The sequence below is a fragment of the Curcuma longa genome, unplaced genomic scaffold (genome assembly GCF_044706935.1).
Source record: "Curcuma longa cultivar G26 ecotype Majalengka, Jawa Barat unplaced genomic scaffold, ITB_CL_G26_1.1 utg2646_np1212_2152390_RagTag, whole genome shotgun sequence".
Taxonomy (NCBI): Eukaryota; Viridiplantae; Streptophyta; class Magnoliopsida; order Zingiberales; family Zingiberaceae; genus Curcuma; species Curcuma longa.
Window position 1 is genome coordinate 492,577 of NW_027435599.1, and position 69,147 is coordinate 561,723.

The 69,147-nt window shown below is 38.7% G+C and overlaps 9 protein-coding genes and 2 pseudogenes across 10 annotated transcripts in view; 6 read left to right on the plus strand and 5 right to left on the minus strand.

The window, feature by feature from the left end:
• Positions 1-309: 309 nt before the first annotated feature.
• On the plus strand, positions 310-10,622 carry LOC141820019 (diacylglycerol kinase 3-like). Its single transcript, XM_074707298.1, is given in 14 exon segments — positions 310-808; positions 811-863; positions 1,644-1,766; positions 2,052-2,189; positions 2,271-2,356; positions 3,646-3,733; positions 4,287-4,362; positions 6,191-6,273; positions 6,526-6,596; positions 7,625-7,702; positions 8,396-8,483; positions 9,048-9,164; positions 9,997-10,176; positions 10,338-10,622. Coding segments are annotated over 13 exon segments (1,659 nt in total). The 3' UTR covers positions 10,156-10,176; positions 10,338-10,622.
• Positions 10,623-11,146: 524 nt separating this feature from the next.
• LOC141820046 (uncharacterized) lies at positions 11,147-15,342 on the plus strand. Its single transcript, XM_074707327.1, has 5 exons — positions 11,147-11,272; positions 11,397-11,423; positions 11,516-11,578; positions 13,927-14,125; positions 15,112-15,342. The coding sequence occupies exons 1-4, from the start codon at positions 11,231-11,233 to the stop codon at positions 14,077-14,079; spliced, it is 285 nt and encodes a 94-aa protein (XP_074563428.1). The 5' UTR covers positions 11,147-11,230; the 3' UTR covers positions 14,080-14,125; positions 15,112-15,342.
• Positions 15,343-18,524: 3,182 nt separating this feature from the next.
• On the plus strand, positions 18,525-19,023 carry LOC141820050 (protein GLUTAMINE DUMPER 3-like). Its single transcript, XM_074707330.1, has one exon. It carries the CDS (start codon positions 18,542-18,544, stop codon positions 19,013-19,015), a length of 474 nt encoding a protein of 157 aa, XP_074563431.1. The 5' UTR covers positions 18,525-18,541; the 3' UTR covers positions 19,016-19,023.
• Positions 19,024-20,845: 1,822 nt separating this feature from the next.
• Positions 20,846-24,955, plus strand: LOC141820051 (uncharacterized). Its single transcript, XM_074707331.1, has 5 exons — positions 20,846-20,949; positions 23,272-23,429; positions 23,941-24,046; positions 24,285-24,423; positions 24,520-24,955. Exons 2-5 carry the CDS (start codon positions 23,290-23,292, stop codon positions 24,774-24,776), a joined length of 642 nt encoding a protein of 213 aa, XP_074563432.1. The 5' UTR covers positions 20,846-20,949; positions 23,272-23,289; the 3' UTR covers positions 24,777-24,955.
• A 1,348-nt stretch (positions 24,956-26,303) lies between these two features.
• Positions 26,304-30,560, minus strand: LOC141819972 (NADPH--cytochrome P450 reductase 3-like). The gene is made up of 18 exons (XM_074707241.1): positions 30,069-30,560; positions 29,920-29,979; positions 29,746-29,822; positions 29,625-29,682; positions 29,457-29,540; positions 29,333-29,369; positions 29,012-29,081; positions 28,740-28,934; positions 28,576-28,668; positions 28,252-28,477; positions 28,102-28,185; positions 27,882-28,033; positions 27,712-27,808; positions 27,484-27,633; positions 27,150-27,227; positions 26,935-27,057; positions 26,745-26,858; positions 26,304-26,663 (listed from the first exon to the last, which is right to left on the minus strand). The coding sequence occupies exons 1-18, from the start codon at positions 30,396-30,398 to the stop codon at positions 26,583-26,585; spliced, it is 2,109 nt and encodes a 702-aa protein (XP_074563342.1). The 5' UTR covers positions 30,399-30,560; the 3' UTR covers positions 26,304-26,582.
• A 3,319-nt stretch (positions 30,561-33,879) lies between these two features.
• LOC141820089 (putative glucose-6-phosphate 1-epimerase) lies at positions 33,880-37,754 on the plus strand. Its single transcript, XM_074707373.1, has 8 exons — positions 33,880-33,975; positions 36,270-36,344; positions 36,572-36,628; positions 36,720-36,880; positions 36,959-37,099; positions 37,172-37,274; positions 37,358-37,457; positions 37,540-37,754. Exons 1-8 carry the CDS (start codon positions 33,880-33,882, stop codon positions 37,752-37,754), a joined length of 948 nt encoding a protein of 315 aa, XP_074563474.1.
• Positions 37,755-40,816: 3,062 nt separating this feature from the next.
• Positions 40,817-43,077, minus strand: LOC141819974 (transcription factor GTE7-like). Its single transcript, XM_074707242.1, is given in 4 exon segments — positions 40,817-41,038; positions 41,132-41,312; positions 41,397-42,092; positions 42,094-43,077. Coding segments are annotated over 4 exon segments (1,722 nt in total). The 5' UTR covers positions 42,856-43,077; the 3' UTR covers positions 40,817-40,955.
• A 1,138-nt stretch (positions 43,078-44,215) lies between these two features.
• On the minus strand, positions 44,216-46,400 carry LOC141820048 (transcription factor GTE3, chloroplastic-like; annotated as a pseudogene).
• A 3,592-nt stretch (positions 46,401-49,992) lies between these two features.
• LOC141819956 (transcription factor GTE7-like) lies at positions 49,993-52,251 on the minus strand. 2 transcript variants are annotated; one of them, XM_074707220.1, is made up of 4 exons: positions 50,577-52,251; positions 50,315-50,495; positions 50,152-50,229; positions 49,993-50,060 (listed from the first exon to the last, which is right to left on the minus strand). In XM_074707220.1, the coding sequence occupies exons 1-4, from the start codon at positions 51,999-52,001 to the stop codon at positions 50,026-50,028; spliced, it is 1,719 nt and encodes a 572-aa protein (XP_074563321.1). In that variant the 5' UTR covers positions 52,002-52,251; the 3' UTR covers positions 49,993-50,025. The 2 variants fall into 2 exon arrangements, with proteins under 2 accessions (XP_074563321.1, XP_074563322.1); XM_074707221.1 differs by having other exon boundaries at positions 49,993-50,065; positions 50,577-52,250.
• A 2,339-nt stretch (positions 52,252-54,590) lies between these two features.
• On the minus strand, positions 54,591-55,207 carry LOC141820091 (uncharacterized; annotated as a pseudogene).
• A 2,445-nt stretch (positions 55,208-57,652) lies between these two features.
• LOC141819864 (ABC transporter C family member 2-like) overlaps positions 57,653-69,147 on the plus strand; it is a 21,495-nt gene continuing 10,000 nt past the window's right edge. Inside the window, exons 1-17 of the mRNA XM_074707118.1 lie at positions 57,653-57,897; positions 58,501-58,897; positions 59,457-59,635; positions 60,276-60,315; positions 60,619-60,778; positions 60,873-60,987; positions 61,101-61,181; positions 61,275-61,299; positions 61,677-61,733; positions 61,913-61,978; positions 62,812-62,886; positions 64,024-64,131; positions 64,420-64,554; positions 66,633-66,739; positions 66,814-66,907; positions 67,038-67,205; positions 68,907-69,047. Coding sequence (XP_074563219.1) covers positions 58,565-58,897; positions 59,457-59,635; positions 60,276-60,315; positions 60,619-60,778; positions 60,873-60,987; positions 61,101-61,181; positions 61,275-61,299; positions 61,677-61,733; positions 61,913-61,978; positions 62,812-62,886; positions 64,024-64,131; positions 64,420-64,554; positions 66,633-66,739; positions 66,814-66,907; positions 67,038-67,205; positions 68,907-69,047 — 1,884 coding nt within the window. The 5' untranslated portion in view covers positions 57,653-57,897; positions 58,501-58,564. The remainder of the gene's footprint in view (positions 57,898-58,500; positions 58,898-59,456; positions 59,636-60,275; positions 60,316-60,618; positions 60,779-60,872; positions 60,988-61,100; positions 61,182-61,274; positions 61,300-61,676; positions 61,734-61,912; positions 61,979-62,811; positions 62,887-64,023; positions 64,132-64,419; positions 64,555-66,632; positions 66,740-66,813; positions 66,908-67,037; positions 67,206-68,906; positions 69,048-69,147) is intronic.

Sequence of the window (69,147 nt, forward strand, 5' to 3'; positions counted from 1 at the left end):
GTACAATTTACAATTAATTTTAATCTTATTTGTCCAATTCAATAGAGATTTAATCTTGGCCGTTGATGGATGCAAGCAACGGTAGAGATTAACTGATGAAGGGAACGGTGTTATTGACGGAGGCAAAAATCAACATTTAAAATGAGATGGGAAAGGATTACGGCGTCAGCAAATATGAGGGGCATTTTGTAAATAAGATGAATTACAGGAGGTGGAATGAAATTTCTCCCAGGTATACGGACGTCGTCGATGGTGGTCGAGGCAGAAGGAGAGAAGAGGAGAGGAGAGAAGAGAAGAGAAGAGGAATCAATGCCTCGATCGAAATCTCGATTCTGGAAGCATGTACGCCTCACCTTGTTGAATCCCTCCTCCTCCGATCGATCCAAGGCGATCTCCATGACCGCCCCGACGACGACGGTCAGCGACGACGAAGAGTACCGCGCCTTCAACCTAGTCGAGGACGATGCCGACTCCCTCACCACCTGCTCATCCACGCCCTCGATGGCCGACTGCGAGAGTGCGTCCTCGACTCCGCCGCGGAAGTCGGCGCCCCCTTCCAGGTCTTCATCGATCAAGGACTTCTCCCTGTTGGGGTGCGGCTTGGCGGGTCTCATTAAGGTCGACAAGGATGGGCTACGCCGGAAGGTCGTGATTCCCGAACGCCTGGCGGAGGCGATAGCGGAGGCTGTCAGGTCGAGGGACATTGGGGCCGGTTTGGAGGCGGAGGCTGTGGCGAGGGAGGCTGGATGGGTGGACGACGAACCTCCGGAGGCGCCCTTGGTGGTCTTCATTAACTCGCGTAGCGGGGGCGACATGGCTCTGTTCTCAAAGGCCGGCTGCAGGACCTGATCGGCGAGGACCAGGTCTGGTAATTCCTGCATTATATCATGATTCTATAAATTTGACCTTCTGAGTGCTGTAAAGGTATCATCTTGGCTAAAACATGGAAGGGATTAGATCAATCAAAGAGGTTTAGTTCATCGATAACAGATACATGAACTCTACTTCTTGCCTAGAATATAGTATCCCACATGAGCTGCTATTGTCGCACATGGCTAGTGCACCTGGTCGCATTTTTACTGGTTCTGGGTTCTAATACCACATAGCACATCTTATGTACACAATTTGTAAAGAAAAAACCATATAGATCGTCAAATTCAAAAAGGAAGCTCTATGCAGAGTTTTGGGAAGTATTTAGAAGCAATGTTTGCATTCCTAGTTTGCATGATAATCAATCATATTTAACTTTCCAATATATTGAAGAAGGATACGCTAGTACTGCATGCAAATTTCTAAGTGCTTATATGACAGTATTAGTTTGTTTAACAGAGAAAGTAGGTTTCATATCATCTGACAGAAAGTGAAACTAGATTGCTTATCATGTAAGTCGATTAAGTTTTGTTTTTCACACTTATTGCATACTTATTATTTTTCTAATGGATAGTCACCTTTTTTTTCACTGGCCTTTGATCTAGAGTTTTAAATTCAACTTTTCATAGCATCTATGCAGCATTTTAATACTTTCTTATGTTTGCTAGTCACAGTCACATGCAATTGTTAGTTGCTTCCATTACATTGACGTTCATATTTGTATGGTTAATCCAAGGATATTCTCTGTAACAATTACTTAATTGAACATGCAGGTATTTGATCTTTTAGTTACAAAGCCTTCAGATTTTGTTCAGTATGGTTTGGCGTGCTTGGAAAGGATGGCCGATCTAGGTGATGATTGTGCAAAGGCTACTCGTGAAAATCTGAGAGTCATGGTATGCTGGTTTGGAACTAATCCCAATTAATACAAACTGACTTCTGAATGGCAGTTATATATTACATTGTATCTGATTGAGCTCATGTAATATCATTTGTCTTCACTAGCTGCTTTTCTATTCTATCGTCTTTCATTCTAATCTCTGTGGTGATTATTTTGTTCTGTTTCTTTGATCTGATATATGATTGTGTAAAAAACATGTGGTAATCAGATGAAGGTGTAAATCTTGGTTTATCAATGAAGTTTACAAGTGATAACACTACCCTGTGAATCTTGTCAACAGGTTGCAGGAGGTGATGGTACAATAGGTTGGGTGTTAGGAAGCTTCGGGCAACTTTATGAAGAGAATAGAGAGCCAATTCCTCCAATTGGGATCATTCCTCTTGGAACAGGAAATGACCTGTCTAGGAGCTTTGGTTGGGTAAGACTCTAGTTCAACTTTTTGCTTACATCTGCAACATGTAAATCCATACTCTAATATCGTCAAAACATATGTGCACAGGGAGGTTCATTTCCTGTCACATGGAGGTCGGCTGTGAAAAGGTCATTATACAAGGCAATTACTGGTCCAATTTGCCATCTTGATAGGTAAACTATTTATGTGGGAAACATATGGCATCGTTATCTTTTGGAAATTTGAACTAGTAGTTATTATGATATTCCTGATAATTTTGTGAAACTCTAAACTAAAGCTCTTTGCCGTAGGTCATAATTTGTGTAGCTTGGGGGAAAAAAAGATCTCTAGAAGGACATTATAAGTTTATTACAAGAGAATCACTCTTATTTAAAACACGTTTCTTTTTTCACCAATTAGTCCACTTGAAAAACATGGCAATAGCAAATGCTTGTGAAGATGGCTCCTTGTGCAATTTGTTGAAAAGTAGATGAAATAGTCTACCCATGGCAATGTAGTGAAATGTTCCATGTCTACTTAGTGAACTTCAACTAATCCTAAATTGATTTTTACTCAATAAGCATCAAACATTTCATGAGATAATATCAAAGCTTGAAATCAACATTCAAATTTCAAATATAATTCAATAGTAAGTATCTATAACAATCAATTTTTAATAAAAATATTGTTTAATTAATATATTTATATTTTAAAAAGTTTTGAAGTTGTATTGGCACGATACTATATAATACTAAAATTGTATGATTCCGATCATAAATTGAAGCTTCGGCATAATTTAAAATTTTAAACTTTGTTTGATACAACATGGGCAGTTAAGGTTGTGTCGAGCATGACTCATGACTACACTAAACTATGACTAAACTTAGTTGACTCATATTCGGACTAATTTGGACCTAACCCATTGGGCTTGTTTTTTAAAATAAATAAGTAAATTTAAAAATAAATAAAAGTAAAAAAATAAAAAAAATATAGAAATATTAAAAATAAAAAATTGAATTTAAAAAATATTTCTTGTTTTAAAATTTATTTATATATTTTTGATTCTTTAATTGTTATATTTTAAAATTTTTGGGTTGTGCCTAGCTTGGGTCCATGTTTTGCATGGCACGACCTTTGAGCGGTTGTGCCTTACCCGAGTCAAGCCACCCTCATCCAACCTAACCTGTGCATCAGATCGGGCCCAACACGATATGGCTTTGCCCCTATCAAGCAGTGTAGGGCACTGCCTAAACCAGGTTGGGCTTGTCCGAATGCCCACCTTTAACATGCCCTCTTTATGTTTCTAGTACCTATACTTTGTCTACATTTGTGTTAATCTTAACAGTGCATTTTACCTTGTAAAATTCTATTCCTTTTAACTAAACTTTTTTACTGCCTTTTCCATGTTCTAGATTTGAAGTTATCCAAATTATTAGTATCACTTGTATTGATGCATGTCAAAATCTTAATTATCTAAATGCAGCTGGCACATTGTTGTTTCCGTTCCTGTTGGAGACTTGATAGAATTGCCACACTGTCTCAGACATCTGGGTGAAAGTACATTTATGCAGGTAAGTGTAGCATTATGGAAAAAGCATGGTTGTAAGTTGTAACAGATTAGGGTATGAAAAGCCTGAAGATTTGTTTTGATGAGCCAGTAGCTTCCCTAGTGATAAAGCCATCTATTACGATGGTTTAATTTTTATAAATTTGGTGGGTAGCTAATAGTCTACTGCATAGTGATGTGCTTATATTTGCACAGCACCACACACAGATCACTTTTTGATTGATGACGATGAGTGGAATGGAATTTCTTTGGTTCTGGTGCTTCTGATGTTTCAGTATGATAAAGAAACTATTTCCTATCTATTTTCCTTAATGTATCATGTGTTTCTACTGGGGAATTTGTTCATTGTTCATATAAATTAGGCTTTGGCCTTTATCACATGTGACAATGAAACTTATTTCCAAGCTGGTGAATTCCCTGTCTATTTTACAGTATTCCATGGTACTTCACCATTCATTATCAATCTGAAATGGTGGCCAGCATTAGCAGTCATATCATTCTTACTACATGTTTTTTAGTTCCTTTGTTACTGAATTTATTGTTTTTGATACTCATAGGATGGGTATATTGAAGGTCTCCTACCTGAAAGGGTTTCTTGCTTTGGTGGAACCTTCTACAATTATTTTAGCATAGGTATGATTTCTTCACTCCATGCAAACACATAGAGGAACATCCATTAGTATTTCTTATAATTTAAAATTTGAATTTATCCTAGAGCACTGGTGGATTACATCATTTGTGTATCATAATCATGTGATACTCAAATGCTTCTTCTTTAGGGAAAAAAAAAACACCGGGGGGGGGGGGGGGGGCTCCTACCTCACTATATAAATGTTTGAGACTTAATTGTAAATACTATCTCATAAATAATATACATAGATAAAGAGCATGCTTGGGTAATCTAACACTAATAATTTCCCTGTTACAACACATATATTAGGATACCAAGAAAGCAACATCATTTGGAACATCACACTTGGATTGGAGGCTACTGGTGTAAATATCCATTAATGGTCTATGCAGGCAGGCCTATGAATAATGCGAAGAATTAAGATCTTCCAAAAGAAAACCATGTATTTGGATATGAAGGCGTCCTTGACAGTGCGTTGGAGCAGTCCTGATGAAATTGTTTCAGTCCACACATTAAATTTTGCGTAGGATTAGGGAGATGGTCAAAAGCCTCCATGTGTGCATTTCTGTGAACACAAATGTACTCCATAATTTGGTTTAGTTGTCTCATAGATGCCATTTTTTGAGTTTGATATGCTTAATGATCCATCCTTTGACTTGTAACAATATCAGTGGGTCTATACTTTTCCAAATGTACTTGTACTTGGAAACTTGGACGTCCTCATATACACTGGCCATGCTCAAGTGAACCTTGTACACCTCTTCCATGAAAGTGTTCCATATCAATTTGTTGACCTTAGAGAGAGAGAGTGAAGTTCACAGATGTATGTGAAGGTGTATGTCACTAGCTAGTATCAAGTAGTCACCACTTTTTGCCAAAAGCTGCAACGATCTACAGGAGCGAATACCATGGTCAAATAACTGAGACATGAATGATTATTCATGGAGTAGAGCTATTTTGGAGCCCACATATGGTAATATATAGCAAAACCCAACCAAATTGCAAGGTAGGGAGAGCATCCACACTTGTTAGAGCATCCACACTTGTTTTGCAACGTACTGTGCTTCAAGATCCACATCCTCAACTCCTTATAGAGACAAACTATAGATGTAGCAACCTTATATTGGAGACCAGAAGTGTTCCCTTGTTGCTCTAGATAAGTGTCAGATATCATCCACTTCGTGAATGACCTACTCGGGCGGCAAGATGATTAGGTATATAAAGTTGGCGCTGCTGAAGAGCTCCATTAATTGTCAGCTTGCTCATGAAGAACAAAATTCAGGCTTGCATGGAGTGCTTCCCCACATGATGGATGAACTGTGCCACTCTTTGTTGTGAAGCTTGTCAGTGACTACTGGGAGACCTAGAAATGGAGTGGGAAAGGACTCTAATGAGTAGCCAAAGGAACTTGCAATATTGTAAAATGCGAAGAAATTATACCGTGAAGGTAGGCGAAAAACTATTTCCACTTTTCTTTTCGTTGATACAGGTATGATATGAGCATAATCCTGCTATACCAACATACAATGTTGTAAAAATGTGTCTGCATATCTATGTACCATTTTTGTATGTTTGGATGAGTTTCTGCTACATTAATATTTTGAATGAGTAGTGTTATTTTTTTTTTGAGACAATGGAACTGCCTCTTCTTTATAAGCATACATACATGCACTATGCACGTGCAATTCTAGTAATTGATACGAACAGGTTATGGTGTATATGTACAGATTCAATATTGGTTCACTATTAGTCCTTGCTATGTATGATGTTTCCTTTATTTGGGTATTAGATTTCAACTTTCTGAAAAGGCACTTTTGTTCTCATGGTTAGGAATGGATGCTCAAGTTGCATATAGTTTCCATCATCTGCGTGATGAAAAACCATATCTTGCACAAGGACCATTAACAAATAAGGTGCAGTTATTATTTTTGCACCAAGATTGCCTTTATTTTATATTGAAATTTTGTTCTTTTATCCTGTTAGATTTACATTTTGTTCTCTAAATTGTAAGATACTACTAAATTTGCTTCACCACATTTTTTATGTCTAAAGAAAGCTTGCATTTCCCCCCCTTATCTCCTTATGTTATTAAGATTTCTTAATGCTTATTTTGACTTGCTACACATGAGCCATTGAGCTTTCAACCTTTTGGTATTTTTTGACAGCTGATTTATACTGGTTATACATGCAAACAAGGATGGTTTTTTACACCTTGCATCAGTGATCCAAGTCTAAGGTTTGTTTTTTTTTCTACCCTCATTTATAATGTTTTAACTCTACCATAAGCTTGAAGCTAAGGTATGTAGCAATAGTAAATAACAACCCAACAAGGTGTGCTCTATAAAGTTCCTTATTAGTTTTCTTTGTTTGTTTGTGGTATGCATTGCCTCAATACCACTGAATGTGTGTTGCTATATTATGTGGCAATAGTACATATCAATTCAACAAAGTGTGTTCTATATAATTTCTTTTAGTTTTTTACATAGTTGACACACATGATTTAAAATAGCATGGAACACATAACATGGAATTATATAACAAAAACTGCAAGAAATAAGTCAATTGTTGCATTTGAAGGAACAGATTTTTTGGCAGAATAAACAATGCAATGCACTAAAAGCGTGTTTATGTGAGTAAGAAGTTGCTATTCTTTTTTTCTAGTTTCTGAATGTTGTGCAACCACAATGATCTAAAATTCTCAGGTAGAAACATTGAGTGAAAGAAATAGACTAGCTTTGTTTCAACCTCTTTTAGACGTATACATGCTTGTGATGATATATTGCTGATTGCTCTCAATACTTACATATTTTTCTTTGTAAATCATCTGATCAGGGATATTTATGGCTGAATACTTGATGCAGTATCTCTCTGTAATCTGATTGGGAAATTAAATAAAATTCTTATTTAGAAACAGAAATATTAAATATGAATTCAATATCTATTGTTTACTAGTATACTTTGTCCTGGTATTTTCCTTTTCCATTCAGAAGAAAATATCTGAGTGATTGAAACATAGGGAGCCTTTGAATAGACAGGTGTATAATGATTATATGTCTCACTAATTTGCTACAGCATTTTTGAAACTAAATATTTTAATGTCTCAAACTTGTGCTTTATTGGATATCTTCCAGGTTCATTTGTCATTGTAGGACTCCTTAATGCCATTGTATACTTTTCCTATGCATTCTTTAGTGTGTAGCATAATACTGATGCTGAAAGTATGCCTTTTTTATTTTAGTTTGAATAATATTTAAAATTGTGCAGGGGACTCAAACATATTCTTCGCTTATCAATTAAAAAGGTAAATTGCTTAGAATGGGAACAGATTCCTGTTCCATCAAGGCAAGTACCACACTTATATTAACTATTAATCATTTAATATAGTTCTATGTTACATCAAGTATGTTGTTATTTATATGTGTTTTTGCAGTTCGGGTTTTTCCAAAAAGAAATTGTTCTCTATTTTCTGCAATCATCCCAAAGTGCTAATGACAATATTTTTTATATTGATGATCTCTTAAATAAAGATATATTGTATTACCACTAGGATTGATGAAAATAATAATAAAAGAAGTACACCTTCAGTTTTCCTTTTAGCAAAATATTTTAGTTTATATGTTCTGCTATCTAGTAAAGATGCTCAAAATATCACAGACTTAAATAAAACTACTTAATATTGGATAAAATGAATAGTTTATAAACTATAAGGGATAAACTGAGTTGAAGTAAACTTTAGTGGTGATATTGGGAAAATATAGAATTGTATCAATCAAAAAGAAATTAGCCTTATTTTCTGTTTACCAGTGATATGGATATTCAAATATTTATTCCATAAATGCGTGAAAGACAATTTGTGTGTTTTTGGATCTCTGTTTATTTTTCAGCTGAAGTTAACCTTATAATTATATTTGTACAATTGTTTCTTATTTGCATATGGATCTATTTTATATATGCTTATCAGAAAGTTTTTATGTTTCCGAATGTCTTCCTTTACCTTTCTAATTTAAGTCTATTCAGAATTAGTTATCGATGCAGTGTCCGGGCAATCGTGGTGCTAAATCTTCACAATTATGCAAGTGGAAGGAATCCTTGGGGTAATCTGAAACCAGAATATATGGAAAAGGTAAGTAGACCATTTCCGGCCTCTTAGAATGACCGTCATTTGTTTTAATTTATTTTTCATGAGATTAGATAGTCATCAATGGGTTCAATCTTATAACACAAAATCATTATAGAAACAAAGTTCAGTAAGTTATAAAAATCTCTAGCAAATCTGCTGCCCACATTTCATTATGCAATTTGCTAACTTTCACTGGCTGAGATAACCTTCCCATAAAAAATTGAGGTATTATAGAAACCCAACAAAAATCAAAACTATTTATGTTGCTCCCTGTGAGTTTATTCAGTTTTAAATTCTGGAAAGTGAAAAAAAAGATTTTTTTTGAACCAATATTCCCCTCGAAGCTAAGCTGAACAATCAGGAGTTATCTGTGCTTGTGTTTATGTAGTTTTGTTTTTCATAAGATCACGGCTTTTAGACTAGGAAGATATCAATTTGTTACTTATATTACTGAGAGGAAGAGTTTTTGAAACGAACATTATAGTTTTTTGATGATACTAATTCATTTTAAGTTTCTTGCATTGTCACATCAAATAATGCACTTCAGCTTCTGCATTTTTTTCCCAGAGAGGCTTTGTTGAAGCTCAAATGGACGATGGCTTGCTCGAGATCTTTGGCTTTAAGCAAGGGTGGCATGCTTCACTTGTTATGGTTGAAATTATATCGGCAAAACACATTGCACAGGTATCAATCAGCATTTTGTTATAATTTGGACGTCAGTCTTGTTGCCTATATTTTCAGTGAAGTAGGCAATCAAACAATAATAGCCATTTGCCTTCTGCTTCAAATGGCACCAAAAATTGAACTTCATCCTCTATCATTCTACTGAAATATGCTACCAAATCAGTAAAGTGAGAAGTGGGAAGAAGAGAGAGAGAGAGTAGAGAACTTTGAAGAATAGAGATGCAAGAACTTTGAGTTCCTTGCATTAGATACTGACACCGCACATTGACATTTTGAGTTGATCATTTGATATTTCTATTGACCCATGCCAAACACTTGGATCCACACCCTTGTTGAATACTCACACCCAAGCCTGAGTAACATAGAAAGCGAGAAAGGTAAAGCAGTGTAGAGGAGAGATCTAGGAGAAATGAGTGGAAGGGGAAAGGAGAGGAGAGCTAAACTACAAGAAAGATTAAGAAGGACAACGAGATAAAAAAAGACTGAAATTGGAGACATGAGAATTTGATAGCTTTCTTTCTATGTTGAATTATATTGACAAAACCTTTTCATAGAGTCTCAAATCTTATGCCAAACATTTCCATTCAAATGGAAAGAAATTCCAAAAACTGGTTCATCTTACAATTCCAACAAGTCAAACCTTGTACCAATTAGGCAACTCGTCCAACTACTTTCTATTCCCCAACGAAAACAGTTTCATGCATATACAAATGGGTCACTGTCCAAATGCTTTACTTGGTTTATCTGCTCACAGAAACCAAGTGTTTATGATCTGCTATGTCGATACAATGTGGCTTTCTGAAGGTTCCTATGTAATGTTGTCTAATTATAGGCTTCAGCAATTCGAGTGGAGATTCGAGGCGGGGAGTGGAAAGATGCATATATGCAAATGGACGGGGAGCCATGGAAACAGCCAATGGACACCGAGTATTCATCATTTGTGGAGATAGAAAGAGTTCCTTATCACTCACTCATTATAAATGGAGAGTGAAATTTCTATTCACTGGTTCAGGTAAGTAGACATGCTAATTGTTAACCACTGTGGAATTTTGTGTGAGTTGTCATTCTTCCATATTCAAATTTAAGATTGTTATTCAACATTTCCTTTTTCTTTTCCTTAGAAAGGATCTATGAATCTTTATTGACTATAACACCATATTTGCTTCTTATAAGGGACATCACACGACCAACCGACTCCATGACTGCGCCTTGCATCATGCTTCTCTTGGATTTTAGGCAACCAAGGTGGCTCATAAGCCACAATTCAACAAGTGATGTGTGTACATTTTCGAATGCTCTTCTCTGCCGCTGTCGATGGGGATATCATTGTAAACATAGATTTTTCCCTCTTGGAGTGAGTCTTCAATTAGCCTGTTGAGAAAATTTTAGATTGGCTAGGATGATATTTGAAATTTTAGCCGATTAGTAAAGCAAAACTTGATGTCTATGAGCATCCTACTTCATCGAATGATAAAATTATCGCGTAGTGTTAACTTTCGGTTTGCTTCGATCGTTTGTATCACTTGTGGTTATTTCTTTTTCCTCTCTGAAATGTGAAAACTATGAAAAATTCTTTTCCTTTTGTTTTCTTTCCTCATCTTAGTTCCTCTCAACTAGCATCACTACATGAACATCACTCTTGTTCCAATGAGCCATAGAGACTCTTGACTTTTAGTAAAAATTTTGAAGAGAGGAATTTTCTTGTTTTAAGAAATATTTTCAATTTTAAGACCTTTAAAAGGTTTTTTAATTTAAAATTCTGTCATTTTACTCCTAACCAAATAATCAATATTATTTAAAAAATAATAATAATATTATTTCGTTATATGATTTAACGCATCGGGAGGAACAGATGATTGTTAAAAGTAAAATGTTAGGGGGCGAAATGAAGTTTTTCGAAACTTCAAAATGTATTTATTATATTATATGAAAGTAAGGGTGTTCTTTTGCGAAACAGCCTTTCTCTAAACCTCGATGCTCGATCTATATATTTCTTCTTCCCGGGTTCTAGGGTTTTAGTCGTCGTCGTCGGATCAAATCGCGGACGAAGCAGAGAAGCATCAGCCATGGCGTCCACGAAGGTCCAGCGGATCATGACCCAACCTATCGTGAGTTCTTCTTTCCTCCACTCCTCGCAGAGCAAGCATAGCTCTGAGCTATTTTTAGTCTTCGCACGTCTCACATTTTTTTTTTGCCTTTTTGGTACTGGGGGATCCGATGAAACTGCGACAGAATCTCATCTTTCGGTTTCTTCAAAGTGTACGCTTTAGTTCATGTTTTGTTTCGTTTAACATGTTTTTGGTAAACGTGTTTATTATTAATATTTTTGCTGTGTTGTGGGATTGCTTCAGAAAGCTCGCATTCAGATCTGGCTCTTTGAACAGAAGGACTTGAGGATTGAAGGTCGTATAATTGTACGTATGTTATATCCGTTTTCTTCTGTCGCAAGGTTTAGGACTTTGTTCTCCCACTTCGGTTTCGTTGCTCTGTTTGCAAACTTATTGAGAGGTATTAACTCGATGTTACTTCATACTTCTAATTTTCATTAATACGTGCAAAGAAAATATCGTTTAAGATGTCAATTGATGACTAAGATAAAATATGGTTGGGGTTGAATCTGGTAAGAAGTCACGGTAATGGAGATTTGATTGTTCCTCTACCGATCAATGAAGGAGAAGGATGTACTGAAACACTAAAGTTAGGCTTTACTCCCTATATGTTACCGTTCCACTCTTTTATTTTCGGTGATTCATAGTGGCACTTGTGATGGCCACATGGATTTATTGAAACATGAAACATCTGAGTATTCGTAACAGGATACAACAACAATGTTGCTAAGCTGCACACCCAAAACCACATTAATTGGCTTTGATATATTGATTCACCAACCACAAGGTCATATTTGAGTATTTTCTTTATATTCTTTGATGTCGCTGTTTTACTAGTCATATGTTGATTGAAAAATGTATTAGTTAACTACTCATAGCTTTTAATTATTAAGATTTTAATATTTATGCTTTCCTATCAAACAATACAGAGTTATTTATACTCGCTAATAGTAACGAACATTAGTGTGAACCTAAGTGTCCAACAGAGATATTTCTTAAAAAGTCTACACTAGTCAAGATGGGATATGGGCATTGACTCAAAGTGCCAGTATCAGAGTGTGGGTACCTGACACAGGCGCAAAGAAGGTAAATAAACATTTTAAGCATGAGAGTTAATGAAGTGCTGCTTTTAAATCTCAGCAGTAAGTTATGGAATTTATTTTTGTCCACGGTTAATTAACCAATAACTTGAATGATAGTGCTTTAGGCTGCAAATTAAAGTAGGTTTAAACATTTTAAACTATTCTTTTTTATGAAATTGTGCCATTTACTTGCATTATATTTAGCTAATAGCCTGTATTAAATGGTGATGAAGCCACATCTAGATTTTTTTTTTCCTTTGGGAGAAGTTGCAGGCATGGATAAAACTAGCTGGCTGAAGCTTTGGTTCAGAAGTTTCTGTTCTCATGACTTGGACTTCGATTCATGAAGTACTTTCACATTCAAAATTTATCAGAACATAATCATTGTTCAAAAGCTAATGGTTACTACTTATGTTTACCCTGAATTAGAGATCATGGATCAATAAATATTAAAATCCTTGTCTTAAGAAGATAACTTCGTATAGAAATATCTTTTAGAAAAATCAAGAAGCAAAAGAGAGTAGAGAAGCAAAGAGCAGGGAAATAGTTTGATGCTACCAATCTACCTTGCCTGGCTTGTGCGTTCGAGCAAACTAGCTAATTTGGCCTAAATGTCTCTCTTGTCTTGATGGACTCATTTGACTCAGTTTGTTGTGCTCGATCAGCCTGCTCGACTAGCCCAATCAACTCAATGGGTTCAATTGCTCCGTCTAAACAGTTTATTCAACTTGATGGGTTTGCCTATGCAATTATACTTACCCAGCCTATTCGACTTGTTTAGGTCAAGCTGTTTGACCCATTTAGCTCGACTAACCCATTTGACACATTCAACTTGATTGCTCCATTTGACCTACTCAACTCAATCGGCATGCTTGACCATCCAAACTTATCAAACTCATTCGGCTTGATCAATTTGTCTTTACTTGCTCAACCACCTATATCTGTTCGTCTCACTTGACATGATTGATGTGCTCGATGCATTGCACGACTCAATTGGCTCTGCTAGCTCACTTGACCTACCTGACTCAGCTTGACCGACTCACCCTACTCAGCTTGACTGACTCACCCTACTCAGCTTGAACGGTTTGACCAGATTGATGGTACCATCTAGTCCAATTGACTCGATTGGTCTAATTTGCCTTAATGGCCCGTCTAGCTCAAACTCAACTCATGTACTCGATCATCAAACTTGATTGTCTCACCCTTATCATATATATTTTTGAAGAGTTGAATAGAATATATGTATTATCTGAAGAATGGAAGAGTTATGAATATTTTAGTAACTAAAAATATTCATTATGAATAAAGAATCAAAATTATATAAAAATTAAGTTCATTTTAGTAACTAAATATGAATATTTATTCAATGAGATTTCATGGAAAATAGAATAGTCATTCTTATAAATCAAATAATGCACCATAAGTAATTTATTTAATATATGTGAAGGTGTGAAAATACATTCTCACTTCGTAATTTGCTTCTATGCTTTTCAGTGGCAAGTTATGATATGATCTGCTGAAGATATATATCAACTTGAAACAGTTAAATCTAATTTGTTGCTTTTAATGTAGGGTTTTGATGAGTATATGAACCTGGTTCTTGAAGATGCTGAGGAAGTCAACGTAAAAAAGAACACCAGAAAGACATTGGGCAAGTCACTTATTTTTTTCATATTTCTTTTTGCTCCTCCTATGATCATCCTGAAATCTGTCCTTGCATTTTAGGGAGGATTTTGCTCAAAGGAGACAACATAACTTTGATGATGAATACGTAAGTGGTGTCCATCTTTTGTTTGTTAATAGAGCATCTTTTGTTTATTAATAGAGCATCTTATCATCCATGCCCGTGTATTTTTTTTCCTTTTTTACCAAATGATGCCTCAACAATTGTTTTCACCCACGATGCTCTAGCTATTAGTTTTTTCCTTATTATCTTTGATTTTCAAATTTCCTTCAAATTCCAAATGCAAGTTTAATTTTGCACATTTAAAATTTAACCTAGTAAGCTAGCTGATTTGTAAATCAATTTGCATGGTAAAAAATACTACAAAATATCCTGCGCTTGTGAATGATTTTTGGGTGAAATTCCTTCCAAATCTAAGATTGCCTTTTAAGGTTTTACATATCTTAATTTTACGTAAACTTAGGTTTTTTACTCTAGATTTGCAAATTAGCTAATTGTCAATAAGGTTTCTAACACTTTTGTTTTGTGTGAATTTGAGATTCTGAATCTGCAACTTGATTTGAACATCAATTTAAATGGTGTAATAAATATAAAATGACCCACACTGAGTTGTGTGGACTAACTTGTTGCATGATTTTCAGACAATAGTTAGATATTTGAGACTTTCAATCTAAATATGGTTATTTTGGAGTTTATCACCTTAATTTTACATAGTTTAGAATTTCACTGAATGAGTATATAATTTTTTACCATGTAAGTTGATTTGCTCAAATCTTTAGTTTTGCATAAATTAAACTCTGAGAAACTCCTTACCATTTTGAGTTGGAAGGTAATCACATATATAGTTCTTGTTCTAAAGTCATTCTGTAAATTGATTCAACTTGCATTTGTACTTTGAAGTGAATTTGAAAATTAAAGTATGATCTGAGAAAAAAATAATAGTTGAGGCATGATTTGTTTAATAAACAAATATCTTATCATGATTTGATAAAAGCAATATAAAGGGTATGATTTAATACAATGCCATTAATATGACATAGTGTGCGGTCCTGACTTGTCCATTTCATTTTCAGGGGGAAATGAGCGTATTGAACCTTCAACTCCTCTTGACTTTGCAGTGCGGTCTGAGTGGGTTGGTAAACTTGCTACTTGGTCTTGATTTTAGCCTCTCTGTTTGATGATATGTATTTTCTCCAAGAGCATTGCTTGTGTGATTTCGGTGCAAAAACGTCAAAATGTATTCTCATACTCTTTTAAGATGGAAGCAAGATTGCACCAGGAATTGAATTGTCCCTTTTCTGCAACTGCTTAGTACTGGCTTTGCTTGATGAACATGGCTTTGTTGAAGTATCTAAGTTGATGGCTATTATACCATTAGGAGACAGCCACATCTTCTCCAAGGACCTCTGACAATGATATCTAGCCACTTCTATGTTTATCAAGCCTAACTTCTTCATTATTGAGAGGATTAACTTGTTAGATCAACTACCGATCCAAAAAAACTTGAAGCGTGCGAGTAAATTGTATTATTATTAATATCTCTGTCAAGATTTGAAGTTCTGCTCATAGTCTAGAATCACCTGTAGTTGATAGTATGCGAGGCTAGTGCTTTTCAACACTTCTCTAGGATTATGTTTGCTCAAATATAAATTGTCACCATGACCTACTTATGTTTAATTGATCCACAATTTATCACATAGGTTGCTATGCTGTCCTTTTGGTATGGTGTCAAAACTACTCGGAAAACAACTGATCTTATCCACTATCATGAATCATCTGAGCTCTACAATTGATAGGGCAGTCAAAGTGGAACCCTAATTGCAAAAGTGAAACCAAATCATTCATCATTAAGGCTCTCTCTTTTCTCTCTCTCTCTCTCCTTTCTTGAGGTTGACAACCATTAACCTACTGTTTATTGTTGTTTTCCTGTTGTTGCAGTCTAATTATGCAAATCAAAACAGTTATTGAATTGGATGAGTTTCCATCAGATCATTAGTTTAGTGGTTGGACAAGTGGATTGGTTGAATATTATGTCATCAGACCAACAGACCAACTTGGTACAGTAAGTTTTGTAAAGCATTAAGACTGGACTTCAGAGAATGATACGAGTCGAGGGATCGAAGCATGGAGGACTACTTGTATGGGAGATTAAGAGATTAGACACAGATACTCAAAAGTTTATATAAATAAAGTTGAGCCAAATCTTTCACCATTGAAGCTTTTCCTTTTCTCAAGTTTCCTCGAGGTTTACTGCCATTAGCCTATTGTTTATTGTTGTTCCTCTTGTTGCAGCATCTCCTTTCCTCTTCTACGATCTTTACTTTATTGTGTATTTCATATCGCTTAATCTCTCGTGTCATTTGTCTTCATCCACCGACTCAGAATTCTAATCTCAATGTTTTAAATTATGTTGTTTTCCATATCTTATGAGTTGACTTAGATTGAGCTGAGTAATGGACTCGACCCAATCAATTTTCCGTCGACTACTGAAATCAGATTATGGTTTGTGCAACGACAAATTGTTGTGATTTGTTTGTCTGAACAATTTTCTTCCTCGTCAATTTTTTGCTCTAACTTTTTAAGGGTTTGACCTGTTACATCATCCATATCAGCAAAACAATTGCATTCCATGTCAAGGAGCACAGAGCCACCACACCATTCAGTGCTGCTGGTGAGCATCAAAACCCACACCCTCAAAGTTTTGTCCACAAATTGCAACACCAACTAGTGGCATCAGATGTACCATCGGTCACTCGAATGCTCGTTCTTGCTGTCTCTTTAGTATGTTTTCTCTTGCACTTCACATCTTTAACTCCAAGAGGTATTTTATGGGCAAAATCTTATTTTCAAAATGTTGGATATTTCCATTTATTGTTCCTTGTTGTCTCTTTGCTTAGGGTTGGCATTTGAAACTGGGTCCCTCGACCTGGGTGCCAGGCAAACCATTAACGTGGTGGGATCAGACGATTGGGTCCATGCCGGTTGATGGAGATCGGTCATCATCTATGTCGCGGGTACCTATCGATAAAATTAAATTAGACACGATCCAATAATCTAAATCGATCTACTTTAATCTAAAATATGATAAATTAAGATAAGATTCACAAGCTACAACAAACTTACAATACTAATGTTGTCGTAAGACAAACACACATCTCAATTACTAAACAATATCGCGAAAATATATCCTTGACCTCTCTTGGTGATCTTTAAGTATGCGAGCATTGCTTAGCATGGTGGACAAGTAGCCCAAAGGTTACTTGAATCGAATTCCTTGCTTGGTATGGAGGTTAATTTTAATACAAAGTGAATCACTTTTTTAATGTATAATTATTAAGCTCTTAAAATGAATTAAATTAAAGAAGAAAAGAAAGCTTTAATGTAATGGGAGTCCTTATTGTTCACCACCTTTCCTTCTTTGTTTTTCCCATGTCGACAAAAGGGCTATTAATTAATATCAGATACTTCACTCCAAGTCTTCATGTTTATCCAATAAATTTTTGAAGTCTTCACAATAAAGTGTCTTGTTAGTCATAGTCGTAAATCCTTACTTCACCAACATTAGTTTAACCATCAAATTTATCGATACTAAGTTGTTATCCAAATCACTCTCATATGAGATTATGACGCGTTCAGAGTTTGAATTTTTTGTAATATGATTGATACAATGACACGTTAATAGGATGATGTGGAGTAGGGAGGGAGCGACGTGGAGGAGAGAGGCAGCAGTGAATGAGGAGAGAGGTAATAACGCGTTCAGAGTTGTGTTAATCGAGAGGGAGGAGTGAAGGAGAGAGGCAGTGAAAGAGGAGAGAGGGAGGAGTTATAACGCCTTGCGTTGCAGCTGCTCATGAAGGAGAGAGGCAGTGAAAGAGGAGAGAGGGAGGAGTTATAACGCTAGCTGCGTTGCAGCTGCTCTAAGCTGTTATCCAAATCACTCTCATATCAGATTATGATCTTTTTTTTTTGTAATATGATTGATACAATGACACGTGAGTATGACTCGATAGTGGTAATATAGGACATAGTTGAGTTGGTTATGACGCAGCAGACTTGCAGAAGAGGGCAAGGGTTCGAAATGCGAAGTCCAGGCAATATCTTTCTCCGTTGTGATTAATCACAGATGTACCGTGTGGGCTGCTAAGGTGGCGGATCCACCTTTTGCAGAAGATAGTGGTAATATATTATCTTCGGGATATAGTTGAGTTTGTTATGATGGAGGATGCAGAAGCGGACAAAGGTTCGAATCTCGATGAAGTTGAGAACATATCTTTCTCCGTCGTGATTAATTGTAACTTTTTCACATGAAAGATAATGATGGAAATATATTTATCACCCAAAGTGGTATTTAAATAAGTTTCCATAGGGGAGTCGATTTGTACCCGATCCATTATGTATTACCAACCCCATTAGCACCTCTGTGTGCTTTTATAAATACTACCCACTTTTACGTATCTTTGCCCTCTCACGCTTCCTCCTCTCACCTGCTAGTTGCCCCCTCGCATGCACGACAGCATGCGGCCCCCCGCAGGTTTCACCGCCGACGGTGACGGCACCTCGCTTCTCTCCTCGCCTCCATCCTCCTCCGCCGCTACTGGCGGCGGATCCCAGTCGGCGTGGCACTCGCCGGTGCCATATCTCTTCGGCGGCCTCGCCGCCATGCTCGGGCTCATCGCCGTCGCGCTCCTCATCCTCGCCTGTTCCTACTGGAAGCTCTCCAGCTATCTCGACTCCAGCTATCTCGATTCCGGCGACGACGACGACGGAGCAGAAGACCCCTCCGCCGACCGCCAGAAGCGCGCCGGCGGGCCCGCCGTCCTCGAGGAGCGCTTCCTCGTCATCATGCCAGGAGACGACGCCCCCACCGTCCTCGCCATCCCCATTTCCAAAGCTACCTCCGCCGCCTCTGCTGCCTCCTCCGCCACGGTGACCACCGACCGAGACAACAGAGAGCCTTCCGTCAGCGCGGTAACCTGACCGGGACGGCGGGCGCTGATCCCGTGAGCGTTCGTGTTCATGCAGCAGGGAATGTAAATTTGTGAGTTAATCGATTAAAAATTTCGACGATTTTTTTTCCCTCAAAATTTAATAAAATAATTAAAGTCAACAAAACGAAACTATAATTTTTCTTTGCCTAAGGGAATTTACAGAATTTTATATTTTGCTCCTTCTAATTTACCCATCAAACTTTTAAAATTTTATCATTTGCCCTCATATTTTGCATTTTTATCAAAATATTCTACCCTCTCTCTCTCTCTATATATATATATAATTTTAAAATTAGCTCGAAGTAAAATTTTGATAAACGCCTATTTTGGCTATATGAAGAATAAGAAAAATATGTTTTTTAAAAAATATATAGAAATTATAATTTAGAAAATAACTTTTTGGTAAATTTAAAAATACATTAGTATACCAACTTTTTAATTTAGCATTTTCAAATTAGCTTCGATATACCAATAAAACAGGTACTTTTAATGAGTGGCATAGTTTGATGATAGAAATTGAGTCTTTGTTCTGATCAGGGAGAAAATTTGAAATGAGTTTGGTGATATGTCTTGCTATCAAACATGAGAAAGTGTTGCTATCTTCAACTGTTTTATTTAAGAATGCACAGTGGAGTGGGGAGGGAGTGATTGTGATGGTGCAAAAGGGTGTTCTTAGGACAGGACCACTTCCCCACCATTTTCATCTTCTTGTGTTGCTGCCTCTATCGATTTGGAGTTGATCATGATGAAGATTTTGTTTTTACCCTATAGTTTACTATATCGAAAGGGAGGAGGAGGATGACTCATTGGCATTTTACGAAGTGGTGATTCCATATCACAAGATCATCTTAGACAATATTTTTTATGTTTGACAATAATAATAAGCTTTGTTTACTTTGGAAGATAAGATCATTGGGAGTGAATTGCATGAGAATTAAGATATTTTTCTTTATTTACTATATATCAAAGTAAGAGAAGGATAAATTTACAATCCATCCGTGGATTAATTTTGAGTGACACGAGCTTAATGATAAGCTTACATACTCCAGTGAGCTCATAACGACTGCTTGATCACCTATCCACGAGTTTGAGGTTTACTTGTAAACTAAAGGACCACCTGACTAGGAGCTGACTCTTGATTTAAATTTATCAATCATCATTTCATTTTATTGTAGATTAAGTTAGTTTTTCTTCTCTTTTCTTTCCTTTTATTTTTTTTTTCCATAATGTCCATCCTTCTATTATACATTGAATTGAGTATTGGATTAAAATCAAATCGAGCTGAATTAATTAAAATTGAACTGAATCAAATTTTTTTGAACTAACCTCGATTAAATTTTTAAATAAAAATTGAGCAAATCGAACCGATAAAATAATTAATTCGATTTTTCTATCGAAATAATCAAAATTTTTAAATATTATAAAAAATTTATCAATTAGTTAGAGATTTATAAATTTACTTACTTAGGAATTTATAAATTATTTTTTATTTTGATTAATTCGGTTTATTGATTTAATTAAATAAGAAATTTTAAAATCGAAACCGAATTGAATTAATTAATTTTTTAAAAAATATTTTTTTAAAATCATATTAAAATTTTAAATTTATTTATCAATTATTTAATTAAATTAAATTTTTTTCACCCTTAATTATACATACTTATTAGCCATTATTTTGCTCTAATTAAATTAGGGGTGAAATGACAAGGGCTGGAAAATATTGAGGTGTACTTCAACAATTTTGAAAATTAAGGTAATTTGTAGGAGTTAAATGTAAACTTCTCGCAGTGATAGCACCTCAACCCTATTCCGCACGCTTGCTCGTGCCCGCCGCCACCCTCCTCTGGCGATCCGCTCCCTTCGCCGCCGCTTCACCGCCTTCCTCCGCCGATTTTTCCTTCTGTCGCATCTGCTTCTGATCAGGTTAGAAATCTCTACTTATTCTTCGATTTCTATGTCATCTCCTCCCGTCCCGACTCGCCGACGGATCGAATCTCGATTCATCCCGGAATGATACCGGGCGAGATTCTCTGTCTCGTTCGATACCGTCCTAAATAGATCGGCACGGACGGTATCACTTCACTCATAGAATTCCGGTACCACTACGCCCATCTCAATCTCTGCGTACAGTTACATGTTTTTCTTAGAAGGAATCATACTTCTGTGTCGCTCCGCACTCTTATCTTTTCTGTTATTTCTTTCTTTGCTAATAAGCTGCTCCGATGTAGCTTGTTCGTGTCTTTTTTTTTCTTCTGGATTTTGGAGCATGGGTGAGATGCTGAGCAGATTTGAACTGTTCATAGTATGATGGTTTTACTACATGTTGGAGATCCATTGGCTGCGTTACTCTTTGTTGCCACTTTACCATGTCATGAAATGAACATGCATTCTTGTATTTTCTTGTATGATGTCTTACGAATTGTAGATAGTTTATTTCCATTAAGATTCAAGCCATGCATTGCGGATGGCGATGAGCCAATGACCTGCGCAAGGAGGGAAACAAAGGGTCCTTCTGAGTAGACGCAACGTGGAGATTTCAAAGAATCATTAGCTAGGAATGTGAGTCGTGGCTGAGAGGAATGGCAGTTAGCACTGAGCCATAACCATGGGAACTTGTTGAAAGCTTCAAGGTTAGGTGAACAAATGATCAATTTCACTAGAAATCTTATAAACGACAAGTGATAGATAACAAATGCTAAATTGATCAAATAATTTTATTTCTTTTTTCAAATATAGACTTGATTCTCGATTTGGCCGCATGTGTTGGATTGGATCTTTCAATAGTTAGAAGTTGTATGACACATTAGTCGAGTGTTTGTATGACTAAATAATGTGTCATAAAAGAACACTATGAAAATGGTTGTGGCTGGAGCTGGAAAACACTATGTGTAAGTTAGTATGAAAGTTGTTTTGATCACAACAGAGACTTCACTATATGCTTGAAATTAGAGTAATTCAAAGTGTATCTTATTCTGATGTGTAAACAGGTAATGACAAATATGATTACTGTTATTAGTTTGTTCCCAATCTTTATGTAAAACACATGATTACTTTAGTACATTGGTTAATGCACACTGAATCTAATATTTTTATTGGGTCTGACAGGCTAAAAGGATAATGTAGATGCACAATGAGTCTGACTATAGTTTGAGTATGTGCTTCTATAGCATTATGTTAGTTATGTATCTATGAATTTGTTTGTTCAGGACACAGACATCTCCAGGTTGCACACTCTATAGTCATTTGTTCCAAAGATCATCCATCAATTAACTTGATAGTGTGCATTCCTTTACTGGACTTCAACCAGGTAGGAGAGTAATTTGTAACTTCTGAGTTTGGAGCCTTCAGCAAGACAATTTGTATTGATGTGGAGAATAGTCAGACACCTGTAAGAATTGCTAATTCCAGCTTCCTTTCTCTTTGACAAAACTGCAACAAGAACCTCTTTCCCTAGGGATAGGAATAGGTACTGATTGTACGTGTGTGGCTTTATTATTGAAACATTGTTCCTTCCTGATTGTTATTCTGTTGCCAATCCCCCCCCCCCCCCCCCCCCCCCCCCCCCCCCCCCCTCTCACTACATGACTATGCTTGGCACGTATGACACCAAAGATGAGAGTTCCATTGAGCTATATTGGAAATATTGTTCAATATCTAGGCCTGCATAATCTGGTTATTTAATTAAATGGAACTATAGAGCTTTCCAAGGATACACATATTGAATCACTCTGTTCACTGAATACCCAATCCACCATTTCTACAAGTTTAGTTACTTGCTTCCCTTTAATCGAGTGCAATCCTCTTTTTTTACTCCAAATCTCCCCAAGTAGAGCATTTGTACATCTCTAAGTTGATATTTATAGGCAACATGCATGCCATAAGGAATGTTTGGGAAACCGCTGTGTTTAGTGTGATTCTTCCCTGCAAAATATATTGTTCTTGCAAACCAACCACCTCTTGATCTCCTTCATTTATGAAGGGGGCTGACTTTACATTATAGTTTTTGAACAAATTATTTTAATCATCAATGCTTCACAAAATACATGCTACAATCAATTGGTGTGACAATTCTATTATATTTTTGTTTAATTTTGGCATTGCCACAATTACAAGAACTACACTTGAACCACTATATAAAGTATGTGGGATGGATGAAATACTAGAGATTATTATTTATAGTTAGTAAATGTTTCTTCCAAACATTAGTGTTAAAAAAGATTGTTGTGTTTATGTTGTGAAAAACAGAAGGGTTCTGGATAGATAATGGCAAGTGAATCGGATGAGGAGTTTGATGAGGGAGTCGTGGTGGGGCAACTACCCGTGGTATCTGTGCCGCGGCATATCAAGAAGAGGTCTCTCAAGAACAAAGCTCTGTCTGTCAGTTTCGATGCCAAAGAACTCAGGTGACCTCATCTGCTAGCCAAAGATCCTTCTATTTTCATATCAAAGGAGTTTCTTGTGTTATTGATTTGGGTACATTGCTTCAGTTTTTCCTCTTGTTTTGATTTGGTCGCATCTTTCAGGTTCAATTTTCTATGATTCACTGAATACAACAGTAGAAACTACAAATGACTTTTATCCTTCAGATGTAGACAGCCAATTTGTTTTGATTTCCCTTTTTTTCTTGCTAAAATAATAATTTTATTCCGTGTGCAATGGCATCTAACTGAAGCTTGCAGTGGGAATTCAATGATATCGTACGAAAAACATTAGGATTTTCATCCAAGAAATATATGCTCCTATTTTCCACTTATGTCGCCATTGTTCTTCTATTCATGCAATACGGTTTATTCATGGTATAGTTAGTATATTTACCTATGATCTACTACCCAATTGACTATCGTAAACACATGGGATTTTCAATACATAATCATATTCTTTTTATGGCACACTCAACAAGCATTTCTGTGACAGGGAATACGTTACTGGATTTCACAAAAGAAAGATGAAAAGAAGAAAAGAAGCTCAAAAACAGTTGCAAGAAAAGGAGAGGTTGAAGAGGATCCAGGCTCGGAAATTGGTTTGTCAACTATTTTACATGTGCATTGTGAATTTGTGTCGATGCATTCAGTTTGGTGTTTTGAATCTTAGTAACCGATTTGTGAATAGTCTTAGTAACCTAAGCAAGGGTCGAAAGCTCTTTTCTATTTTAATCTCACATTCGTTAGTCTAATAATGATTTCTTCATCAATCTTTCGTCCTTGTCGAATAATATAGACTTAGTCATGACTAAATCATATCATTTTTCGTTGTTATAGAGGAAACAAGAAAAAGAAATCGCGTTGTACGGTAAAGTTCTTTCTTCAGAAGATCCACCAGCTCCTGGTGCTGCTGAGCCTGACGACGATGGTGATTCTGAGCAAGATAACAATAACAATATGATCGCATCTGCTTCAGGTATTTTCTAGACTCCTTCGACATCAGGATCAATGCTATATTTTCATACCTTGATCGATATATTGGGTCTCTGTGCTAATGTTTGTGTGTCCGAAGAGACAAAGATGTATGAAGACCACGCCACAACCATTACAGTTACTACAAGTTCAATTTCCCACGACAACGACGATGATGACGATTCTAAGCCAACAAACATTATACCGATTGCGACTAGAAAAGCCGAAAAGAGCCATGGCTTGACTGTGAAGAAGAAACCATTAAAGAAAGTCGCGAAGCACAAGTCGTATAAGAAAGGTGGTAAGAAGCATTCGTTCGAGAAGAAACATAAAAAGAACAAGAGGCATAAACGATGACCAATGTGCACTGGTTGATCCTCTTTCGAGCGCTTGTAGTAATTTGTTTTGATTAGTTTTGACCTTTTCGATACACTCAAGTTGCGAAAACAAAATTTGTAGTGTTAAGATATTGGAGACTTAACATATGTTGGTTAGTTTCACGGGAAGTTATATAGATAGTGAAAGTTTTTTCTTTTGATCCAAAAAAAGTATTATTATTTTTTTAAAATTAACATAAAAAAAAAAAAAAAGTCACAGGTTTTTATCTTTTTTTGTCACCTTTTGCTCGCATCCAGTTAATTTGAGGCAAGTAGATTTGAATGATCAAGTGATCTAGTGCTATCTTGTCTATTTGATATGTTTTTGGAAATAAAAAAATTTACTCGTTTTTTATTTCAATTTTTATTTGTGGAATAGAAAAAAAAAAGAAATACTAATTCAGTTCAATTAGTTGGAAATTTCATTTACTCGACCAAAAAATAAATACAGTAATTTTTTAATATCAGGGAATTAAAAAATATTTAAATATGTAAAAAATCAACTCAAATTATGATTGATATATAATTGTTGTAATTTCACACGGAGTTGGAACTCGGGCCAAAGTCAATTGAGTGTGCTACAGCCTCTGGTGTAGTGACCACCATCGGTTGGGTTTGAAAAGAGGCTCAAATTTTTTAAAACGGCATAAAATTAATTGAAATAATTGTCTACGTGTTATCTTACAATAACCGCGGTGTCGGCACCTAGAAAATTGAAGGAAAGTACGGTGATCGCTCGGTGTGATTACCTACATCTTACAGGGGATAAGAGAAAAAGGTCTATGTCGTGAAATTTTTTCACAAATGATCAAAGCGGATTCCACCTTCATACAAGATCGAAATTTTTTTGCAAATTAAGCGCCGGTACAGGTTGCTTATAATCCCAGCTCGACGGATAAGTGAAGTACGGTAACCGTACAGTACGTTACCGCCTATTTCACCTATACCAGACCAATTAGGCCCACCGCTATATTTTTGCAAATACCGGCTTCTATATTTTTTTGCAATAGGGGCCTTCTTGCGAGCCCAACCCAAATCCAACTTCTTGCCCAATCCAAATCAAACTTTATTTATTTTTATACAATTGTAATTTAAATTATAATTTAATTTTATTTGACTCAAAATTTGAAGAGCCCTTCAAAGCGAGCTCAAATTATTTTATATATTTAAATTTCAAATCAAATTAATTTTATTTGACTCAAAATTCGAAGAACTCTTCAAATCGAACTCAAATTATTTTATATATTTATATTTCAAATCGAATTCATATATTATATATATATATATATATATATATATATATACTCCGTTTGCATCACTCAGGCGCCAATATCGCATACTTTCCCAATCTCTTGTATGCTAAAACTGTTATATTTCTTAATCCAATGAATTATTTTCCTCCTTTCGTATCCTAAAAATATGAAACAAAATACTCTATCCAAGGAATCAAAATTTAAATAATTTTAAATTATAATTTAATTTTATTTGAATAAACAATTCAAACAACTCAATTCAAATTCGACTTTCATTTCAATCGGAGATTGAACTAAAATTATATAAACAATTTTATTCATCTGCACCACTCAGACACGACACCCTTTCCCAATCTCTACTTCTTAATCCAATGAATTATTTTCCTCTTTTTTCTGGTCCTAAAAATATGGACCAAAACACTCTATCCGGCCGGTAAAACTAAACGAATAACGACTATGTTCTCTAGAACCTTAATTAACTCGGAGATGCAGAAATGAAGTTGTCGAAGAACAAGCATTAATGGGGAAAGAGTTCACCACACGTCCCTCAGATATCTCCCTTCCATTTGCAGGCTCTTTACGAAGCTCTCCGTCCTGGAGCTGTCCATAGATCCCTGCAACAAGACATGGAAGAAACAAAAATGAGCAATAATAGCAAATCAGTAAGAAGGTAAACAAAAGGCCGGCATGCATGCCTGCTCCTGAGCGATGGTGTGGAGAACTCTGTGGACGTCTCTGGCCATGCCCTTGGCATCGCCGCACACGTAAAGGTATCCGCCTTGGGAGATGATGTTCCAGAGTCGAGGTGCCTGGGACGGGTTTGAAAGGGAAGAGGCTGTTAGTTCAAGAGATGAGGAGGAGGAAATTGCGTTCGTCTTGTCTTACTTGCTCGGTCATTTTGTGTTGGACGTATTGCTTGGTCGGACCCTCACGGGAGAAGGCTACGATCAGCTCGGACAGTGCGCCTGTTTCCACAAATTTGTTCAGCTCGTCCTCGTAGATGAAGTCCTGCAGGGAAATGTAACAGTCTCATGATCGAGTTACAAATTGAAAGAAAAAACAGAGAGAGAGAGAGAGATTGTAATGTGTGTTATAGGCACCATTTTGCGGTTCCTGCATCCAAAGAAGAGAATTGCAGGGCCAAGTTCCACGCCCACCTTTTTCAAGGCCAATCTTTCCTGCGAAAAGGCGGGTACTGATGGCGTTAGAAAGAACCAGTAATTGAACAAGGATGAACATACAGGGCAAAAATTCATAAAGGCATGTATCCATATTAATCTGTAAATTGTTTTGACCAAATTAAATTTATTTATTTTTATACATTGTAACTTTCACACAGTTATAACAGTTACAAAAAAAAACACTTTTTTTTTATTTTTGCCTGAATATGTATACTCAAGGGACAGAATATAGTTTGCGGGAAAGGGTAGAAACCTGTAAGAAGCCCCGGAAAGGAGCTAGCCCTGTGCCAGGTCCGATCATGATGATAGGAACAGAAGGATCAGCAGGCAGTTTAAAGTTTGACTGCCTTACAAATATAGGAGCCCAGCTGCATTGTTGGTTCACTTCCAGTGGAATGGAATCCTGCAGAAACAAGGAGACTTCCATTGTTATGGAGCTTTAAAGGTATGAAATATATCGTGGAGCTTTGATCAGTAGTACCTTCATCCAAGTGGAACAGACCCCTTTATGAATCCTCCCAGTCGGCGTCTTTTCATATACTAACGCGCATGTCACATGTATTCTAGTCGGTGCCATCCTGAACCGCGGAAAATGACCGTGAGTCTGTCGGATATACGAGAAGCAATTCGAGATCACAAATCGATTATTACCTCGGAGATGAGGAAATCGAGTAGTATCTTGGCTGCAAGCGTGGGGCTACTGCAGCAAAGAAGACTCCTAGTGGAGGCTTCGCGGATGGAAATTCAGACAAAACTTCAAGAAGACTCCTCTGACTGGCAACGACCCATTGAGAGTATTCATCCTGTTTCGCAGACACAATTTATTGGGGCAAGAATTTTGTACAGTCTAAGAAAAAACAAAGAGGCCAACCTTTCCAGCAGGCGAAGCCAAAAATCTAAGTCGTTCAGCGTCAGTGGGATCCGATGCGTGAGCAGCCAGGGCTAGTAAAGCACTCTGTGTGTGGCACAAAAGATTCAGATACAAGTTTATGAAACACACTCACTAATGAACCCTGAATACCTTTTTGGGTGCATTTAGAAGATCAGCGTATCGGGTAAGAGCAGATCTTAAAGAGCATGGCGATGGGAAAGGAGGTGACAGAGAACCTCCAAGTGGCGTTCCGTCTTCCTTGTCTGCATGGATAGAGAAATATGTATCGAGCGGATAACCTAACAGCTTTGCAGCCTCCTCTACTGTCTCGGCACAATTCGCTGCAAATACACCGACATGGTCTCCTGTTTCATACCTGTTCCAATGGAATTCATCAAATAGATTAACACACAAACCTATCAAATTCAGAGAAGTAAACACAATTTTCAAAATGATATTACAAAAAAAGCTTACGTAAGGCCTGTTCCAGCAATGTCGAACTCCAAATGGATGCACGACCGGTCCGAAGCTGCAGTATGGAGCTCCCGTCGCACAGCCACATTAGCCCTTCAAGAAACAAATGTTGTCATAAGCCACATTAGTTTCTAAACTTGTCTTGTATAGAGAAGAATCTCTACCTGCATGGATGTTGGATATCATGAACAGCATGGCCATTTGCAAAACTTGAGCTTTTATTCACCCATGAAACTTCTTCAGGTTTGATAAAAACAATCCGATATTCAGGAATAACAGCAGTGTATGGAGTAGATGCACCTGCATCGTTCTTCTCATCCTGAAGCAGCTTATCCAACTCTGGCCAAAGAAGCTCCCTCCTAATAGAATGTCAGCTCAGCTCCGCCATTAAAGAGAGAAATAAACATATGAAAAGATAACCGAAAAAGTAATGTACCATGCGGAGAAGTCATCTTCGATACACTGATCATCATCTCCCAACCCCACTTGGACAATGCGCTTGGCACCTATACAGACCCAAAAAACAAAGTGATGATTTATTACTTTCTTAAGTTTGATTAACTCATTTACAGTCTCCCGTATGATAAACTTTTATATAATGAAAGTGGAAGATATGAGACCCAAAATTTATCTAATTTTCAACGCAAGTTAGATGTTCTGGGCTTCCAAAGAAAGCAAGCAACAGAAGATAAAGTCAACTCAAGAAACAAAGACAGTTTGACAAATGATAATCTATGCTAGCCAAAAGTGCTTATACCTTGCTCAGCAAGCAAATCATCGACCACCTTAGCAACCTTTTATCACGCGAGGAAACATTTAAGATAAAAGTCAGTCAAGAAGTTCATATAAAAATGGCCATGAGTAGTTCTTCATCCGCAAACCTTGTTGAAATGCTCATATTGCCGATTGCCCAAGCCAAACACAGCGAATTGCAGATGTTCTAACCAATTTCCTCTCTCTTTCCCCTGAAATCAATTGATGACAGTGATCAGGTAATGTAGAAGGATTATTGGGAAAACATACAAATGAAATGTGCATGTTTCCAGAACCTCTGTAAACCATTTGTAGAACCGAGCAGCATTATCAGTAGGCTCACCATCTCCATACCTGCAGCAAACAAAGCGATCAGCTAGGGGTTAAGCAGGAAATAGTTCCCAGTTTGCAACGTACGTGGCCAAGAAGAACAAAGCCATGGTCTCTTTCTTCAGTTTCTCCTCGTACTCATCGTCCTCTGTAGCGTATTCGTCCTATAATTTGGGAAAGAACAAATCACTAAAAATAAAGTTCTCAATGATCGATGATTGGCTACTGAATTATCTCAAACAGGGGGGAAAACGATCTTACGATATCAACAACTTTGAATGTGGCATTAGGGTACCGTGCCTTCGCCTCGTCGGCCAACGCCTAGTACGTGAAAAGGAAAACAAGCACTCTGAACTCCTTGAGACGAGAAAAGCAAATTCAAAATCAAAGCATACGGACCGAATCCTAACCTTAGCAAAACCCTCGGCTGTCCCGGTCTGGGTGCCAAAAAATACGGTGACCTTCTTCTTCCCGTCGTCGTCGGCCGCCTCCTGCTGGGTCTTCACTGCCAGCGGCTTCGGCAGCTCGGCCAGCTTCTTCCCTCCAAATCGTCGGAAGAAGAATATCACCGCGCAGCCGACGAGCACGGCTACCGAGGTGGTCAGGATCGCAAGCAACCTCCGGTTCTCGGCGATCGCCGCCGCCGCGTTCGTTCCGGACCCGAGGCCGTCGCCTCCGAGAGAGGCGAATATGGTAGATACCAGATCCATCGACGTGTCCCTTCCTGAGCCCGTCTGCATCGCGGCGCCGATCGATGCGATGGAATTCCAGCGAGGATCTGCTCTCCCTCCTCCTCCGCCTCTCTCCCTGTTTGGCTCCGGGGCGTCGAGAGGGAGGGGAGAGAGAGAGCACGCGGAGGAGAAGAGAGCGAAGGGCAGATGGTGAGTGGGTGGGTGGAAGAAGAACAAACGTGGGGAATATCACGGGGTTGGAGCCGACGGCATAAACCCGCGCGGAGTAGCGTAACGGCCGTTACGTCGCGGCAGGATCCTTTGATATAGCGAGGTGGCGTGTCACGTGAGTCAGTAGTTGGGGTGTGTGGGTACGAAGTTGGCGACCAGGTGGAATCTTTAAAACCAGGAGTTTTGTGTGGATCCCATGGGCCGCTGATCTGTGGTAGGCGAGGTAGACATCGACTGGTCGATTTCGCCAGGCCGTTTCAATTTGTTAATTAAATTTAGAGAAAAGTTATAACTTGACCATGCAATTTCTGGAATTTTACACTCTAATCCCTTCCGCTTCCAATAAACAAATTAAAATGGAGTTTTAAGAGCGATTGAAGAATAAAATTAAGAGATTTTGGTAGCTACATAAGTTATAAATAGGACGATAAATAAGAAAAAAAATCTGATCACGAGTTTATTTGATATTTACCAATAATTTACTATTTATTTATAATTTTATGTATTTAATTTAATGAGTTATTAAGAAGGAATATAACAAAAGGAATGAAAAGTGGCTTTCTACCTATAAAGGAAAATTTATTTCTAAAACATCAAGGGGGTAAGTGAAACTTTTGAAAGCTCTGAATGCAAAGTGAAATTTTCTCAAACTATTTTGGAGTATTATAATTAAATACTTTTTGAAGAACATTAATATTTATTGCTGAACAAAAAGAGTTTTAATTTATTTTTATTATTATTATAATAGTTTGTTGAGCAACAATCAACTGCCCAACTAAATGTGCACCAGTCGATCTGGTGGCCCCCGACAAAATGAGAAAGTTGTAGAAGATCCCACTATACACCTTGACGGCCAATTACGAAATAGCCATCAAAATTGACTCGAATTATTATTTATTTTTATATTTGATAATCTAGATTTTATGATTCTATTAATATAAAAAAGATCAAGAGAAGATCAATTCAATTCTATAAAAAAAAATTATTAATCATCAAAATAATCTGAAAATACAAATAACAACTCATATAATAATGACCTAGCAGTCTCAATAGTTCGAATGCGAAGGGTGAATTTCTTACCTTCTCTGAATTTTAAACCCTTAATGCATGAAGAGCTTCAAAATACAATAAATTGAATTTTAATTTCATATAAAATATGAAATTTTTTTAATTACTTGTTCCGTTCTCAACTGTGAGCTAGATCTAAAATTATGGCCAAAATATCGCAAGCCCGCGGTCTAGATATGAGTAATGGCTAATGAAGATGATAATTTGTTCTTACATTTAAGACGAATATTAGGAAAAATTTTGAATTGCATGTATTGAAGAAAAACTTTTAAAGATATTGTTCTGATTAAATATTATGGATGATCAAATCACTGGCCAATGAACTGCTGACGTGCACGCTCCTTAAAGATAGCCACTAGTAAAGATAAAAGTACCTGGAAAGTACTCCAAAAGAGAATTAAAATGGCGCCAAGATAGATCCCGACAAATCACTCCGACGATGAAGTTAGAATTTTTACGTGAGGAAGGAATTTAAGGACTTGGTAAAAGTAGGGTTTGTGTGTACATCCCTGTGCTGATGGGTATGAGCAATCTTTTATAGAGTTATAAATATTCGTTTAAGATACGTTCAAAAATATGTGTTCTAATTTAGAAAGATTCTGAAACACGTGTTCTAGTTCCGATATAGTTGTTCTAATTGTTCATATATTTCGGGATATTTTTCTATTTCCCTGAGACAAATAGTCTTAGAGTTTCCTAATCTTACGGATAAACTAATTCCTTTGGACTCAGCCTGAGATGTATATAGAGTCAGCATAAGAGGTTAAAGTTGAGACATGAGTAGACACTGAGGTCGGAACCCGAGGTCGAGACTCAAGATTGAGAAGAAGTTTGTGCGTGAGGCCAAGGTTGGAACACGAGGTCGAGACCAGAGACTAAGAAGAAGTTGGCATGTGAGGTTGATCAGCTACCGAGGTCGAGATTCGAGGTCGAGACCCGAGACTGAGAAGAAGTCGATGTGTGAGGCTAATTGACTACTGAGGTCGAGATCCAAGACTGAGAAAAAGTTAGTGCGTGAGGCTGATTGGCTACCGAGGTTGAGATATGTGATTGAGAAGAAGTCAGTACGTGAGCTTGAGCAAATATTGAGGTTGAGACATGAGATTGAGAAGAAGGTCGGCACATGGGACTGAACAAACCCTAAAGTTGGAAACTGAGATAGAAACCTGAATCTCTAGTGAAGACAAAGGTCAAGGTAGGTTGTTAACTAACGACCCTTCTTATATTATCTAATCTTTCCTAACTCTACTCAATAATTTTATTCCTTTCTTACTTTAAGACCACGTGGTCACCATACAGTGCTCCCCGCGCCAACTTAATGATTCCACGATATTAAATATATTTAAGATGATACATATATATATATATATATATATATTTATTTATTGAGATGCTAAATAAATATTTTAATTAGATAATATGAAATTATGATAAAATTTTTTAAAAATAAAAAATTATTATTAATAATAAAATATAATAAAATTTATTTAAATATAAATGATAATATAATAAAAGATTTGATTCTTAATTTATTATTTGATTATTAATTTATTATTACTGCTGTTGCTCTTGTATTCCTCTTTAAGATATTAATCTTTGCTTTTTTATTAACTTTTATATTTACTATGCCCATGAAATTGTTATCAATATCAATTTTTGCTAAAAAAAAAAATTAAATTATGCTAAAACTTCATTTCCTTTCCTAATTCATCCATTATTTTACGTATCTACTTTAAGAAAGTCAATAAAATTTCAACAAAACCAAATAAAAACTCTCCCGAAAACTTAAAAGAGCTAAAAAATTATCTTTTTAATTAATAAGCAAAAATAAAAAGTATTGAAGAATTACTCATAAAAATGATTATTGCACGCTCATTAATATTCTATTTAGAGGGCTCTTATTTCTTAAAATATTCTGAGTTTCTATAATTTTTTTAAAAAATAAAATAATATATAAATATAATATTCTTAAAATATTTTCCGGTGGAATGATTTTTGAACGTTAGCGGAGCTCCGCTCCGCGATCGTGCTCCGATAACTACTCTGGCACGAGCGCCTCGTAACGGCCGAGGCTTCGCCTATAAGTACGCCGGTGCCGCAGAGGCTGTCCCCATCTCATTTGCTCCTCTGCTTTCTCCTCTGCCTCACTCTGGTAGTGCCAGCGAGCGACGGGCGGCGAGGGATCCGATCGATCTGGAACAGGGTTCCGGTGGTGGTGCAGGGATCGGTCATTGATCGATCGCGAGACGACATGGCGGGGGAGAGACCGCCGCCGTTGGAGCTCTGCAAGGCCGTCAATGACCTCGACAAGATCGTGCTCAGGGAACCCCGAGGCTGCTCTGCCGAGGTTAGCCTTCTCTCTCTCTCTCTCTCTCTAGATTCTGCTCTCCGATTATATGTGCGTTTATTGCTTGTTTGTGGAAGCGATCTCGATTTGTGTATCATTTTGCGTTGCTTGAATGCAAGTTCCGTCCTCTGTTGCATTGTTTCCTTGGTTTTTACTGGCCATCTTCATCCACCTTTTCTCCCTCCTCCGCTCCAATCCTTTTCTCAGTTTGTATGTGCGTTTATTGCTTGTTCGTGGAAGCGATCTCGATTTGTGGATCATTTGGCGTTGCGTGAATATGTTCCATTCACTGTTGCATTGTTATTCCTTGGTTTTTAATGGCTGTCTTCATCCGCCTCTCCTACCTCCTCCGCTCCGATTCTTCTCTCGGTTTAGATGCACGTTTATTGCGTTTTCATGGAAGCGATCTCGACTTGTTGATCACTTGTGTTGCTTTAATACGGTTACATAAACTGTTGCATTCCTTGTTTTTATTCGCAGTTTTCAACCGTCTCTCTTCCCTTCCTACCTCCCTCTGATCCTTTTCTTAGTTTAGATGTACGTTTATTGCTTGTTCGCGGAAGCGATCTCAATTTGAATATAATTTGTGTTGCTTTAGTACGCTCCATACACTGTTACATTGTTTTTTATTCGCAATATCATGCGCCTCTTCTCCCTCCCTCCCTCTGATCCTCCTCTTAGTTTAGATGTATGTTTATTGTGTGTTCGTGGAAGCGATCTCGATCGATTTGTGGTTTGTGCTGCTTGAAACGGTCCATGCACTGTCGCATTGTTATTCCTTGGTTTTTTAGTGACCATCTTCATCCGCCTCTCCTCCTTACTCCGATCCTTCTCTCTATTTAGATGTACGTTATTGCTTGTTCGTGGAAGCGATATTGATTTGTTTGGATCATTTTGCTTGAAAACGTTGTTTCACTGTTGCGCCGTTATTTTTGGCTTTTATTGCATTGGTAATGCTGGATTCCTTATAGCCGTCTTCGTTTGCCTTTGATCCTTTTCTCCGTCTAGATGTTTGTTTAATCCTTGTTTGTGGAAGAGATCTTGGAACGTTTGCATAGCTTGAATACGTTCTATCAACTCTTGCAATGTCATTTCTTGGTTTTTGTTTCATTGGTAATTAATGCTCGATCTCTTACACTCCTCTTCGTCTCCCCTTCGATCCTTTTCTCCGTTGGATGCTCGTTTAATCCTTGTTTGGTCATTTGCATCACTTGAATAGGTGTTTCCAGCTGTTGCAGTACTGTTATTTCTTGACTTTTATTGCATTGTTAATGATGGATTCATTTTAGTCCTCATCTATCTCGTTGTAATGATGCATGTGGCAGCTCAATTTCTAGATTAATCTGCTTGCCATGGATTTCATTGTTCTTTATCATATATCATTAATTACCATCAATCTAATCGGTTTTCACACATGAATATTTAGAAGTCGGTCAATTACCACGAAAAGTTTCATGGTGCCCTCTTATACGTTGTTAATTTTTTCTTTCTCTTCTTTTTATCTTAGAACACTGATAGCGTTGGAGTGGGATTCTATTCTCAAGAACAGTTCATGTTGTTTTTTTTAAGTATTATCTTCTCATTGAAACTACCGAAGAGTTGGTGGCCTTCTCCACACCCTTTGGCATATCTGATATCTTTAAGAAAAGCTGGACTGGTTACTATTTTAGTGTCTCGATATTTCTTCTACTTCTTCTGAACGAAAATTAGTTGAATCAATTATTCTCTAGGATGTATGTAAATTGATGCTCGCATAAATGGCTTGTTAAATATATCTGATTTATTTGACTGTTTTCCGCTTTATAGATATATTTAAAGCATTAATTTCCATCTTTCATTCTCATCGACCTTTTTCTTTTACATGTTTTGGTTAATTAACTTATACCTGATGCTTCAAGTTTATTGATTGTTGATTAATTAATTATGAAGACACATTGCTAAACAGTTTGTTGCATCTAAGAGCCTATTCACCATTATTAGGTGCCACATTTGTCCTGTCTTGATCATTCATTCTAGAATCTTAGAAGACTTCTGAAATTAATCAATCATGGTTCTCACCTGACTATCAGTTTTGCCACGAAGTTGAAATGGTCATTATTGCTTTCTAGGTCTGGTTCTTCGATCATCATTTAACAAAGAAACTTTATTGAAATTAGTCTTGTCACATATTACTCCCACAATTTACTGAAGAGATTTTCTTTGAACAGAATTTCTTTTACCTGTTCTCCAATGGAAGTGAGTGTGAGAAGAAAGAACATATCTATATGAATGTTGACCACAGTATGCTTTTGTAGGTGTACTTGTTTGGAGGTCAAGTGCTATCCTGGAAAAATAACCGTAGGGAGGAATTGCTTTTTGTTAGCAGTAAGGTATGCATGCATATTAACTTCTAACTATAAAACAGTTTGACCTATTAGCATTTCCAACTATCTCTATGTCAGTGCATGGAACAATCACTGAAAAACACATGGTGTAACATCCTCTGCATTTAACAGGCTTCAACCAAACTATCTGTACATGATCGTTAACATACTCTGTCTTAACTAGTTCTTGGACATTTTGCACCTAAAACTGTTCTTTCGATTGTTTCTTGCAGACCGCCTTTAAGCCCCCACAAGCTATACGTGGTGGCATCCCAATATGTTTTCCGCAAGTATTAATTCTATTTATTGATCATCAGCAGCATCTGTTTTACTTAAAAACTTTCTTTCTGGCACGATGTAATGGCTTTTGTTTGAGTGCAGTTTTCAAGCTCTGGAAATCTGGAACAACATGGATTTGCCAGAAATAAGTTTTGGACTGTAGATACTAATCCACCACCTTTACCAACAAGCTCCTCCGTCAAGAGTTTTGTTGACTTAATCCTGAAGCCGACCCAGGATGATCTCAAGAACTGGCCTCACAGGTCCTTGCTATCTAAACCTATTCACTTACAATTTTCATGTTCTGCCCTTTTGCTGAAAAACTTGTCGATCTCCAACAGCTATGAGTTTCGTCTAAGAGTTGCCTTGGCACTTGGAGGCGATCTCCTGTTGACATCACGCATAAGAAACACCAATTCTGATGGAAAACCCTTTTCCTTCACCATTGCCTTCCACACTTACGTTTCACTCTCTGATATCAGGTCAGTTGCCACCTTAGCAAGTTCATCTCGTCTCCATTCCTCTTTTGCATTTGTTTATCGTCTCGTTTTCAGTGAAGTCCGGGTTGAAGGTCTGGAGACATGGGACTACCTCGACAACCTGAAGGAAGGGCAGCGTTTCACTGAACAAGGAGATGCACTCACATTCGAGTCTGAGGTAAGGAGAGTTGGAGCCAGTCATTATCAACCTTGTAAGTAATATATATTTGCTGATTTCTAACTCTTCCACACTGAGACAAGATCGATAGAGTCTACGTGGGCACGCCGACTAAGATTGCAATCATAGACCATGAAAAGAAAAGGACTTTGGTGATGCGTAAAGACGGATTACCTGACGCTGGTAAGAACATATCGTATGAGATGATACACTCTTCGAATTGATTCGTTTTCTGATCCGAATGATTGCCCGGCCAACACTGTAGTGGTGTGGAACCCTTGGAACAAGAAGGCCAAGTCCATTCCAGACTTCGGAGTCGACGACTACAAGCACACGCTGTGCGTGGGGGCAGCCAACGTCGAGAAACCCATCACTTTGAAGCCTGGCGAGGAGTGGACCGGAAGGCTCGAGCTTTCTCTCGTGGCCTCCAGTTACTGCAGCGGCCAGCTCGATCCCCAGAAGGTCCTTCGAGGATTATGATGATGATGAACGGCGGCGATTTGTCCACCGACAGTCGCATAAATGTACAGAGGTATCATTCTGATCTATATTTTTTTTTATGAAAAATACGTTGCTTATAATTAGAAATGACTAAATATTATTTTAGGCACATAGAATCTTGAATTTTGAATAATGGTATTATCTATCGGCATAAGTGAAAAGAACTCCTCTATTTTTTTTAAAGAATTATAGACATTGAAATATTATAGCAGTTATGATTTTATAATTATTATCATACAAATTCAATCTTATTCACTTATAATTAATATTATAGTAGTTATGAAATTCACAGATGCTATGAAAACAAATGTATAGCAATTATAATTTGGTATCTGTTACAATGTATTCAAAATTTAAATGAGAAATATAGATAGAAAATAATAATAGAAATAATGTTAAGGACAATTGGATAATTCTCCATAGATTGCGGATGGGTAGGATATCATTTTTGATTAAAAAATAAAAAAAGGACACCTCGTTGATTTGAAAACAAATAAGATGTTTTTTAAAAAAATTTTGCTCGTTATCTATTTGGGCAGCTACTTTTAACTGGAATAATAAGCAAATGCCATTATTACCGTCATCAATTGATTTTAATAATTACTATATTTAATTTTAGGTATTTTTAAATTTGTTAATAATTAATATTTGGTAAGAGTTTAATTAATCATATTATTATCTTTTTCATTTAGTGCCGATTGAGTTATTCACCTTTGTTACACTTTTTCAATTTTGCTTTTGATCTGGCTGAAATTTTTTTTGATGAAACTGTTCAGTGGTCTGGTTAAATTGTTCTATAGCTCTCATTGACTATCGTTACAATGACTATGCATATGCATTTTTTAAGTTATTAAAAAACATAATCTTTTTTATAACTCTTATCATTTAACACAATTATTTACACTGGTATCTATTAGGGAACTTCAAGGTTTTTTGCCATGAGCAGAGGGAGCAGAAGACACTGACTTCGTCATTCTATAATTGAATAAATAGTGTTATTATTATTATTCAGAACAATAGCATCACAAAAGATTAGAATTGTAAAGGATAGATAACTTATTTGCTGGTCATTTTTCTTTCCCAATTCAAGAATTTTACAATCAACTATGAATTGTTTTTCATGCAATTATTTGTAGATTATAATTGGATTTTTCATATTTATGTTTGAACAATTCATGCATTAATTGCATGCTATTGTAATATTAATTATCATAGGACTTGGTAATAAGGCACTAAGATAATTTAAAACTTTGGGAGATTTACTGCTTGGTATATACTATGAATGATACACTAGTTTTAAAAAAAAATAATTTCACTTAAATATTAATTTGATTAATATAAATTGTATTACTATTTTATTTCTTTTATTTATAACTTTTTTATTTTATATCAATATAAAGTTTCTGCCTAAAGTTTATGAAATAAAATTAATATAATAATATTATTGTTTAATAATGTATTTTTGAATTTATCAATAAATTTATAAAATTTTAGGAAGAAGTCAAAAGCCCCCTTTTACATTTATTATCTAATGCACCCTATCTTATTTTTTATCCTGAAAAGAAGATTTATTAATATATATATATATATATGTCAAAAAAAAGATGATTTTAATTGACTAACTAAATTGTGAACTACTATAATAAATAATCTTAAATATCCCAACTACAAATAACAAAAACTTTAATATTTTCATAATTAGGGCATCTACAATGGTAGGAGATATTTTCATCAAATATTTATGGCCTTTACATTCATATCATCAATCAAATATCTTATCTTTCAAATATCCCAATTTTTACAATAAAATATCTCACAAATCAAATATTTATAAGTCACACTTATCAAATATCTCACTTGAAATATTTATATACTTTATTTTTTAATTTTTTATTATTAAAAATAGAAATCACTAGCACAAATTTATGCTCAATAATTTTTAATTACCGTTGAAATATCTCCTCACAATGGAGGATATTTATCTACGAGAATATTTCTCTAAATTAACCAGATAAAAATCTCCTACTGGGATACCCTTACAATAAGTTAACCTATATTATATGGAATAATTGAATTATTTTTTTAAAGAAATATTGTATTTCCACAAGTATTTCTATAATAAAACATAAATTCAAAAATCCTTAATTCGATATTATTTTACTAATAAGTTTTTCGTCAACTAAGAGATGAAGAGAGCTTGGATTAAGATTTATTTTAAAATATCAAAATACAGGCTGGGGTTGCCCATGACCCCACTTTCTCCTCTCGGCCAGCGGAGCTCTCCAAAAGGCCCGGCGATCGAGGGTTTTGGACGCGAGCGAGCGAGGTAGAGAGAAGGGGCGAGTCCTGGGGAGGCGGGCGGGTGCTTCTCCACCTTTCTCCTCTTCGACTGCCCTCTCGATTTGGATCGGAACCGTCGACTTCGCCGCTGTTCGGCAGCGGTTTTTTCGTGCGGGAACTCGAGATCCACCGGCATCGGAAACAGGTGAGAACCCTCTTCTCCTCCGCCGGCGCTAGGGTTCGATAACAGCTCGCATTCATGAGGTTTCGATCTGCTTTTTGCCCTTTCTGATTCCATATCTTTGTTCTTCGGGGTTGGTCATGTGTTGGTTCTTTCTTCAATATTTTCAGATCTCTCTTTTCGATCGAAGATTTCAGCTGCGAAGATTTTGTTCTAGTTCGTTCCTAACGCAATCGCTGTTCGATAGATTTCCCAGTATCAGAAGTTTTATCGGAACCTGCAGAGTATGCGTTTTCTTCATGTACATCGTGATGCAGTTCATATGAATCTCTTCCAGTACCCAACGGAATAGCAAAGGCGAGGCATATCGCATTAATTCTAAATTTGAATTCAGATTAGTTCATATCGTATAACATGAATTGTTAGGGTTTGTATTGGATCATTTCTTTGGGGGGAAGATTTCTCCTCATATAAAGACGAGTTAGACGGTCAGTTACATTACAAAGACTTGCAGCGAGGAGGAGGAGGGGGCGGCCGACAAGATTGCTACAGATTGAAACATCCATCCATCTCTCAAAGATTCGGCGGCGGAAGAGATTCCTATTACAGAAGAGGCAGTTCATTGGAGGGTGGAACTGCTCTACCAATAAACCCCCAAAGTCCTATCATCGTCCATCTATCAAACATCCACCCAAAAAAAACCCACAACTCCAACCGCTCTAACCGTCCCGCTGATCCGTGTTCCTCGGAGATCGTTCGTCGTTGTCGTCGGAATCACTGTCGGTGGAGTCTGAATCGGAATCTGCAATCCGGCGAACAAATAAATGACTCAGATGGAACCACTTGATAAGGTTTTTCTTTTTCTTTTTTTTTTTGGGGGGTTTCGAGAACATACCGCTGGAAGAGGAAGAATCGGTGTCGGAGCTGCCGGAGCTACTGTCACAACCAGCGTTTTTCTCGATCTCCACGGAAGGGTAATTTGTGGCCGGCAAGTCATCGCCGATGTCGATTTCCTCGTCCGCAGCGGTTAATTTCTTGCTGCCGGGCTTGTTATCATCGTCGACTGCCATTAGTGACTGCCAGAGAAGAAGATTCCGATTGAGAATGATGGGGGCGATTTGGAGTAGGGGATTCACTGCCTATGGATCAGGATTAATTACCATTTCATCGCCATCGGCGTCAGCCGTAGCGGGGAGAGGAGGAGGTCCGGTGGCTTGGCCGGTTGCTGGAGGAGGGATCAGCCCCTTGGCAATCGCCTCGTGCCGCCTCGTCTTGTTGACCATCTTCTTGAAGTTACACAAGAACCGATCGAGCTCCCAGAGCGTGTCCGCGTCCATCGTATCAAAGTCGAGCTCGATCTCGTCGCCGTTCGGCGCCGCCGCAGCGTTCCTCTTGGTCACGATGTTGAGGACTTGGGGCATCTTGTCCTGAGGCAGGCTCTGCAACCCCTCGCTCAGCTTCTGCTTCTCCACAAGAGTCATCGGCCTCTTAATGGGGTCCTTCGCCTTAGGTTTTGGTAGCTTCGCCGGCGTCCTTGCTAGCTGTTGAGGCGGCGCCTGCACCAGCACAGGCGACGAGCTCAAAGCAGGAGGTGGGCTCCGTGCTTGTACTGGCGCCGCTTGTGATAATGCTGGGGGCGGTGGAGGATCATTTCTGACAATCGTCTCCATGGCTGGAGCTCGATACTTTTGCATTTCCTGCTCCAGAGCAATCCGCTGATTCTCATACTTGTCGTTGGCCGGTGAAAACAGCCCCTCAAATTGCAGGAGGTATTGTTCGGCGAACTTGTGCACCACGTGCCCCGGCGGATTGTACATCAAGGCATTGTTAAAGGTCAATCGGATGTCCGTCGCGAAACTCCGCTGGGGAAGGGTAGAGCCCCTTGTTGAGCTTCGTCTTCACCGTCCCCAGGTCCATCGGCGTCTTAATGATCTGAAAGTAGTCGTGGAGGCCCATTCCGACGACATCAACCGGCGAGTTGAACCATCCGCTCTGTTTGTTCTTCATCAGCTTTGACAAGATCTGGCCGCACTTCTTCATTGTGGCGGAGAGAAGTTTATCTAATTCCGCCGCCCGCGCCTGTAGCGTCGGATCTCGCTGGCAATTGAGGAAGAGATCCGAAGGCCTCGAAGCCATGGGATCGCGGATCGGAGCAGAGGAGGTGACCTCCCGGCCACCGCAATAGATACCTGACGCGCTGAATCCTGCGGATCGGGCGGAGGACTGGATCTCCCTCGACTCGATCCGGCTCATCAAGCTCCGCACTTGGTCGAGCTCCGACATCAGCCGGCGCTTCAGCTCCCTGCGCTCCCCCTTGGAGAACGTCGAGATGTTGAATGACAGGTATCTGCTGGCTCCACCGGCGGCGTGATTCCTGCTGCTGAGACCCCCTCCAGGCTTACGATTCAAGGAAGAGGAGTCTTCCGACCGAGCAGCGTTACAGTTCGGCATCGCCTCGTCGTCCTCCATGGCGTGAAATCGAGCCGGCGCCGCATGGTCGCCGGCGTAAAGATTAAGGACGGACCTAGGGTTAGGGTTAGGGTTGGGATTCTTCCTCATGAAATCCTTTGGTTCTCGCCAGTGCTGCTCATTAGCGCTCGCAAGAATCGCCGACGCCATCAACCGGCAATTATCGGCCTCAGATCGGGCGGGATCCGGCGAGCTCTGTTCCCTCCGTCACCGGGAGAGGATATATGGTCATGAGAAAGGGGGAAAGGGGATAAAGCAGGACCCTCCGGCGAGAGGCGGACGCCGGCCGGAGAGAGAAGGCGGGGGAGGAGGAGAAAGAGGGGGGAAAGAACCAAGACGGCGAGAGTTTGGGGACGTGAAACGAAGCCGATCTCTTCGTCTTGGGCGAGGAGGAAAGGGTAGCGGGGTGTCCTCTCTTAAAGGCGAGGAGATCTGCCCCGCATCGACTCGGGCAGCATCGTTGCCGTTGGTCGGCTCAGAGCGGAGATCGGACGGCGGAAGCGGGTCTCTCCTTCTGACCGGAACGCGAGCTGGCCCGCTCGTAACGGACGTCGGCGATGGCCCTAATAGAGACGCGTGGCGCCGATCTAGACCGTGTCGCTTTCGCTTGTTCATACGTTGCTCCGTTGGGCGACGCTCTACGCATGCACGCGTCCGCATAAACGTCTATGCGTCGGCCACACGGGTTTTTTATGCGCCAAGTTTATTTCCCATAAACTTTTTCCAATTTATAGTGATTTTTTTAGGGGGAAAAACGGCGGGTCCCACTAGAAGAGAAAAGAAGGCAGCGGCGTGGAAAGTGACAGCTGGCGGAGGGGCGCGCAATCTGTTCGTCTAAGGCATTTTCGACCGCCTGAGCTTACCCATGGACTACCCGCGTGGGCCCTATCGGGGCCCGCGGATTCTGTGTGACTGGGTAACATATTGTGGACGCTAACGTTGGATAGGAAAAAGAAACATAATATTCTCCCGCCCAAAATTTACAGCTGGCCGCGTAGGCGGGAAGGACGTCGGTAAGCATACCGAAAGCACGTGAGGATAGATTTACGAGATCGAGACCGATTCATCCGAACGGTGAAGGACTCCCGGTAAGCTCACCGGGCGTAGGGCTACTACCGCAATGAACGCCACGAACAGTACTGAAATTATTCAGTTTTATCACCATTTTCACTTCAGCTTTCTCAATTTAAAAATTTTCAATCCCCCACTTAATTTTCAATTCTGGGCCAAATTGAAACATATTCAAAAATTCCAGTGGGTCCGGTGGCCCATGGCATGAAAAAGGACTTCCTTTTTTTTTGTTGCCAGAGGAAATTCGATAATATAAATGGCAGAAATTGTTGCACTTATTAGCTAACAATTTGAAGGCAGAGCTAGTTATTTACCTAAGACGAGTGAATACTCTCTGGGTAAGGCTACGATAGGTCATAGGTCATAGGTCATAGCATGAATTACCCTTTTTCCCTGTTTGAGTTAGAATAAGATGAAGTGGAGAGCTAAATTATGTTGCATTAGAAAGTCTTGCAGTGGGGAACCCCACGAGATTCCTTACCGATTTAAACATCTCTCAAAGATTCGGCGGCGGACGAGAATCCTAGTACAGAACGATCGTTTCATCGAGAGGCTGGATGGGGCTGCTCAGACTCTTGTTGAGTTGATAACACCTGAGAAAAAACAAGTCAAGAACAAGAACGCATCTCCGCCGCCACTTTCTATCATCTATCCATCAAGCTCCACCCAGCACTCTAACCCTTCCGCTGCTACCTCGGAGATTCTCCATTGTTGTGGTCATCGGAATCACTGTCGATCGAATCAGAATCTGCAATCCAACAAACGTAGATGCGTTAGAGATAACTAACTACTCGATAAGTTTTTTTTTTGTCTTGTGTTTATATATAGATATATGTGTACCACTGGAAGAGGAAGAATCACTGTCGGAGCTACTGTCACGGCAGCAGCCTTCTCGATCTCCACTGCTGGGTAATTCGTAGCCGGTAAGTCATCGCCGATGTCAATTTCCTCGTCTGCAGTGGTTAATTTGTTGCTGCCGGGTTGGTTATCATGATCGACTGCCAATGGAGACTGCCCGAGAGAAAGATTTTGATTGAGAATGATGCTGAGAAATGGAGTAGGATTCACTGTCTATGAGTCAAGATTAGTTACCATGCCATCGCCACCGGCTGCGCCTGTAGCAGGGAGAGGAAAAGGTAGGGCGGCTTGGCCGGTTGCTGGAGGTGGGATCAACACCTTTGCGATTGCTTCATGACGCCTCATCTTGTCGACCATCTTCTTGAAGTTGCACAAGTACCCATCGAGCTCCCAGAGCGTGTCCGCGTCCATCATATCAAAGTCAAGCTCGATCTCGTCGCCGTTCTGCGATGCGGCATCATTTCGCTTGGTCACGATGTCGAGGACTTGGGGCATCTTATCCAGTGGCAGGCTCTGCAACCCTTCGCTCAGCTTCTGCTTCTCCAAAAGGGTCATCGGCCTCTTAATGGGGTCCTTCGCCTTGGGTTTCAGAAGCTTCACCGGCGCCCTCGCGAGCTGTAGAGGTGGCGCCGGCACCAGCACCGGCACCGGCGCCGGCGAAGGGCTCAAAGGAGGAGGTGGGCTCAGTGCTTGCACTGGCGACGCTTGTGGCAATGCCGGAGGTGGTGGAGAATTATTTCTGACAACCATCTCCATGGCGGGGGCTTGACACTTCTGCATGTCCTGCTACAGAGCAATCCGCTGATTCTCGTACTTGTCGAAGACCGGTGCAAACAGCCCCTCAAATTGCAGGAGGTATTGTTCGGCGAACTTGTGCACCACATGCCCCGGCGGATTGTACAGCAAGGCATTGTTAAAGGTCAATCCAATCTCTGCTGCAAACTCCGCCGGGGAAGGGTAGAGCCCCTTGTTCAGCCTCTTCTTCACTGTCCCCAGGTCCATCGGCGTCTTGATGATCTGGAAGTAGCCGTGTAGGCCCATTCCGACGACGTCAACCGGCGAGTTGAACCATCCGCTCTGTTTGTTCTTCATCAGCTTTGACAAGATTTGGCCGCATTTCTTCATCGTGGAGGAGAGGAGCTTATCTACTTCCGCCGATCGCGCCTGAAGCCTCAGATCTGGGTGGGTATTGATGAAGAGATCCGAAAGTCTCGAAATCATGGGATCGCGGAATGGAGCGGAGGAGGTGACCTCCCGGCCACCGCAATAGATCCCTGACGCGCTGAATCCAGCGGGTAGGACGGCGGACTGGATCTCCCTCGACTCAATCCGGCTCATCAAGCTCCGCACTTGGTCGAGCTCCGACATCAGCCGGCGCTTCAGCTCCCTGTGCTCCCCCTTGGAGAACGTCGAGATGTGGAAAGACAGGTATCTGCTGCCTCCATCGGCGGCGAGATTCCTGCGTTTTAGACCCCCGCCAGGCTTCCGATTGAAGGAAGAAGAGTCTTCCAACCCAGAAGCATTACAATTCGGCATCGCCTCGCGCCCTCCGTGGCGTGGAATCGAGCCGCCGCCGCATGGTCGCTGGCGTAGAGATTAAAGAAGGTCCTAGGGTTTTGGTTAGAATTGGGAATAGGATTCTTCCTCACGAAATCATTCGGTTCTCGCCAGTGCTGCTCATTACTGCTCGCCAGAATCGCCGACGCCATCAACCGGCAATTATCGGCCTCAGATCGGAAGGGATCCGGCAAGCTCTCTTCCCTCCGTAGCCGGGAGAGGATATACGGTCATCAAGAATGGGAAAAGGGGGCAAAGCAGGACTCGCCGGCGAGACGCCGACGCCGGCCGGAGAGAGACGTCGGAGGAAGAAGAGAAAGGGGGGAGCAAAACGGCAAGGTTTTCGGGACGCGAAACGAGGCCAATCTCTTCTTCGCCTTGTGCGAGGAAAGGGCAGCGGTCCAGTCCTCTTAAAGGCGAGTAGACCTGCCCCGCATCGACTCGGGCAGCATCCTCGCTGTTCGTCGGCGTGGAGCTGACATCGGACGGCAGCAACGGGTCTCTCGGTCTGGCCCGCTCGTAGCGGACGGAGCGGATGGTCCTACTTGACGCGTGGCGAGGATCTGCACCGTGTCGCTTTCTCCCGTTCATACATCCTTCCGCATATATCTACCCATTCTGTAACCTAAACCAAACACCATAAAATGCAGTGATCTCATTCCTTCCTAGAGCAAAACTACAGTGAAGGGAGCAAGAAAGAAACAAAACTTTTCCAGCTATTGTTTAATCAATGATCATACATTAGATTATTGTAATCGATTTAGTTCAGTTAACCATAAAATAAGAATACATAGAATGCAGTTGCAGATGAGTCATAGATAAAAAGAGGGATGAATATTAGTTGAGATCATACAATGAATTACCATATTTCTCTGTTTTGTGAATGAGAATGATATGATTCGAGAAGGCAACTAACTGAACTTTCGAATAAGCCATTTATATTACTTGACATACCTCGACGAGTGCTTGGTGTCTAACATTTACATTTTGTTTTCATGGGCCACACTCTTTCTAAAGATATATCCATGAATTTGATTTGTTTTGGCAAGCTTATTGACGCGCTCATAAATCAAGTTGTAAACTTAGAAAATAGTCCTTTTTCTTTGCTTGCAAACTTAAGAATCTGAGGAGACAAATGAAGATTACATAATGCCACTTCAGCTTACTGTTATGTATCATCTGCCAATTATTATAGTTAGACAAGTACCATAGTGATTTGAACAATTCAATTTGATTTAAAACTTTAAGGTTCTTCTTACTGTCCTTGCTCTCTCAAACGTCACTTAGTGAACATCAAAGTTTTTTTCAGATAGGGATGCATTGTTTCCACCATTGTAATTTGTAAGCTCAAGAAGAACTACGAAAACACAGGCAAAAGTGTAATGTTCCCCAGAGGTTTTTATCATGGACAAAAATAAATAAATAAAGGAATCAACGAGACATTAAAGGCAAACAAAGGTTTTTACCAAGTGCATTTACTTATACTTACAATACTAGTAATATAGTACATTGTGAATGGGTTAATTTGTTTCTCTCATTTATATATTCAAGCAGCACCATATCATTTTTAGATTTTCTCTGTTAACGTTTCAGTAGTGTCTAATATTGTCAGCCTTATTATTGCTTCTCTTATATTCCATCCAACTAAACATGATAGATGAGAAACTAGGTGAAAAGAAGAAGATAATGTAGATTTGTTTTTCTTAAGTCTACAATCTCCTCCCTAAGGAAACACAACTCAAATTGACTAATACTATGTTTAGAGGAAAACCTAACTAATTGACGGCATGCTTATGAGGAAATGTTAATCATTAAAATCAAGAAAATGCTGAATGAGATTTATTGCCTACCTATGTTTGGCATTGCTTTCTCCAGAAAAAAGAGATAATCTCTGTTGTTTTCGAAAGGACCATTGATTGTAGCTATTTGTCTAAACAAAATAAATTGAAATGGTGCCAAAAACTGGCATACAAATTAATCACCAAGGGAAATAGGTATAGGAGGTGCATCTCATCTCACCTTGCCATTCAACCAATGGAGCTGGACCCAAATGATACTTATTGGCTTCCTTGTCCATTGTCGATATGAATCTGAAAATTTTCACCATAATTTGTCAATCGGAGACCTTTTATCTGGAAACAAGTTAGATACCTTAAGGATCTTACACCGAAGACTCCTGCCAAAGCTGTTTCGGAAATCTCTCCTTCCTGATCATTATATTACATGAAATGGGAATGGGGCGAAGGAAAAAAAAAGTTCTTTTACAAAAAACTAAGCTAAAGAAATATAATAATGATCTTACTCTGTAAAAGTCCAATTAAGTTTTGGTATCATACTTGCCTTCTCTCCTCTCCAAATGCTGAAAAGTAAAGGAAAGGTTCGGAAGATCCAAAAGAAGTGATGGTGAAAAATATTTAAAAGAGGGGAAAAGGTTTGATTATACCTTCATTGCTGCTATTTCCTTTTCCATGCATCCTCTGACACAATAAGAAGAACCCCATTGAAATAGATTCAACAATTCGTAAAGAAATTCTATAGATTCAGCATAATAAAATGTTAAGAAATAGCTAATCAAACACCTAATTTATCAAACAAGCACTGCCAAGAGCCTACTTACGCAAATGGCTCCTTCCATAGATTCCAAAGTGCAGGTTCACGCAGGGGTCTCCAGTGTACCCCTGTGGTCGATGCAAGCTGGGAGAAGATAGCCAAAGCCAAAACCTTGTCTCAGGATCATGGCAATAGAATCGAAGAGGGAAAAAACCATACCTAGCTACATCAATACCTAGCCAATAACCCAGCACCATTTTCGAATCCCTGCACTCCGATTTGAAAAATAAATAAATAAAAATAAAAGCTACTTTCCGAGATCTTCCCCCTTTTCTCCCACATTGTAGTTTCGATCTCCTATCTAACTCCGAAGATGGCATTTTTCAATAGACACACATCACCCAAACCCGATCTTCGTCGAAACAATATTTCGACTGCAAAACTCGGCCGAGAACATCAAAAGAGACAAAAGTAAACTCACCAAGGGGATCTGATTCGAGGAGACATTCGAGCGATGGAGCAGAGGACTGGAGGAGCAGACATCGCAAGCAACCTCGACCGATGCAGGCGGTGGATCGAGAGCTTGGACGAGGGTTTTTGCGTGTGGAATTTGAGATGGCGGCGAGCGAGCGAGCGCCATTTTAAAGCCACGACACTCGAAATTACAATCTCGCCCTGAAGAATAGGAACCCGCATAGACATATTATGGGTACGTGGTAGAAAGCTGATTCATGTTTCCCGTGAAATATTATGTTTGAGCACAAGCATCGACTCCGGTTCAGGTTAATGGCTGTTGATATATTTATTAATCAGTAATTTACTAATTGCTGAATCACACATCTAGTTTAAAAACTTTCTAAATTAAAATACGATCCATCTCTTGGACACCTTAGTGTTAATACCATGCTTAATACCTTTGCTTATGTTTCTTATTATGATATTAGAGGTTACTTTGCTTATTCATAAACGTAACAACTCATAAAGATTAATGTTATTATGTGAGCTAATTCACATCATATAAGTTTCTATTGGATTATTCTTTGGCGGAGGTTTCTCCTCATTGTAAGACCGAATGAGACAGTCGGGTTAAAAAGTCTTGCAGTGGGGCACCCGACAAGATCCCTGCCTATTGAAACATCTTTCAAAGGATTCGGCGGCGGACAGATTGCTGTTGCAGAGCACGGATTTCTCTGGTGGATGGAACTGTTCGAAATCAACGATCGATGCAACGGTCAACGAACAATGAGGCAATTGAATCATTCTTCAGTGAAGATTTCCTTCATTTCAAGGCGAGTTGTATCTACACAATAAGGTACAAGCTACCCTACCAATAAACCCAAACCCTATCATCATTTATCTGTCAAACTCCCAACAAAAAGGGGGAAAACACAACTCCGCCCACAGTCTAACCTTCCGGTTGCTCGGAATTCCTCGGAGATCGTCCATCGTTGTCGTCGGAATCACTGTCGGTCGAGTCAGAATCGGAATCTGCAATGCGCCAAACAAATAATTGCGTTAGAGATGGCCACTTGATAAGTTTTTTTTGTTTTGTTTTGTGTGTTGAGGTGCATACCGCTGGAAGAGGAAGAATCGCTGTCGGAGCTGCCAGAGCTACTGTCAAAACCAGCGATTTTCTCGATCTCCACCGACGGGTAATTTGTAGCCGGCAAGTCATCGCCGATGTCGATTTCCTCTTCTGCAGTAGTTAGTTTCTTGTTGCCGGGTTTGAGACCATCGTCGATTGCCTTTGGTGACTGCAGAAGCAGAAGATTGCGATTGAGAATGATGCGGAGAGATGGAGTAGGATTCACAGCATATGAATCAAGATTAGTTACCATGTCGTCGCCACCAGCGGCAGCCGTAGCAGGGAGAGGAGGAGGTAGGGTGGCTTGGCCGGTTGCTGGAGGAGGGATTAACCCCTTTGCAATCGCCTCGTGACGCCTCATCTTGTTGACCGTCTTCTTAAAGTTGCACAAGAACCGATCGAGCTCCCAGAGCGTGTCGGCGTCCATCGTATCAAAGTCGAGTTCGACCTCGTCGCCGTTCTGCGATGGGGCAGCGTTTCGCTTGGTCACGATGTTTAGGACTTGGGGCATCTTATCCTGAGGCAGGCTCAGCAACCCCTCGCTCAGCTTCTGCTTCTCCACAAGGGTCATCGACCTCTTAATGGGGTCCTTCGCCTTGGGTTTCGGGAGCTTCGCCGCGGTCCTTAGCTGTTGAGGCGGCACCGGCAACGGGCTCAAAGCAGGGGGTGAGCTCGGTGCTTGCACTGGCGACGCTTGTGACAATGCCGGCGGTGGATCATTGTTGACAATCATCTCCATGGCTGGAGATCGATATTTCTGCATTTCTTGCTCCAGAGCAATCAGCTGATTCTCATACTTGTTGAAGGACGGTGCAAATAGCCCCTCAAATCGCAGGAGGAATTGTTCGGCGAACTTGTGCACCACGTGCCCCGGCGGATTGTACAGCAAGGCATTGTTAAAGGTCAATCGAATGTCTGCTGCAAACTCCGCCGGGGAAGTGTAGAGCCCCTTGTTGAGTTTCTTCTTCACCGTGCCCAGGTCCATTGGCGTCTTGATGATCTGGAAGTAGTCATGGAGGCCCATTCCGTCGACGTCAACAGGCGAGTTGAACCATGCGCTCTGTTTGTTCTTCATCAGCTTTGACAAGATCTGGCCGCACTTCTTCATTGTGGAGGAGAAGAGTTTATCTAATTCCGCTGACCGCGCCTGTAGCCTCAGATCTCGCTGAGAATTGAGGAGGAGATCCGAAGGCCTCGAAATCTTGGGATCGCGGATTGAAGCGGAGGAGGTGACCTCCCGGCCACCGCAATAGATTCCTGACGCGCTAAATCCGGCGGATCGGGCGGAGGACTGGATCTCCCTCGACTCGATCCGGCTCTTCAAGCTCCGCACTTGATCGAGCTCCGATATCAGCCGGCGCTTCAGCTCCCTGCGCTCCCCCTTGGATAACATCAAGATGTCAAAAGACAGGTATCTGCTGGCTCCAGGGGCGGCGAGATCCCTGCTGTTTCCGGCAGGCTTCCGATTTAAGGAAGAAGAGTCTTCCGACCCAGCAGAGTTACAGTTCGGCATCGCCTCGGCATGGAATCGAGCCGCCGCCGCATGGTCGCCGGCGTAGAAATCAAGGACGGACCTAGGGTTAGGGTTAGGGTTTGGTATCGGATTCTTCCTTATGAAATCTTTCGGTTCTCGCCAGTGCTGCTCATTACTGCTCGCCAGAATCGCCGACGCCATCAACCGGCAATTATCGGCCTCCGATCAGGCGGGATCCGGCAAGCTCTCTTCCCTCGGTCGCCGGTAGAGGATATACGGTCATCAGAAATGGTAAAGGGGACAAAGCAAAACTCGCAGGCGAGAGGCGGACGCCGGCCGAAGAGAGACGGCGGGGGAGGATGAGAGAGGAGCAGGGGGGGCAGGGGGGAGGGGGGGAGGAAGCAAAACGGCGAGGGTTTCGGTACGCGAGACGAACCGAAACGAAGCCAATCCCTTCGCCTTGTGCGAGGAGGAAAGGGCCGCGGTGCCGGGCCTCTTAAAGGCGAGGAGACCTGCCCAGCATCGGATCGGGCAGAATCCTCGCCGTTGGTCGTCGAAGAGCGTAGATCGGACGGCAGCAATGAGTCTCTCTGCCTGACCGGAACGCGGGCTGGCCCGCCCGTAACGGTCGGAGCGGATGGTCCTAATTGAGACGCGTGGCGAGGATCTGGACCGTGTCGCTTTCGCTCGTCCATACATCTCCTTCAAACCAATCTGGACCGTGCATCTACACATCTGTCAACCAAACCCAACACGCCATAAAATCCCGTGATCTCATTTCATATTGTTCTAGATCCACTAGAAGCTTCAGAGCCTAAACCATGAAAATATATTTCTGTAACTAAGGCAAAGCTCAACCATTTTAAGGTAGAGCAAGTTACAACCTGCAGCTCAAGATTTACCTCCTCGTAAATAGTCGTAGGACCGTTGGGACGACGAATTCCATCTTGTGTAGAAGAAAGAAGACAAATGGAAAGCGGCTTTCGAATAAACCAATCGATAACAAGTGGAAAGATTCATCACCTGATTGTTCAGATCAGCTTGCTCCTCCAAGACTTTGTTTTTGCAGGCTTATGGCATGAAATTGGTGTTGGATATGATTTTGCAAGGCAAAATTAAGGTGTCATTGATCGTTGGAAGTCTGATATGACTTCAAAATCGAAATCTATGTTTCGCGTAGATAAATCTAGACTATTAATTTGCTCAAAACCGATTACGGGTGAATGAGAAATTAATTGGCTAAAGTTGTGTCCAAAATAACGTTAAGGAAAAGATGGGGTTTTAGTCCCACATCGCTAACCGGCGCAAGCTAAAGTTTCCTTATATGTGTTACTGTGTTAATGGAGTTAACACAAAAAGCACAAGTGCTCTCTACCCATGGGCGAGCAGGTGCTCTCACCTGTGAGCCCGCAATGGGCGCTTTGTCGTCGCGAGGAGCATTGAGGAGCTTAAATTTATGCTCCAGAGGACATTGCGGTGCCTGCGTGGCACTCGGGTGACGTGTCAGGATCGTATCTGACGTGGCAGTGCCTATGTGGCATCCACGAGGGCAAATAGAGTTGACTGGACTGTTGATTGGGCGAACGGATGGCAATCCTTGATCAAAGATTAAAGAGGTGTGATGGATCGCATGGGTTGCGATCTGGAGCGTTGGATCGCGAAGAGTCACGATCTGACCACTGGGATGAGACCTGATCTGAAGCGTCAGATCGAATGGATCAAGAGATTCAGATCCGACGGCTGATGACAAGAGGCGAGATCTGAAGGGCACAACTCTTCAAATCTGATGGATGAGATCAAGGGGGCTAGATGAAGGGTTACAACCCTCCAGATCTGACGGTCCAGATTGATATCGTCCAAGGGTCACATCCACTCACTCAACCTCTTCACTTAGTATAAATAGAACCCTCCAGATGATGGAAATCTCATCCAATTCATCGATTCTCTCCTCTCTCTTGAGCATTCATCTCATCTTGTGAGTTCAAGAGTCCAAGAAGTCTACGAGAAGGTTCGTTGGTCTCGGAATTTGGAGTGCTACTATTCTGAGACGATCGTCGTTGTATCTTGGGAACGAGTTGCTGCTATCCGTTAGCACCGTAGCGGAGCAATATCGTTTACGGAGATAGTGTCGAATACTAGCCTCGACGATACATATCAGTTTGCGTACTCTCGAAGCTACCGGGGACAACAATTGGTGTCCCAGCTAAAAGAAGAATAAAACGCAGAAGAAAGTACTTCAGATGTTATAATGCTGAAGGATTACGCTATGGACAGGTGGATTTTCTTCAATCGTTTTCGATAAGCATGCTCATAATCAAGGTGAGTAAAATGGAAAGGAAGAGGAATGAGATACTTGATGTGTATCTTAATATGCTACAAACTAAAACTCATCTGCTAACACTTATTCCAAACAATTGCTTAGACATTGAGCCTTTGACTATTCATCTGAAAGAGTTGTTGCCTGACATAAAGCCTACATGATTTTGACTAGAAAACAGTTAGTAAAGAAAAAAGGAAAATGGTAATTGAATCGCATATTTATTTTTTTTAATTGGTTCTAGACTTAATATTCCCTACTTCTATGATTTTCTTTGTTTGCAAACTTGAGAATCTGATGAAACAAATAAAGATTACATCAATCCCAATTCAGGTTGCTATTATATTTTGGAACAGATTTTGGAACAATTCCCGACATAAAATACAAAAATTAAAATTTTAATTGCTGAGATTTGAATAATGCAATTTGATTTAAAACTTTTAGTTTCTTCTTACTGTTCTTGCTCTCTCAGATGTCACTCGCAGGACTACAATCTTTTTCCAATCACTGATGGGGTTTTTCCACCATCGTAATTTGTAAACGCGAGATGAGCAACAGAAACACAAAGGCAAGAGTAGAGTGTTCGGCAGAGGTTTTCATCATGGAGAAACAAGAATGAAAAGAGGAATCGATGAGAGCAATAGAGAAAAACAAAGGATCAAAGCACAAATACCGACAATCAGCGACTGTGATTCCATCTCTATGTGATCGGCCGTCGAATTCTGAGATCAAATCTGGTCCGGCCCGCACAAGAAGCGGCCCGCAGGGAGGCTCATCCCGTCCTTCTTCGTTTCACACCGAAAAGGGGAGCGGCGGGATCGATCGAATCAGTTGCGAAATCTCGAAAAAGTACGGATCCATCAGAGAGAGAGAGAGAGAGTAAATCAACTCACCCATCCGAAACCCAGGGCGGCGGGGAGGAGTAGCTCCTGCAGGGAAGCGGAGGGGAGCTCCGATCGTCGCCGTCGTGATGAAAAAACGCCTCCAGGATCCCCTCCCTCTTGTCTGTTATCCCCGTCCAGTTAATGGGGATCACTTTAGAAGAGCTGCCAAAGCGACAATTTCCCCCACATGGGATAGTGATTCTCATCGTAATTACAATAATACCCTCGTAAATGTAATATGGTACGGTAGAAATGTAGTGTTTGGGAGGGGTAACTTGGGTATTTCAAATATGGTTAATGGTTTTAGGCTCGATGTGTACATCGGAGACGGATGGATCGAGAGCTTGATGGGAGGTTTTTGCTTAGTGAATTTGAGACGGCGATGAGCGAGCGCCATTTTTAAACTCACAGCTCTCGAAATTACAATATCGCCCTCAACCAAACAAACTCCACACAGAAGGTACAATGAACCTGGACGGGATCGGCCACTGCGTTAATTCTCTTGCCCCTTGTTTAATCGAAATTTGCCTTTAATTCTTTACTTTTTTTTTTTTAAGAAATCAAGGAAGTTGATTCAAACTCACGCGAGCACCGGCGGCTGGGACCCCCCCGGTTCATTCGCGTGGGGCAGAAATTCGTCCCAAAATGATGGTGATAATTCTGGGTACACCCTTACATCTGACCGACCGACGTGGCGACTTCTGATCCTTAGAAACGGTGGGGTCTGGTCGTGAGGGAACAAGCGCGTGCCACAGTGTTGTGACGGTTGTTGCAGTCGCAATGCAGTTTTGAGCATTTGAGTGGATAGCGAAAGATTGTGTACATCTTTTGGGGAATAAAATCCCTTCCAACTGAAGAGATGCTCAATCATTATGATTTATTCTTTTTAAATAATCATGGAATCAATATTGAGGAATGTTCGAGATGAGCAACTTCACTTTTTGCCACACAAGATATGATAAAACCCCACAACTCTAGCTCACATCGTGCATGATAGAGATTCATCTTTAGTTCCCTCGAGCTTTCACTTCGCAAACAAAGTAACGAAAAATCAAACTTATGACTTATCACATTTTTTATTTTTTAAATATTTTAAAAATAATATATATGAAAAAGGTCTTCGATTATTCAATAAGGGGTTGTTTATATCATTTATTAAACTAAATAAATATATGTATAAGTTTATATTTGTATGTCGTTTAAGATTATTTCCTTTTGTTTTTAATCTATTGGAAGATGTAATTCGTCGCATGTGGAACGTTAAAGAAAAGTCCACTGAGTTATTTAAAATTAGTTTTAAGGACGAACAAGTCAAAGCGAGTTAAGTAAGCAATGATCTCATCACGTCGACGATTAGTCTCGTACAATTTAAAAATAATAATAATAAATTGAAAGATAAAGAAATAAGAAGGATAATAAAATTAAATAAAATAGTTTATTTTTGTATAATAAAAATTGAGTTTCTCATCTTCATTTGTCTGCGCCGCATCATATTTTTTATTTCCAAGGATAAAAATGACAGAGCAAATAAATAAATAATTTCATCAAACTAAATATTTTAAATAAAAAATAAGCCTTTAAAAAAATTTTAGTATTATTTATTTTAGGTATGTTTTATACCAAAACTACTATAATTACGTTGGAAAATAAATTAGGAATAAAAAATAAAATGCTTTTTTTTATCTTTACCCATGAAATATTAAATTGTAATAAATCAGAATTATTTTTTAAAATTATTAATTTATTATTTGATAGATACATTCGCACAAGTTTAGATCCGAGGACGTATTAATTACAAAATCGCCAAAAAAAATAAAATCTATCAAAAAGGACAATTTGACAAACGCAATGACGCCATTTGTGAGGCGGCGAAGAATGCAAATTTGGAGAAAGGTCAATTTAATCCTCTGTATTTTCTCCATTTTCAGTATCATACCCCTTCAGCATAATACAAATCTTTAAAAGCTGAAAAAGTAAAATATATATTTGAAAATATCTTATTTTAATTGGTTAAATTCTTATAGATGAATAATATGATAAATACCGTATCCTTTTATATATGTAATAAAATATATTATATTATTATTATTAATTAAGCTTTTTAAAAATTCTATTCTTGGTTAATATGTATATTTTGATTTTTTTTCATTAATATTTTTTATTTATTATTATATGCACATCCATCTTAACATTTTTATCTTTATAATTTTTTTCTTTTGAGTATGTGCTCAATTCAAAAGTTTTAGAAATGTCTTATGATAAAAAAATGATAATTGATGTCTCCTTTTATTTCACAATCATCTCGTTCACATCATATTTAAACATCTCTATGAGCTCTTCTATAATTTTGTAAAAAAGATTATTGATATTTAAAATATTCAATTATAAGTAATTTATAATCTTGATATGGATAATTATCTTGTTACATCAAATATAATTAAATTTAAATTTCATATTTATATAATATTAAAAATTATATATATTATTATTTTAAATAACATTATATATATTATCTCGATTAATGTGACATAATAGATTATACATTAAAAGGGTAAAAATAAAAATTAGCCAAAATTTGTAGATCTTATTGTAAAAGATGTCCACTATTTATCCAGCCAAGGAGTGGCGGAGAACAAGCGGTCGTCCGTGGATCTCTCGCATTCAGAATCCATCGCGTTTATGCAATTCGATTCGTGGACGATTCGGAGAGAGGAGAGATCCGTGGGAAAAAGGGTAAACAATTAATCCAAGTCTTACTTTTTCCGCCGCTCCTGGAAGATCGATCATGGGATATGGAAGGCGACTGCGGTGAGGTGGATCTCAGTTCCAAGACATCTCGCAGTCTCTGATTTCCCGCCCAAGCCTGCTCGGCGCGGCGGCGTGCTGCAACTGCAAGGTATTCGATGGAAGGACTGGATCGCTCTTGTTTTGTCGTATGCTCGTTTTCGGGGTTGTTCGTGTTTTACTCTGATCGGCTGTCGTTGCTTTGTCTTCGGAGAGGGTTTTGTTGTTTTCTGTACTGGAGTGCCTAATTTGATCTGTGCGACGTCAATGCTTCAATTGTCCTAGTTTTGAGAAGTTTTTCTGTATAGTCCCGGAAGAGTAGAAAACTCCGATTTTTTGTATGTGCAAGTGTCGGTTCTGACTGATAAGCGGTTTCTAGTTCTTTGGTTTTGAGACGCTTTGGTGAATGGGTCCTGAAGAATCTGTCCTTTTTTCCTTGGTTAAGCATAAAAAGATGGTTTCTCAAAAAGCCCTTTTTTTTGGGAAGAGCAGACAGAAAGTTCATTTTTTGAGTTTATGCGAATTTCGCATCTGATAAATGAGTGATTATTATCTTTCTGTCGACTTTGATATTGCAAGTGGCTAGCTTTTTTGATTCTATGATTAATGGGCGAACCTTTCGCAGATTTGCTTTGTGGTGGCTGAAATATTTTTACGAGCTTTCCTCAATTATTGCATCAATCTAAAAAAGATCCTTTATTCTGTTTGCTTCAAGGGAGGAAAATCTACGATAACGAGGAAACTGAGCGAGGGATTGGAGCTTGAGGCTCTTTGGAGCCATGGGTTTCGAGCCGTTGGTATGGTACTGCAGACCAGTGAAGAATGGAGCATGGTCGACGATGGTCGAGAATGCTCTTGGTGCCTACACGCCTTGTGGCATGGTGAGCTTGATAGTCTGCATATCTCATTTGGCCCTTTTTGCTGTCTGCTTCTACCGGATATGGAGGACTAGGCGAGACCTCACCGTCCAGTGCTACCGTCTAAAGTCTCCATATTACAACTATTTGCTGGGGCTTCTCACGTTGTTCTGCATAGCAGAGCCATTGTTTAGGCTGGTAATGGGTCTGTCAATTACAAATTTGGATGGGCAAACAGACCTAGCTCCCTTTGAGGTGTGAACATAAATTCTTTCCTTTCTTTTGACGTATTGTTTCTAATAGTTGGTTTCATTCCGTAATGGCAGAATATCTGTTTAGTTGCTGAAGTGTGCTCTTAGAATTTAATTATCTGTCAATATGTTTACATGGTGGAAAGAATTTAATTATGCACATCAATTTCTCCTCAGCTTCTATGTAAAATTTGATGTGGCCATCTTAATTTGAGCAAAGCAAGGGCAATATAACAAAATTTTGTTCTTTATGAAAGGAAATTTTCAGGCATTCTTCTCCATGTTTTCTTATTATTAGGAATTTTTTTATCATCCTGAGCATTTTGGAAAATGGAAATAAAGAGAGTTGGATTAAAGCATTTTGTGTCGATCTTATTTGATTTGTAGTCCCTTTCATATCTTGAAAGCCTCTTAGCCACTAAATTTGTTGTCTTCCTATGATGGTCAATGATTGCATCTTTAACAGACTGATATTGACTTTTATCTTGTAATTAGTTTTACTATATTTTATTTCGTAGCATGAGAGCTTAAATTCAACAATATGCCATTGCATTTATTTTCAGGTTGTTTCACTGCTAATTGAGTCTGCAGCTTGGTCTTGTGTGCTTGTGATGGTAGGATTGGAGACAAAAATCTATATTTGTGAATTCCGGTGGTACATCCGTTTTGTAATGGTCTATGTTCTAGTGGGAGAGATTTCCATGTACAACCTTGTGTTCTCAGTGAGAAACTACTATGAAAAGTAAGTTGTTTGAATTGTTATTGTTATTACTTTTCATCAGTTGCACTGGCACACCCCTTCTAGCTGTTTGCCAGCATGCAATAAGGTACCTTATTGCCGAAACTCAGCATTTAAGCTATAGCGACGAAATGATTTGTTTTTTAATGCATGAAATAAAGATCTTGGTGTTGTCACAAATGCAAAGCTACCTTGCTTACATCTCATTAACAAGTCATGAAGTAACATTCAATGCACAAATCTAATTAGGCCTTATTCTATTATAGAGTAAACCTTTTTCACTTCTAAAACCAAGCAAAATTTTATAGAATATTGATACTGTCAACGAAAATGTATAGCTCCCTTTGTCTCTGTGAAAAGGTTGTTTTTTGTTTTTTGGAAGTAGTAATTTAAAAATTGTGAATGCTTTTTTTTGTTAATGATTTTTTGATATAAAGGTGTAGTACATAATGTATGTTGAACTTAACCAAAACCATTCATAACCTTTATCCATTAAATTTTTTTGCTACGTCAGATATCAAATACATCTAGAAATTCCTTCTTATCATATCCTGGCGACTTTAATGTTTGTCAGACCACATTGTTTCATACACCTAGAAACAAAACTAGTCCCTGATTACCTTTTTTTTTTCCTTATGTGCAGATCAGTTTTTTTTCTATATACCAGCGAGATTGCAGCCCAGGTTTGTACTTTTTCATTCAGATACCTTACTGATAGCACATCATCATGATTAGGCTGAATTTGTCCCAATCAACTACGAGAATCTTATCTCTTCAACTGATAGCACATGCACATTATTACTTTAAATGATCTTTCATGGATGAGATCACTGCCTCATAAGTTTTCTTGAGCATTTGATGCCTACTCATATGAATCTGATCAAAATGTAATTTCCTCCATCATTTGTCTATTGGCATGGTGATTTTGATTTTTTTTTTTTTTCTTTTTGTAAAAACACTAAAGATTATTTGTTTCCCACATGCAGTTCTTGTTTGGTATCCTTTTGCTGGTCTATATTCCCAGTTTAGATCCTTATGCTGGATACACACCCATCAGATCTGATACATCTATTGATGATATGGACTACGAACCACTTCCTGGAGGAGAGCAGATTTGCCCTGAAAGGAAAGCCAATATATTTTCAAGTGAGTACAACAAAGGAATGGACTTTTTATGGACGACATAAGCATAAATTTCCTTAGTAACACCTGGAATTCTGACTTTTTCTTTTTTTTTCAGAAATTTTCTTTTCATGGATGACTCCTCTGATGCAGCAAGGCTTTAAGAGACCCATTACTGAGAAAGATGTTTGGAAATTAGATTCTTGGGACCAGACAGAAACATTGAACAGCAGGTTTATGGCTCTATTCCCTTAGTGTAGTTTCTCAAGAACTTCTAAATATTTAATTTTCCATATTTTAACTCAATTATTGCTTATTCTTATCTTTTTACTCCATTTTGTTTCAGATTCCAGCAATGTTGGGCTGAAGAATCTAGGAAACCTAAACCTTGGTTGTTGAGAGCACTCCATCGCAGCCTTGGAGGAAGGTCTATTCTGACACACACACATATATATTTATATCCTGAACATGCCATTAATATTTTCTTATGTTAATATTTCATGTATTCACTTTTGTGCAGATTTTGGCTAGGTGGCTTTTTCAAGGTATCATAGCAAGTCTTCTATTGAAATTGTTGTTTACTGTTGTTTCTTTTTGTCAAACTTATTGTCTGTGATTTAATAATTCCATTTGATGTTCTGACAACCTTCTGAAACCCTTCACAAAGTTGTATGGTTTTAGTTTGCAAGCAGTCTAGTTATTCTTGGTATATTTGAATATAAGGTTATTAAAGAAGTACAACTGTCAATATGTTTTATTTTTTTGAACATTTGTGGTCTCGTATGAAGTACAAGCAAAATGAAATTGATTCATGTCTCTATTTGATCTGAATGCGTTCTCTCAGTTCCGAAGCACAAAGTTGGACTAATTTTTATTGGAAACTTTCATTCTTCTTATGTGTCTTCTTTCCTGTTTGGCTCAGATTGGTAATGATGCATCGCAGTTCGTTGGTCCTCTAATATTAAACCGTCTTTTACTGGTATGTAATCTTCTTACACCAATTATGTATGTAATGTTCCTTCTGTATATGCTGGTGACATTCTTATTCCTCTTTATGTGCTTGTTTAGGGGTATGCTTCTTTGCTGAATTTCAAATTTTCTATTTACTTGGCATTGCTCTCAAGATAAAAATTAATCTGATCAATTACATGTTTGCAGTCAATGCAAGAAGAAGAGCCAGCATGGCATGGCTACATTTATGCTTTCTCAATTTTTGCAGGGGTGGTATGTGATTCTAACTTGCATACTATCAATTTGTTTCACCCCTTGATTCTTTCCAAGTTCATATTTCCAAATACCAAAATGGATTTCTTGAGGTATAGATGCCCAGAGTTACTACTGCGAAATTATACATATAAGTAGAACCCAACATCAGAAGTGAGGTCTAGTATAAATAAAGTGGTCATGTGATCAGACCAAGCTTTTCCAAAGGTTATATCATTGCTCAAATTGGAAACAATTGTAGAATTGGTCAATGGTGAGGCAATTGATTCATGAGCTTTCTATGTTTTCAGAGTGAAATGACTGCATATCAAACTGTTCGAGGGGAAGAACTAGCAATTTTGCATGAGATAAAAATGAATAGAATATCATAACTAGATAATATTGAGGTGAATATTGTACAGTTTACTTAGAAATGGCAAAGGATGATGGAAAAAGAACAAATGTTGCAATTGGGCTTCTGTAACTTCCTACAATTGCAAGCTGCTGTACTATACTATTGCACATCTGTACCTCCTGCGTGATGTATGGTTTCACTCTCACAGGCTGAGACAGAATATTATCTCCTTCAAGTAGCTTAGTATTTATATTAAGTAGAAAGAACTTTAGGAGCAACTGAAAGAATACAGTATTGGTGCTCTTGAACTCTGTCAAAGAAAACAACTCCATGTTCATGATATATCTGTTACCAAACCTCTGACAGAAGTATTTCTTTTCCTTTCTTTTTTTGCAGATAGATCCATCAGTTTGTACTTTTCCCTTTTCTTCTGACATCAACAAGTAGAAGATTATGTTGTCAGCAGTTTTTTTTTTAATTGTGAATTTCTGGTTTTCAGGCATTGGGAGTATTAGCAGAAGCACAATACTTTCAGAATGTTATGCGAGTCGGTTTTAGATTGAGAACTACTTTGGTATGCTACACTTCTCTTTCCATTAGCTAAGTTACTTAAATTCAAATTTTATTCTTGATGTACTACCATTTGTTCATGTTATGACACCATCATCCTTTCCCAGCCATGCTTGTCCCAATTATTTAGGGTTGGCTACATATATTGTATCCCTCCATTGAATTTTATAGAGGATGTATGGCTACTAATAATCTATTTTTTGATTGCATAGTAGATGTGCATTCTACTGCAACTCTTATATGATATTTACTTACACACATACACCTATTGATTGCATAGTAGATGTGTTGCGTGGCCAGGCCGGTCATGCAGCGAGGGCGGCCTTTGGCCGCACGGCCAAACCATGCAACCAGCTGTCAGCACAGGAGAGAAATTTTTTAAATATGTTTTTAAGAAATTGATGTTTTGGGAAAGAAGTGCACCCTTTGGTAATTTCTGAAATTTGTGTGTGCCCTTTGGTAAAATGTCCTTTGGCCTAAGACAGACATAGCGTCTATATAAGATTCCATGGGCTCCTCTCAATTTTGACCACTCATTCGTTAGTCTATTGTTGGTATTAATATCATTTTCTTATTGAATAATAAATCCAAAATATCTAAAACTTTGCTTACAAGGGATTTCAGGTTCGCAAGATATACCTTCTGTGGTGCTAGTCAGTGTACTAATCAGTAGCCACTACTGTTCAGTGTATACTGTCTATCCATGTGTTATATCAACTAGCATTCATAGACATTGTTATTAGCAGTCTGATTATGTACTAATCCAGAAATTGTTTTTCAAGTTCTTGCAATTGAGTACAAGCTCTGGTTTAACAAAAGGCCCAAACTCCAAAATTTTTGTGAATTAATATTTCAATCATTATAGTGACCTGCTCTTATAAAGTGCAAGGGGTATTGACTCCGTATCATGATCAAATATTGCTGTAACTCATGTTTTTACTGGATGTTTTTCAGTTGGGACTGTTATTAGATTGACAATAGTATGATACTCAGTTGCTATATATGTTTCTCACCATACCTCCATAATCTTATGGACTGTTATTGTTTTGGAATTTCATTTAGTTTGTTTATTTGTGTTTTATGTTTAGTTTGGTTCCATCGTTGGTTGGAAGGAATTATTTGATTTTTCTTTCGATTACAGGTTGCAGCTGTGTTTCGGAAATCACTAAGACTGACTCATGAGAGCCGTAGCAAATTTCAATCAGGAAAAATAACCAATTTGATGACAACTGATGCAGAAACACTTCAGGTTCGTACTAAATCTACTTATATAAATGAGATTATGCTGAAGAAATCAGCTCATCATAACTGCTAATATTGCTAACAAATCATCTACTAAAATTGTTTTGTCACATGGAAAATTAGAAAGTGTTTCTGTAGGCTTATACCTAATGACCAAGTTCTGATCTTAAGAACATTTTTATGAAGAAGGATTATTACACCATGGTTTACTAGTTAGATCAACTAATTTACTATGTGGTGTTACTTTAAGCTGTGTGGCATAACTGAACCTTCATGTCTTTCCACCCTCTTGCAGCAAGTGTGCCAACAGCTTCACAGTCTATGGTCAGCTCCTTTTCGGATTATCATTTCAGTTGTTCTTCTGTATCAGCAGCTGGGTGTTGCATCCCTTGTCGGTTCATTGGTGCTGGTTCTTTTGTTTCCTATACAGGTAATTGACATTATGGACTGTTCATCTTTCAGTTTATTCCTTGTGGATTGAATTGATATAGAAAGGAGGTAAAGTCTCAATGCAAATCATCATGGAACAAGAAGGTAGATGTTTACCCTGTTTCCACCTTGGAATTATCTGGGCAAAAACAAAGATATTTATAAATTAGTTTTAAAATTCTCTACTTGTGTGTCTCCTTATATAAGTTTGTCTTCCCAATCTGTCTTTGTTTTGTCATACACATATATATTTTTTCTGAATGTATGGTTTAAGCATCTAGTATAATAAAATTTTCAACACCAAGGCCATATTTTGTTTGCAAAGTATGCTTATTTATACTTCTTTTAGGTTTTACTATGGATATTGTCATTGGTAGAGGCTAATATGATGGATAATGGAGACACACTGGTTAGTTAGTTACTCTGTTATAATGCTTGCTTGGACTCCTGTATTCAAGCACGTGTTCATCAAAAGACTGGTTTGTTGGTAGGATCCTTAAATATTTATCATACTGATATTAATAGAACCAATACAATCAAAACGCTATTAGGCACGGTAACAAGGGTTAGTCCATGGAACAAGGTGCATGTCACTTGGTTCAGTGTGGAATTGTAACTTCTACTTATTGGTCTACCAATATAGTTCATTTGATTGTTTTATATCTCATTCCATGCTAGTTGGTATGGTTAATTTTCTATTCCAGCTACCGACCCCATTATGCAAGAACTCATGATACTCTTCCTGGTACATGAATAATCTTCTATGTGCATAAGTCCCAAAGTCTAAGAGATTGGGGTTTGAGTATGAGTGTCTTCCATGAGTTGCATGCCTGCCCAAGTTTTCCATGAGTGGTACATCTCCTCTTCTACCTCATCCTCTTCTTCTATGATTGCAATTGTCTTCCACGAGCTTTGTGCCTACTCAAGTCTTCCGAAGCACTAATATCTCATCCTTCGCCTCCTTTTTTACGGTGTGATTATCTTCCATGAGCTGCATGCCTGTGTGAGTCTCTCAGAGCTGTACACCTCCTTTGTCCCATTCTCCCCCTCCATCTCGTCCTCCGCATCTGCTTCTTTCTCCTTTTCTATCTCTTTTCCTCCTGTACCTAGGTTTCATGCTTGACTCACTCATCAACATTTATGATCTATTCACCTGCGTGCCTTCTAGAGTTGTATGTCTCCTCTGTTTCTTTCTCCTCCCCCTCCTCCTCCTCCTCCTCTTAGGATTCATTCTCAGCATAAGCACCGACATCTCCACCCGACATGGCTGATGACTGAACTTTAAACATAGGTCGAAATTTTAAAGCTTGGTTAATTCTAGTTACTCCCTCTTATTCACAAAAAGAGATTGTAGGGAGAAAAATTAGCTTCATATTATTTGTTGTTCTCATATACCAAGGTAACTGAAGTTATTGTCTTCCAATTTCCAATTTGTTGTCCAATAAATAAAGATAAACTACTGTGTCTTCAACATAGGTTGCTTGTTCATTTTTGTATGGAGGATTTTTAATTCTTTTAAGAATGAGGGTAATAGGTTTTTTTTTTTTTGGTCAAATGGTAATTGTTTAGTTGAGTTTCTTAAGAACTGTGAAAAAGTTTAGAATGACTCTCTTTGTGAAACAGAGTAATATACTAGCCAATGATTTTACTATTCAGTGGTTCACTTGAATATATATTTGATTTGTTTTAAGTCAGCTTTAGATTCCACAAGTAGATTAATGTCTCGTTTAATTGGAATTTTCCTGATCTTTACATATTCCAAGAATTTGTTAGATGATACAAAAAATGTCCCTGATCTTGCATGTTAATTTGAATGCAGCTAACTACTATTCATATACATGTTTTGTAAATGTAATGCAGTGCATGGAATTTGTCCTTTTAATTTATATCAAATTTGTAGCATACCATTTCTTATCTCGATGGTAAATTGTTTTATTTGCCAATTGATCTGTGGAAGGATGCATCAGCCTACAGGCTAACTTCTGAGAATGCTAGTACTGCAACTCTTTTCATGTTGGCCAGCAGCTTTCCTATAGTATTTCCACCTTGCTGATCTTTGTTAGTTTAATGTTGCGTCAGACATTGGTGATAAGCAGAATGCAAAAACTTTCTAAGGAAGGTCTGCAACGTACAGACAAGAGGATTAGTCTCATGAATGAAATATTGGCGGCTATGGACACTGTGAAGTATGTTTCAGTTGGATAACTGTTTGAGGAAATCTAATTTTGTGGGAATGATTTCTTAAACATTTTGTGTGTAGATGTTATGCATGGGAGCAGAGTTTCCAGTCAAAGGTCCAGACCATCCGCAATGATGAGCTGTCATGGTTTCGTAGTGCTCAGCTATTAGCAGCGGTAAGACCAAAGCAAAATTGTTACTCTTTCCCTCATGGAATCATAGAATCCACTTTTGTGCAGGATTCTGATTCTATAGCATTTTCTTCTACATTCCATTTGTTCTTATGGCTTTCATGTTTTTTTCCAGTTCAATAGTTTCCTTTTGAACAGCATCCCAGTTTTCGTCACAGTTGCCTCATTTGGGGTCTATTCACTTTTTGGAGGAGATTTAACACCTGCAAAGGCATTTACATCACTCTCTCTGTTTGCTGTGTTAAGATTTCCTCTCTTCATGCTGCCAAATTTGATAACTCAGGTGCAGTACTCTCTGGCAGGCTTTAAATCCGTTCCTTTTGGTGTGATTAAAAGGTTCTGAAAACTTTTGATACTTCTTAAATATATTCCTTGGACTTGGTATTGAGTATCCAGAAGGACATGGATCTAGGTGTTTGTTACAACTTTCTAAAGTTTTTTGCACGTGATCAATGGGTTTGTAACTTGTTAGGGATGGAGCCAATATCTGGCATGGGTTCAATAAAGTTTCATTACTAATCCTGCAAGTCTATGTAGATGTTGGGTACATAAGTTTTTTTGAGGGCTAATCTTATCACCAGGTAATGTTCCTACTATTTGACTTTAGTTAAGGGCTATGGTTATAGAAGGGATCTCTTTACTACCAATTTGGTGGGTTATGATGCATATAATCTTCATTATCAATGACAAGATTGCTGATGGACTTTTATATTTATACACTGGTATTATTAGTGAAATCAACAGTCAGTCCTTTTATCCTTTGATTTTCTCAAAACATTGTTGAATTAATCAACACTATGGCAATCTCCTTTCTTAGATAGTACGAATGTTTGAGATCTCAGTATTTTTAGTGGTCTTGATGTATGGCCATACAAGTGATTCTGTATCTGTCAGGGTGTCAAAATCACAGTCATCAACAGTGGATGAGGGCTAATACATGAATCACCCATTTTTGGCGATTCAGCTATACACAGTATATTTATATTTATTGCCACACGTTACTGTACATATAAGTTACCAGATAAATCTCACACGTTGTTCTTTTTTTATTTTATATTGTTTTGATCATTTACATATTTTTTATTCTGTACGGTAAGTGTGTTTGAGAGATATTTAAGACAAACATTGAATCAAATTTTAAACTTGTATTAGTCCATGCTATGGGTCAGTACAAGTTGGATTGTGTCGATCATGTTTTGGACTGCTGCTCCTCCTCTAATCCTTTCTCATTTTGCTTGCCAAAAATGAGAAACATCTAATTTCGTAATTAAGTGAGATAATATTTCAATGAAATATCTTCATAAAGTATGGTTCCACTAGTGCCAGAATTAGTGTCATCCATTGAACAGGTGAGGCTTTTGCAGCAACCAAGCATGATCAATCCTAGACATTTTGTTGAATAAATTAGATTAGTTAATATAAAAATGGTCCCGCATGTGCTATATATTTCTTTGCATGTATGAGACTATAAAAGGTGCACAGTAGCACCCTTTTTATTATGTGAATAAGAAAATGTTTTCCATCAATTTAAGTTAGATCAGGAAAAGATGCACCGTTATACTCAATCTTAGAAGATCCATCACTTAACAGAACCAGGAATTGTGAATTATCCATTGAGGAGATGGCGCAAGACAAGAGGACTACAAGATAATTTCTCAGCATGTCTTTGATAAAGAAATATCTTGTACTATTTTCTTGTACCTGGTCTATTTAAACTCAACAGAAAATGTACTATTGCGGAATAATCGAATAATCTTCACTGTGATGGTTCCTTAGGAGCACACAGGAATATGCAATCTGAATGCTTTTGTGTCCTGATCCTATCCTTTAGAAACCATGCTCCATTGACTAATTTCCATAATTTTACCTTTCAATTCAACTCACGGTATTTTTCTGCATCATGAATTAAGATAAAATTACAGAAATAGCTTAGCATTTACCAATCATATTATGCATTATGATTCCTGAAAGCTATTTTTTTCAGGTTGTGAATTGCAATGTGTCACTCAAACGTTTAGAGGACTTACTTCTAGCTGAAGAGAGGATTCTTTTGCCGAATCCACCTATTGAAGCAGATCTGCCTGCCATCTCAATTAAGAATGGCAACTTCTCTTGGGATTCAAAGGTTCTAATATTATCATCATGCCTTCTTTAGTTAAGTTGGTATATGAGATAAACTTTACATAAAAGCATACTAAACACAATTTTAGTGGAAATCTTGTTAA

Excerpts from the sequence above, each read along its gene's own strand:
- LOC141820089 (XM_074707373.1), top strand. The coding sequence starts at position 33,880 with ATGGCGGGGGAGAGACCGCCGCCGTTGGAGCTCTGCAAGGCCGTCAAT. Across the intron at positions 33,976-36,269 it reads CCCGAGGCTGCTCTGCCGAG|GTGTACTTGTTTGGAGGTCA; the intron begins GTTAGCCTTCTC and ends ATGCTTTTGTAG. Across the intron at positions 36,345-36,571 it reads TGCTTTTTGTTAGCAGTAAG|ACCGCCTTTAAGCCCCCACA; the intron begins GTATGCATGCAT and ends TGTTTCTTGCAG.
- LOC141820046 (XM_074707327.1), top strand. The coding sequence starts at position 11,231 with ATGGCGTCCACGAAGGTCCAGCGGATCATGACCCAACCTATC. Across the intron at positions 11,273-11,396 it reads GGATCATGACCCAACCTATC|AATCTCATCTTTCGGTTTCT; the intron begins GTGAGTTCTTCT and ends AAACTGCGACAG. Across the intron at positions 11,424-11,515 it reads TCTTTCGGTTTCTTCAAAGT|AAAGCTCGCATTCAGATCTG; the intron begins GTACGCTTTAGT and ends GGATTGCTTCAG.
- LOC141819956 (XM_074707220.1), bottom strand. The coding sequence starts at position 52,001 with ATGGCGTCGGCGATTCTGGCGAGCAGTAATGAGCAGCACTGGCGAGAA. Across the intron at positions 50,496-50,576 it reads CCGCTGGTGGCGACGACATG|TCACCAAAGGCAATCGACGA; the intron begins GTAACTAATCTT and ends CTGCTTCTGCAG. Across the intron at positions 50,230-50,314 it reads CGATTCTTCCTCTTCCAGCG|ATTCCGATTCTGACTCGACC; the intron begins GTATGCACCTCA and ends GGCGCATTGCAG.
- LOC141820050 (XM_074707330.1), top strand. The coding sequence starts at position 18,542 with ATGCACGACAGCATGCGGCCCCCCGCAGGTTTCACCGCCGACGGTGAC.
- LOC141819972 (XM_074707241.1), bottom strand. The coding sequence starts at position 30,398 with ATGCAGACGGGCTCAGGAAGGGACACGTCGATGGATCTGGTATCTACC. Across the intron at positions 29,370-29,456 it reads AATATGAGCATTTCAACAAG|GTTGCTAAGGTGGTCGATGA; the intron begins GTTTGCGGATGA and ends GCGTGATAAAAG. Across the intron at positions 28,478-28,575 it reads ATTGCTGGAACAGGCCTTAC|GTATGAAACAGGAGACCATG; the intron begins GTAAGCTTTTTT and ends CCATTGGAACAG.
- LOC141820051 (XM_074707331.1), top strand. The coding sequence starts at position 23,290 with ATGGCAAGTGAATCGGATGAGGAGTTTGATGAGGGAGTCGTGGTGGGG. Across the intron at positions 24,047-24,284 it reads GGATCCAGGCTCGGAAATTG|AGGAAACAAGAAAAAGAAAT; the intron begins GTTTGTCAACTA and ends TCGTTGTTATAG. Across the intron at positions 24,424-24,519 it reads TATGATCGCATCTGCTTCAG|AGACAAAGATGTATGAAGAC; the intron begins GTATTTTCTAGA and ends GTGTGTCCGAAG.